At 44.2% G+C, this 72089-nt stretch overlaps 1 protein-coding gene across 2 annotated transcripts; it reads left to right on the top strand.

Annotated features, from left to right (window-relative positions):
• Positions 1 to 22684: 22684 nt before the first annotated feature.
• On the top strand, positions 22685 to 64245 carry EXOC3L4 (exocyst complex component 3 like 4). Of its 2 annotated transcripts, none has more exons than XM_053367536.1 (13): positions 22685 to 22957; positions 30018 to 30914; positions 31049 to 31294; positions 32951 to 33614; positions 34919 to 35036; positions 36327 to 36446; positions 37878 to 37978; positions 39473 to 39562; positions 46938 to 47052; positions 52567 to 52701; positions 53793 to 53945; positions 55217 to 55338; positions 63253 to 64245. In XM_053367536.1, exons 2-13 carry the CDS (start codon positions 30059 to 30061, stop codon positions 63269 to 63271), a joined length of 2739 nt encoding a protein of 912 aa, XP_053223511.1. In that variant the 5' UTR covers positions 22685 to 22957; positions 30018 to 30058; the 3' UTR covers positions 63272 to 64245. The 2 variants fall into 2 exon arrangements, with proteins under 2 accessions (XP_053223511.1, XP_053223426.1); XM_053367451.1 differs by lacking the exon at positions 63253 to 64245 and adding an exon at positions 59859 to 61770.
• Positions 64246 to 72089: the final 7844 nt, after the last annotated feature.

The raw sequence follows: 72089 nt of genomic DNA, 5'->3' as shown, positions 1-72089 counted from the left end.
AGGAAGAATCCGAAACCGGCAGGACCAGAGATTCACAGAAGGCTGGTGTAAATTTACGGAATATTTGAAAAGCAATTGTGATGATCAGATTACGTTTGTAGGTTTGCAAGAAGTTTATGAGGTGAATTACTTGAATTATTGCAAAAATGGATAAAGAGGAGGATTGTTAGTTAAGACAATTAAAGGCAATATGAATTTAAGAAATGCAGAAGAAATAATAAGAATGGTGGATCGTCAGAGGTGCTGATGGAAGTCCAAAAAGATTGTATAAGATGTGAAGTTTTGTAGTATGTACAACAATTAACATACTAAAATTAATAAAAATTATTATTTAAAAAAATCGAATGTGACTTTTGTTCACACTTCGTTTATCTGTTTCCCACTAGTTTCTTTTAAGCACACATTTCTCAGGCTTGGTTAACGAGGTGCCGTTCAGCTTTCCCCCAAGGAATCCTGGGAAATGTAGTTTGTTAAGGGTGCTGGGAATTGAAGCTCTGCAGTAGAGTTCCCATGATTCTTTGGGATGTGAGCTGAGCTCAAGGGCGTATTCCAAACAAGCAGAAACATTTGATAAGCATGTGATGTAGCGCTAGGGAGGGATATGGCTAATGGATAAAAGGTGTGACCTGGGGAGGGTCCCAAGGGCCGAATAAAGAATTCTGGAGGGCCACATTCAGGCCTGCCCCCTTGGCTCCCAACCCCTTCATTATAGGAATGCTGTGCTATAAATTTTACTTACTGCAGCCATTGCATGTATGGGATGTCAGCGGATGGGAGGGGGGTATTGTCTGCTGCTGTAAACTTGTGATGGATAGGACTCTTGTCAATCAGCTGTCACAGGTAGTTTTCCCGAAGATGCCAGAGGGATGGGCAAAACCCACCCCTGTGTGGGTGATTCATTGTGTCCCTGTCACTCCTTACAATCAAACCAAGCTCCAGGAACACAAAAACTCGTATCACGATAATAGCTCCTGTTATTGCTACTGTAATTCAAGGTTCTCTTATAGCCCCTACGCAGCCAGAGTTTTGAAACAGAAATGTGTACCATATTCTTTTTGACAAGGAATTTGACACATGGCCTGCCCAATTTCGGAAAGGCTGAAAGATACAAGGAGCGTGTTGCTGCTACAATAAGTCTTGTCCCACCTTCTTGCCACGATACCAATAGATCTATGGTATCTTTAGTTGGAACTTGTAGCACATCTAAAGGACAATATAAACTATAAATCTTGGACTTTTCTCACACTGGACAAAATAACCCAGTTAAAGTGCTGGGAATACTACTGCTGCTGCTGCTGCTGCTGCTGCTACTACTACTACTACTAATAATAATATTACAGTGGTACCTCGGGTTAAGTACTTAATTCATTCTGGAAGTCCGTTCTTAACCTGAAACTGTTCTTAACCTGAAGACCACTTTAGCTAATGGGGCCTCCCGCTGCTGCCGCGCCACCGGAGTACGATTTCTGTTCTCATCCTGAAGCAAAGTTCTTAACCCGAGGTACTATTTCTGGGTTAGCGGAGTCTGTAACCTGAAGCGTATGTAACCTGAGTTACCACTGTAATAATATATTACTTATACCTTGCCCATCTGGCTGGGTTTCCCCAGCCACTCTGGGCGGCTTCCAACAGGAGAGTTAAAATACATTAAAACATCAGTCATTTTTTAAAAAAACTTCCCTAAGCAGGGCTGCCTTCAGATGTCTTCTAGAAGAAGAGTTTGGATTTGATATCCTGCTTTATCACTACCCTAAGGAGTTTCAAAGCGGCTAACATTCTCCTTTCCCTTCCTCCCTCACAACAAACACTCTGTGAGGTGAGTGAGGCTGAGAGACTTCAGAGAAGTGTGACTAGCCCAAGGTCACCCAGCAGCTGCATGTGGAGGAGCGGAGACGCAAACCCGGTTCACCAGATTACGAGACTACCGCTCTTAACCACTACACCACACTGGCTTTCAATGTCAGACAGTTGTTTATTCCTTTGACATCTGATGGGAGGGCATTCCACAGGGTGGGAGCCACTACTGAGAAGGCCCTCTGCCTAGTTCCCTGCAACCTCACTTCTCGCAATGAGGGAACCACCAGAAGGTCCTCGGAGCTGGACCTCAGTGTCCGGGATGTAGGATGGGGGTGGAGATGCTCCTTCAGAGCTGAGGCCGTTTAGGGCTTTAAAGGTCAGCACCAACACTTTGAATTGTGCTCGGAAATGTGCTTATATTTTCAATGCTGTTTAAAAGGCAGTTGAATACTTGGATTGTCCAATTGGGAAAGGGTCGTAGCTCACGCAGCCTTGCATGTAGAAGATCCCAGAGCCTAATCCTGACATCTCTGGGGAGTCCTGGGAAGACCTCCCTGTCTTAAATTGCAGAGAGCTGCTGTCAGTCAATGTGTCCGGGCTGAACAATGGGGGTGGAGACGCTCCTTCCGGTATACAAGGCCAAAGTCATTTAGGGCTTTAAAGGTCAGCACCAAGACCTCAAATTGTGCTTGGAAACATACTGGGAGCCAGTGTGGGTCCTTTATCACTTCCAGTGATTATCAGTACGCATCTCTGCTGGAGCAACATCCTAGCCTGCTGCTCTTGGGTGCCTCCATCCAGCCAATCTTTTCCCTTCTCCACTTGGATCTGACCATGGTAATTTCCTAAATTTTCCTAGCCTGCACTCTCAGCCTGCCTTCCTGGGTCTTGCTATGGTCTCTCTCTCTCTCTCTCTCTCTCTCTCTCTCTCTCTCTCTCTCTCTCTTTCTCTCTCTCTCTCTCTCTCTCTCTCTCTCTCTCTCTCTCTCTCTCTTGCAGTCCAAAGACCCATAGAACAATTTTCTTTTACAAATTATCTAAATAGACAACAAAATGAATTGGACTCCCTGGCAGGTTTTGAATAAACATGCACAAATTTATTGGTGGACAACATGGTGGATAGATATGTAAGGATATGTACAATTTTATAATATGCAGAGGAAATATGTGAAGAGAAATCAGGGAGAGGAGCTGAGGGAAGTCCTTGGGGGGGGGAATAATGTATGTGATTATTTGTTAAGTTTGATAATTTGTTAAGTAGAAATCGAACAATAAAAAACATTTTTTTTAAAAAAAAAAAGACCCATAGAACAATTTCAGAACAAAATACAGTTAAGACAGCCAACCACAAAAGAGAGAGAAACCGAGGCGGTCCTTTTGTTTTGTCTCATGCCTGATGGTCTTTGTTTCTTTTGACTTCTGAAAGAAACTTTGCCATGGCCAGTATAATATCATTAGACCTGTCATCCAAAAGATATTTAATATGGTAGGCTTCAGACTTTCCCGGCAGATTTGCCAGTAGGGGTTTGATCAGTTGGTCCCTTGCTTGCTCATACTGCCCACAATGCAGTAAGATAAGCTTCATACAATTGACATCCTAAGAACATAAAGGTAAAGGGACCCCTGACCGTTAGCTCCAGTCGAGGATGACTCTGGGGTTGTGGTGCTCATCTCGCTTTACGGGCCGAGGGAGCCGGCGTACAGCTTCCAGGTCATGTGGCCAGCATGACTAAGCTGCTTCTAGTGAACTAGACTAAGCTGCTTCTAGCAAACCAGAGTAGTGCACGGAAACGACGTTTACCTTCCCGCCGGAGTGGTACCTATTTATCTACTTGCACTTTGATGTGCTTTCGAACTGCTAGGTTGGCAGGAGCAGGGACCGAGCAACGGGAGCTCACCCAGTCGCAGGGATTCGAACTGCTGACCTTCTGATTGGCAAGCCCTAGACTCTGTGGTTTAGACCACAGCGCCACCCGCATCCCTAAGAACATAAACAAAGCCTATTCTGATAAGGGATGCCTCTCAGTCTACCATTTAGCACTTCCGAAGGAAATACATTAAGTCTGGCTTTGGTACATAAACGCTGATAGGCTGGTACAGACAGGTTCCTAAGATATGAGGATATCTGAAAGTCGTACCCATATTGGATTCCTGCTGCTACCGGGCCACAGATTACATGGGATCAAGATCGCAGGTCGCTATGTGAGATGTCCCAAAGCCTTTGCCTCAGGGATTCAAGGGCTGTATCAAAGCCCAGATGATACAAGAGGGATGGTGGCAGTCCAATCGAGGTGGCTTTTCTGATCATAGTTTCAGCCATGTGCTAATAAACTCCTCATTGGTTAAATGTAGGAATAATCCCTTCCCCAGGCCAAACACTGAGATCTTGAGCCACTATCTCAGGGCAGCCCATCATGTTTTGGTGGAGAGTGGGCATTCACCTATCTCCAAAAATAGAATTGAATTTGGGACACAGTTTGGGACCTGTAATGTTGTTGTTGTTTAGTCGTTTAGTCGTGTCCGACTCTTCGTGACCCCATGGACCAGAGCATGCCAGGCACTCCTGTCTTCCACTGCCTTCCGCAGTTTGGTCAAACTCATGCTGGTAGCTTTGAGAACACTGTCCAACCATCTCGTCCTCTGTCGTCCCCTTCTCCTTGTGCCCTCCATCTTTCCCAACATCAAGGTCTTTTCCAGGGAGTCTTCTCTTCTCATGAGGTGGCCAAAGTATTGGAGCCTCAGCTTCAGGATTTGTCCTTCCAGTGACCACCCAGGGCTGATTTCCTTCAGAATGGATAGGTTTGATCTTCTTGCAGTCCATGGGACTCTCAAGAGTCTCCTCCAGCACCATAATTCAAAAGCATCAATTCTTCGGCGATCAGCCTTCTTTATGGTCCAGCTCTCACTTCCATGCATCACTCCTGGGAAAACCATGGCTTTAACTATACGGACCTTTGTTGGCAAGGTGATGTCTCTGCTTTTTAAGATGCTGTCTAGGGACCTGTAATAGGGACCAAAAAAACTTTGCCTAGAACCCATCTAACTTAGGAAATGAACCGTTGTGCCAGACGTTTGAAGTGTAGAGAAGTTGGGAAACCCATTTTGCATTAAAGACCCTTATGGCTGATGGAACATACTCACCTCCCCTTGTAAAAAAGAACAGGGCTGTAGTGAAGGATGTCTGAGATATAGCAGATAAAGTTCCCTGAAAACGCAGTACTATTAAAGAAAGGAAATTGAAAAATAAGAGAGGGGGGTGGAATTCTGAATGAATATTCTTTTTTCCAAAAAGAATGCCAGGGGTCTTGTTGAGGGACAATGGACCATAGGAGGGGATCTGCTAACCAGCCTGGCAAACCCAATGCAAAGAAGGATGCGGGGATGTCCTGTTGAGTCGTGATCAGTGCTTGTGAGACTTCCTGCTGCTCAAACCACTGTTAAGTCTGCTTTGATGTGCTGAAGCCAGGTTGCTACAGCCAAAGTGAGGGAATTCATTCCATTGTTAGAGCCTTCCATGATTTTAATTGGTTGGTGCTCAGGCTTAAACTGCTTTAATTCCATGCGCCTCCCAGAATGCTTTTCTGCATAAAGACAAGGGTCTGAAAGCTCATGCTCAACCCTGTCAAGTAAACAGCCTTGGCCCAGTATACCTGAAGGAGCATCTCCACCCCCATCGTTCAGCCCGGACGCTGAGGTCCAGTGCCGAGGACCTTCTGGCGGTTCCCTCATTGCAAGAAGCAAAGCTACAGGGAACCAGGCAGAGGGCCTTCTCAGTACTGGCACCTGCCCTGTGGAACGCCCTCCCATCAGATATCAAAGAGATAAACATCTACCTGACATTCAGAAGACATCTTAAAGCAGCCCTGTTCAGGAAAGTTTTTAATGTGTGACATCTTAGTGTATTTTTGGTCTTTGTGGAAGCTGCCCAGAGTGGCTGGGGAAACCCAGCCAGATGGGCGGGGTACAAATAATAAATTATTATTATTATTATTATTATTATTATTATTATTATTATTATTAATGTTGGTCCAGCAAAAATATACTTCACGGATTGGGATGCTGACGGCGTTTCTGCCCAGGTGGGATGCTACAAATGCACTCACTTTTCACACACAGGCCTCAAGGATCCATTCAAAGAAAGACAAGAAACGCAGCCCGTATTTTGACTGGGTGGAAGGCAGGTCTGTACCTAGAAATTTGCTAAGAAAATGAGCCAAGTGCACACTGGATTGCAGGGTAGAGCCCTGGGTGGGCGGAAATGGTGTTTTTCTATTTGTTAAGAACAGTCATACCTCGGGTTGAAGTAGCTCTGCGGCGACTCGGAAGTAACGGAGCGTGTTACTTCCGGGTTTCGCGGCTTGCGCATGCGCAGACGCTCAAAATGGCGTCACGCACATGTGCGGAAGTGGCAAATAGCGACCTACGCAGACGCGGGTTGCGTTCTGCTCAGGATGCGAACGGGGCTCCAGAACAGATTCCGTTCGCATCCAGAGGTACCATTGTACACAATCCTGTGCACCTTTGCTTTGAAGTAAAGTTCTGTTATGTCCAATGGGGCGGCTTCCTTCGTAAGAGTGGTTAGGATGGCAGGCTTACGGTCTTAAACACGTTTTATGAAATATGAATTGACCGAATAAATGTGTGTTTTAAAAATGAAACACATTTATTAAATAAATGGTTTCATCTATACACACACACACACAGCTTTATTGCGGTTCGTAGACCCAAAATACACAGTACAACAATAATATATATCAACAGTTATTGAGGTGTAAGATCAGCCTTGCTAGCCAACAGAGGAGCTTTAGCCTGTACATACTGATTTCTGATTTTTACTGCCTCTGAGAGGAATTTTGCTGCAGTCAGTGTAACAGTATCAAACTTATCCTCACGTTGCCCTTCCTGAGCCGCTCTGTGAGGTGGGATCCCAGCCTCACAAAGTGAATTAAGGGTTGGTCCCTGAATAATAGCAATGTAAACAAGAGGTGTTTATGAATGAATGGAGTTCCTTCATAAGAAATAGAGAAGGTCAGGGTTAGGGATGGGAGGATCTGTCCATTTCGCTTCTTTCAGTTTCTCTCTCCTCCCTTCTTAAATTCAGTTCTCCTTATTTCTGCAGCATATTTGTCAATGTAACAAAATCCCCACAAAAGAAGATTTTTTGGGGGTGTGAATTTCTCCTAATAAACACATTTTTTGCACAGAGTTTTAACTCCTGGGCACATTTTTGCAAAAGCAATTTCATAATTCCCATAGAAATCAAATTGCAACACTCTCTCTCTCTCTCTCTCTCTCTCTTTCTTTTTCTCTTTCTCTTTCCCTTTCTCTCTTTCTCTCTTTTGTATTTTTAAAAAACCTTCCGTAATGAGACTTGGAGCTGGTGGGGTAGCCTGTGGACTTCAGCACAACTATCAACATCACTGTTCAAGATATTGCAGTTATGTCCATTCCAAGTTGTAAATGCTAGTCTTTTTTTCCAATAAAAGACCATTAACTTAAAAAAGAAAGAAAGAAATCGAATTGCAATATTTCTATAGGATTCAAACTGAAGTATTTCCATAGAATCACAGAATTGTAACACACACACAAACACAACAGCAACAACACTGCTCATTGCATTTACCTTTGCTAAAGAGAGTTTTTAAAAGTTGGGAGAGACCATTGTAGCAAGCACACCAGCGCCCTCTAACATCTTGCAGGGGGTTGTTTTAAAAGGGGTTTTGAAATGTGCCATCTCTCAGCTGAGCTTTCAAATTCCAGATGAGAAACCACCAATGAGCACAGTCACTTAGACCATGTCAGACAGCTGCACGTCCCCATTCTGACAGCCCCTTCTGGCCAATTTGTAAAAGCCCATTTGGGCAGCCATCGAGCTGTGGTATGAAATTGTAGCGGGGAGGATGGAGAGGTGTGAAGTTGCAGGCTCTCCGCTCTAACAAGTTTTGGAGATCTTTCTGGTCATTACCACCTGCCTCTTCTGCTTGTCGTATTCACGCCGCCGCAGCCAGTGACTTTGAAACACAAACCTGAGAGAACAAGAAGCCTCTGATTGTGTCCGGGCCGCAAAACAGAGATGCTGAGCAGTAGTGAAAACATAGAACTTTGCCGAATGCCTCCATAAGCTAACTCTGAGGATCAAACCATGCACAAAAGGTAGAATGCATTTTTCAAGACTTGTTGAGAGTGGAATTTCTTGGCAGATGGGAGGATTTATCTTGTCAGGCTACAAAGCAAACCCAAAATATCAATATTTTCCTCTGTCACTGTAGCTACGTGTTCAAAAAGCCCAGGGAAATCGCAGATCACGCTAGCAGGTTTCACCAAGCGGATGATGGCGACTTAGCAAGGTTGATTTATTGGGACCAGTCAGCATATTGACTCCTATAAACGGGTGTGATACAGTCCAGTTGGCTGCCTGTTAATTGCCTGTCAACACCTTTGGACAATGAAAGAGAAGACCCTAACACACAAAAGAAAAGGTGTGAGATATTGGCCTCCTTAAAGAAAAAAAGAAAACAAGGGCCTTTGGGTGAAAGTCACATAGAGGACTGCATGTGATGATAACTGGTGCTTGATAGCTACTGGTTTGCCTTGGTCTGGGGTCAATATGGCACAACAAAGCTGGGGAGCGAGAAAAGATGGGTTAGAAATGAATTTGCTAGGTGGATCAGAGCCTGGAAAAAACTTTGCTTGTGACAAAAAGGGAATGATGTGCCTAATTTGCTGTGAACACAAACAGCAATCTGATATTGCAATGCCCATTGTGACGGACTGGGTATCCAAAACCATAGTACAAAGAGGAGGCAGAGGGATATCTAGCGGATGGTGAAACCGGTCCCCAGAGGGGTGCAAAAATCACCCCATAAATCCTTCTCTAGTTATCTGTGTAAGGTCTTGTGTTTAGATCTCGGATCTGAGCTGTAGGAGAAATGGCAAGGCAGCATGAAGGGGGAGACTATGGAGTGCGTGGCATATATGTTTGTGTGTCATGCCACTGCTGTCATGGCAAGATCAAACACAGGAGAAGCTTCCTGTCTTTCTCACACTGTGGCACAAAGTGTTTTTTTTCTGGTGAGGGTGGGGGGGGTGCCAATACAGTTCCTAGCCAAGGGTGGATGGGACCCCAGGTTTGCCTCTGAAAAAAGAAGGCTAGAATCTGGCACTGAAAGCTACTGTTGACGATGGTAGGCTATGGGTCTTTCTGCACCCAGTTAGGAGTGCCCCTTTATCATTGCATCTCTGTGGCGCAAGCCTTATGTTATCAGCATCAGCAGTACATTTAGGTAATTTGAGATTCTGCCTCAACAGGAACAGGGAACTGAATCCAACAGGCAGACCAGATCCTTATCTCCCCTTCCTTATTCCATAGAAATGGTACGCTGGGTAAGTACCCAGAAGTCTTGGAATCCTGCACTGCTTGAAGATTGGGGTGGCATGCAACAATATTTACAAGCTGCCAATTACTCCTCTCACCCACAGTAAACAAGTGACCTGGCATTGCTTATTTTTGTCTCAAATTTGTTTGTTTCTAGTACAGTGGTACCTTGGTTCTTGAACTCGATCCATTCTGGAAGTCCGTTCGACTTCCAAAACATTCACAAGCCAAGACGCGGCTTCTGATTGGCTGATTGGCCCCGGAAACAATGGCGACAGTCAAAACACACATTCGGCTTCCAAAAAATGTTCGCAAACTGGAACACCTTCTTCTGGCTTTGCAGTGTTCGGTAGCCAAGCCGTTCAGGAACCAAGGTACCACTGTATTGCCACTGTTAGAAGATGCAAAATGCAAATAAAAAACACCATTAAACTGTAGACTATGGCCAAGTGCCAATTGCGCATGCAGTGAGCATCTCGAACACAAATTGTGGATTTTTTTTGGCCACCATGCAGCATCATGGAATGGCAGTGATAGGGTTTTAAATGCCATCTCCAACTCCTGGAAAGATTCCATTAACGCTGTCTCTGAAAAATTGGTATGCATCACTAGGGAAGACAGGCAAACTAATGTCAGTGCACTGGAAGGAGCAAATATCACAAGCGTCGAAGCAAGGATTCTTCAACATCAACTTCGTTGGACTGGTCATGTGGTTCAGATGCCTGATTATTGTCTTCCAAAGCAACTCAACTCAAAAAATGGAAAATGTAATGCTGGTGGTCAACAAAAGAGGTTTAAAGAATCTCTTAAGGCAAATCTGAAAAAAGGAAGTATAAACACTGGCAACTGGGAAACACTGGCCTGCAACTGGAGAACAGCCTTTACCAAAGGTGTCATGGGCTTTGAAGAAGCACGAACTCAAGACAAAAGGAGAAATGAGATAAGAGGAAGGCATGTTTGGCAAACCCTCTCCGTGATCAACTCCTGCCCAGAAACTACGTCCCCACTATGGAAGGATGTGCGGATCCAGAATTGGCCTCCAGTGTCACTTAGGGGCTCATGTTTAAGACCCCATTCATGGAACACAATCTTACTTGGTTATGAGTGAATGCGACAGAAGAAGGGTTTTGTTGTTGTTGTTGTTTCTGCTTTTTAAAAATGGCATTTAACTCCGTGACAGGTTATTAAAAACACTTGTTTTTAATTTTTGAATAAAGTGCCTACCTGCGGAAGCCCTGCTAGTGGCACAGAAGGATAAAGGTGAGCCAGTGGTGTTTGTGGAGGAATAATGAAAGGTAATGCTTGGCTTGCTAAACTTGTGATGAAAATGTGAGATGGAAAAAGAAGCCATCTTACTGCTGAGAGTGAATCTGCATCTAGGATACACACACACACACACACACACACACACACACACACACACACACACAAACCCACCATCTTCAAAAATGAACTATTTGATCTGGATTCAGGCACAGACTCTATGGAAACCCTGCAAGGCCATTTCTGAATAACAACATTTCTGGATGAGAGAGATGAACTTTGTAGCACCAGCTGAAAGAGGGAAGGAAGAGTGGAAGATGAGAAAAGATATGTGGTCAAACTGTAAGTTAACCTGCTGCAGTAACAAAGAAACGTGAAAGGCACAGATATATTCACCTTCATAAGGGCAGTTAAAAGTGGATTGTAGCACAGGGAATTGGATGTCTCTCATCTCCTATAGCATCTGCTGGCCCAGCTGTATTATATTTATCTGTGAGAATTTTACGACCCCGCTCTACAGTCCGAAAAAAATGCTCCCAAACCACCTTCCAAACCACCCACCATCTAAAGAGACACGACACAAAAGGAAAATGAACTGGGAGGGAGAAGGAAATAAGCAAGCATGGGAGCATGTTCTTAGCTACAAGTTGTTCTTAAGACTGACCCGCTGAGATGGAAAAGTTTGAAGCAGTGAGGCAATTCAAATGTGCCAGATTCTGCACCCTGAATCTCTCAAACAATATGCGAACTGTGGGGTCTACAGTTACCAGCTGTCTTCAGAACGGCCGTATACCAGCTAAAGCATGATGAAACTAATATAATAATGTAGATTTACCATCAAGTAAAAAGCACCTGATGCTTGATTTTTATTTTTATTTGTTTGTGCTGTGGCATCCAGCAATACACTAGTAGTGCCTGATAGATTGGAAGCAAGGGTTGGCACCTCAGCAGTCAAGAGGAGAGACTATCTGTGCCAAAAGTTATGAGACAGATATTCATTTATTTTTATCCAACTCCTTGCCCCTGGGAACTCTTAAGATGCAAATGGAAGACCTCAGACCCAGGGATGGCTCTGCCTGGCATGGCTTCACAGTCAGAGTAGCTTTTGCCTGGCTAAAATGTGTCCTCAAACTCTGATACCGGCTCCCTCTTGTCTCTGTGGAAGGTAGAGAGAAGTGTGTGTTTGTGTGTGTGTGTACATGTGTACGTGTGTACAAAGGTGAAATTTCAATTAGTTGCTCCACCCTCTCTGATAAGAATTTCTCAGCCACTTCAGTAAATAACTTTTCCTAGGATTATCAGAGGACAATTAGTTTAAATCTGCAGCACAGATATGCCCTCATGTGCTACTCCCCTTCAACGGTGGAGAGAACAGCCTTTATTGGCTCCCAGTACGTTTCCGAGCACAATTCAAAGTGTTGGTGATGACCTTTAAAGCCCTAAATGGCCTTGGCCCAGTAAACCTGAAGGAGCGTCTCCACCCCCGTCGTTCTGTAGCACCCTGCTTGTGGTTAACGCTTAGCTGGAATGAAATATTCAACGCAGCAATAGAGAAATTAAAATAATAATTTATTTGTCAGACAAATAAATGAGAGGCACAGTGGTATATGGTTACCAAGCTCTGGCCTGCCTTCCTGCCCTTATGGCCAGCACTTATATTCCCTCAGCTCAGCCCCCTTGCTCCTCCTTTGGCTGCCTCTGTCCAATCAGCCTGGTTAAAATTCCTATTGGCTGTTTGCTAGAACCAATCATAAAAGATACACCCATTTCCTATTACCTTTTATGGGAGACAAAGAGCTATATTTCCTTCTATTTATAATTGGCAAATAAATAGCCATTAACCTCTACAAGGCACCTTAATTACCAAATAACCTTTTGCCCTAGACTAGGCGCCTTAACTAACATTTCATCTTTTGCCCTATTGCCCTATTCACTCCAAAACAGATGGTGGCTAATTTTATCTTTGGAGGTCATTAAGCAGAGGCTTGACAACCATATATCAGGAGTGCTCCGATGGCGTCTCTCTGTCTGGCAGGGGTCCGGACTCAATGGCCCTCATGGTCTATTCCAACTTCTTCTATGATTCTATAATTTCTTACTTTCTAAATCCTTTGCATAATTACATTTAAGCCAATATATTTCATACATATATAGTTTTTTTAGAAGAAAGGGAACTTAGTAAAAGCTAAGCTAAATTCTAAAGATTCAAAGCAGTTTCAGAGAGAGAGAGAGACCTCTTCCCTTGGCCAGCTGCTGTTTGTATTAGCTCTTGCCCTTTTAACCTTAGGAAGATGTGGCTCAAGTTTAATGGGAGGCATCATAATTAATTACTATTTTTGCAACCTTGATTGTATTCTATAATTTGTATGGTCAGTGTGACCTTTTGTTCCCAGACTTTAATTTCCTTTTACAACCCTGAGACACTGCTATAAATCAGGGGGCCCTTGATCAAGAAGATAAACAGCTGCCAGAGTATGGTTTCTGCCTGGCATGAGAGATACAAACATTTACAAATATATATTTCTTTAAGGTCATTTTTAGAATACAGGAATCTGATCAAAATATAAGCCTTGATTAAAAATGCAGGCTATGATCAGATGCCTCATTCCCCCCTTTCAAGCTCAAGGACCTTCCCAAGTGTCCTTGATAGCTTGATCTTCATCATATTCCTGAGGTAAAGCTCTGTATAGGGCCATGATATGAGGTAGAGTTTCATTTGAAATCATCTTGCTAATTGTATTTCTAAAACATGAAATGATACATGGCACCATACACAAAACCATTACTACTACCGTCAAGAAAAACAAGCAAGACAATAGTATCCCTTTGAGTCCTGCGACATTTGGTAACCAGTTGGTGAGCCATCCCATATCCCATCCTTCCCATGTTTGTACTGGGACATGTGCTATATTCTCCATCTTTGTGGCCAACACACGGATTGCCTCACCATTATCAGAAATGTTAAAGCAACAGGCATTCCCTGTCAAGTTCAAGACTCCACATAGGCCTCCCTGCCTGGCAAGTACATAATCCATTCCCATTTTCAGCTGCAAAATGGCGGCTCTACTTTCATCCAACTGTTGTGCAATAAGTCTCAAACTCTGGGCCGTTGCATTGGTTACAAGTTCCACTACTGCTTGCAATCGAATTATTCTGTTTAGATTATAAATAGGATCTCGAGCCCCTTGTATGAGCTCATCAGGATTCCAGGAGGCAGGTTCATAATAGGCTATAATGCGCTCTGGTGGCCAATCATCAGTATCGCTCCAACTTTGGGTACTTCCTCCTGCTATATGAGAAATATCAGCGTTTCTTCGTGTACGCTTGGCTGAACTAGTGGGCATAATCCACATTGGTGGTAATACCCATCCCAGGAAACAAGTCCCACTCCATTTGGAAGGGAGTTTCTTGTATGCCCATTCTCCACATATCCACCACAACCATCGGGTCTGAGGTTTTTGGTACGTGGAGTGCATAAGGCGAAATATCAAAAGGGGTACAGAGTTCACAGTGCAGTAAGTTAGATTGCCTTTTTCTGTCACAGTTATGTTCCACACCATTTTCCATGCATGAATAAAAGGAGGTGCACAGGGCAAGGTATTCCGAGTTCGATAGGTAGTACCGTTTGCCCAGGTTTGACTATTCTTAATATAATCCCAAGTATAGTGGCAATGAGAAGAGCCTATCATGGTAGAATCAGCTGCCTCTGATGATTTATGTACACAGAATTCCCCTTGTACAGGTATAACTCGTATTGGTTTAGTTGAGTTCCATCCGGGGAAATTCTGTACTTCTGTTTGGTGTGGCATTTCGCTTACCATACCAATGGCATTTAATGGTATTGGTAATAAGGGCATACCTCCCTCTGAATCATCTGGCCCAAGAGAGCAAACAAGGCAATTGGTCCTATTTGTAACATTGGCTACCATCTCAGCTAAGCCTACCCACATATTGTGGTCATGGCGGAATCCATATTTAGCAAATTTGCTCAAATTCAAGGACCCTTCCCCTTCCCAAGGGATCAGGATTAATAATAAAATCATGTTGATGTCTAGTATATGCATTCCTTCCACAAAAGATTACCTTATTGTGATAACAAAAAAATATTAGTCCCAATATAATTCCCCCAGTGACAGAAATGGGGAACCACCAAGACCAAAACATATGTCCCAAGGATCCCCAATGAGTAATATCTCTGATAATTGTTCCACAGGGGGGGGCAGTCAATCAATTGTATAAGAGAATCTTCCCGTTTACAATCGCTGGTTCAGACGCTCCTCAAGCTTCAGGCGTGCGCAGGTCAGCCAGCTTCCAGGTTGTGGCTGCAGCAGGCCGGTCGTCTAATGTTGCCCGTGACCTAGCCCGTTCCCCGTAGGGCTAGATACAGGGGTTTTTGGAGAGAGTCAGTTTTAAAGGATTAGAGGGGTCACCTTTGCACGTCCAACTGCCTTCGGACTTCTTCAAACGGGAGTGATGAATCCAGGGGGTCACCTCAGCTACCTTCACCGCTGTTGGAGTAGAGAGCAAGATGGTGTAAGGTCCACGCCACTTAGGTGCAAGTGGATCGCGTTTCCACTCTTTCACCCATACGCTATCGCCAGCCTGGAACTGATGAATCGGCTCGGCAATGCTGTACGGCGTGCGCTCGAGGGCCCACCTGTTAAGAGAAACAAAAACACGGGAGAGAGATTGCACTTGTCCCTGTGTCACATAGTCTCCTATTTGTTTGAGGTCAGCTGGAATATCCTGAACAAAGGAGGGCGGCCTCCCATACAGGAGCTCAAAAGGTGACAACTTAAGTCTTTTTGTGGGTGCGCACCAAACACGAAACAGTGTTATGGGTAACACATCTACCCATCCCAATCCTGTTTCCTGGGTTAATTTTGCCAATTGGGTTTTCAGAGTCCGATTCATTCTTTCAGTTTTCCCTGAACTCTGAGGCCTATATGCTGCATGCAGTCTCCACTTTACTTGTAGGACTCGACATACTTCTTGTACTACTTGATCAATGAACGCTGGCCCATTATCACTTCCAATGCATCTAGGTAATCCAAACCTTGGGATCAATTCAGTGAGGAGTCTCTTAGTTACCTCTCGTGCCTTTTCAGTTCTGGTGGGAAAAGCTTCAACCCATCCGGTAAGAGTATCTACAAACACAAGGAGATACTTGAATCCCTTAGAAGGGACCAGCTCTGTGAAGTCCACAATTAGGCTTTCCATGGGGACGTATCCCACATGTTGGATTCCAGGAGGTTGTACCGGTCCCTGCCTGGGATTGTTTTTAGCACAAAGAACACATTTCTGGGAAATGCAAGTTGCTAATTGTGATAGGTTAATAATATACAACTTCCGACTGAGACTCTCTCTGGTTGCAGTACCGCCAAGGTGAGTAGATTCATGATAATTTCTTACAATTGTACCTGCTAGGTGATGAGGTACATAAATCCTATTGTCTGGCAGGATCATCCAACCGTCCTTCACAATCGCCCCTTCCTGTTCAGCCCACTTCCTCTCTTCTGGGGTATAGTGAGGTTTAACTTCTTCTGGAACTACCTCTGGTATGAGGGCTGCTATAAATCCTCCCACAGGCTTTTGGGCTGCCTCTCGGGCTGCTTTGTCAGCAGCATGATTTCCTCTGGTTATTGGATCCCTTCCACGTCCATGACCTTTGCAGTGCATTACAGCAATCTGTTCTGGAGCCCATACTGCTTCCAACAGGATTTCTACTTCAGGTCCATATTTCAAGGCCTTCCCGTGGGCTCCGATTAGACCTCTTTCTTTCCATAGAGCTCCATGTGCATGCAGGGTTAAGAAGGCATATTTAGAATCAGTATAGATGTTTGCCTTACATCCGGCTGCCAATTGCAGAGCTCTAGTTAAACCTATAAGTTCAGCTTTTTGTGCTGAGGTGCCAGCAGGCAAAGCTTCAGCTTCCACAACTTCCTCATTGGTGACCACAGCATATCCTGCTCGTCTGGCACCCTCATGCAGGTAACTGCTACCATCAGTATAATATACAACATCTGGATTTTTCAATGGTTCATCTTTCAGATCGGGTCTACTGGAATAAACTTCATCCATTATTTGGAGACAATCATGTGATTCTTCATCATCTACCTCTGGTAGGGGCAGCAAAGTTGCTGGATTGAGCATATTCACTACTCGTAGATGAATCCTGGGATTTTCACACAACAGGCCTTGGTATCTAGCCATCCTTGGGTTTGTTAGCCAATAACTACCCTTATATTCCATAAGTGTCAGAACAGCATGAGGTACATTCACATACATCGTCTGGCCAAAGGTAAATTTATCAGCTTCTTTGACAAGGCTTGCAGTGGCCGCTACTGCCCTTAGGCATGGAGGCCATCCTTTTGCTACTGAGTCCAATTGTTTTGACAAATAAGCTACTGGACGGTTCCAACTTCCTAATCTCTGGGTCAGGACTGCCGCTGCAATCCCATTCTGTTCATGTACATACAGCTGAAAGGGTTTTTCCGAATTAGGCAGTCCAAGGGCTGGGGCCTCCATAAGTCGTTGTTTGATAGCTAAAAAGGCTTGTTGCTGCTCAGGTCCCCATACGAATGGGTCCTTTTCTGCACCTCGAGTGCTTTCATGTAAGGGCTTGGCCAGACTGCTGAAATCAGGTATCCATAGTCTACAAAACCCTGCTGTTCCCAGGAATCCTCTGAGTTGTTTCCTTGTGGTAGGTTCCTTAATAAGGCAAATAGCTTCTTTCCTCTCTGGTCTCAATGCTCGTTGTTGGTGTGAGATGTCAAAGCCCAAATATTTGACCTTTTCTAAACATAACTGTGCCTTTTTCTGGGAAACTCGGTAGCCAGCTTCCCAGAGCAAGTGGAGCAGTTCCTCTGTCCCTTCTTTACAGGTATCAAAATCCTTTGCCGCTAGTATAAGGTCATCTACATATTGCAGAACCACCTTTTCTCCAGGTATTGAGGGGTAACTTGTTAAATCTTTCGCCAAGGCAGTACCAAATAAAGTTGGGGAATTTTTGAATCCCTGGGGCAATCTTGTCCAGGTTAGCTGGCCTTTTGTTCCTGTCAAAGGGTCTTCCCACTGGAAGGCAAATATAGGTTGGCTCTGTGGTGCCAGCCGGCAACAGAAGAATGCATCTTTCAAGTCCAATACAGTAAAAAATGTTGCTTCTGGTGGGATCAAACTCAGCAGGGTATATGGGTTTGGTACATTTGGGTGCAAGGTCTCGATAGCCTGGTTTACGAGCCTCAAGTCCTGTACTGGCCTGTATTCATCTGTCCCAGGTTTCCGAACAGGCAAAAGGGGTGTGTTCCATTCTGATTGGCAGGGCTTAAGCAGACCATATTTTAATAGGCGGTCCAAATGTTTCTGGATGCCCTCTGCTGCTCGCCGGGGTAAAGGATATTGTTTTACAGATACAGGGGTAGCCATAGGTTTTAGGGTTACTACAATTGGAGCTATATTCTTAGCCATTCCTGGTGGGCTATTTTCGGCCCATACTCCTGGTGGCACCTGTAGGGTTTGGAGGAGCTTGTTTAATTCTGTATCCAATGTGGGTTGGACTTGCAGGGCTGACATTAGGCGCCATGATTGTTCCTTAGGTACTGAGAGGGTAATTATTCCTGCTGCCTTTGATGGCAGTTTCATTTCTGGACCTTGAGGAGTGAAGGTGATTTGGGCCTGCAATTTGGACAGCATATCTCTACCTAAGAGAGGTATTGGACACTCAGGTATATACAAAAACTGATGGGTTAAACGATGTCCCCCAATCTGGCATTCCAAAGGTTGGAGGAAAGACCTCTTAGCTGACTGACCAGTGGCACTTTTAATGACTACACTTTTGGATGCCTTTTTCTGCAATAGTTCTGGGAGTACTGAGTATTCAGCCCCAGTATCAATCATAAAGTCTATTAAATGGCTCCCTAATTGAATCGTGACCGTGGGCTCCTGGAAGCCTAACTTTATGGAGTCCGGTCGTTCCTAGTCTTGGGTAAAATCCTCCTCTGCCAGTCCAATGAAATTGTCTCTACTCTGTCCTTGTCCAGGTCTCTGATATCTTCCATTTCGGATCATTCCCCGTCCCCGTCCCTGGTTTCTTGGGCCGGAGCCTGGGCCTGGACCTGGGCGTACTTCTTCCAACCTCAGGGGTTCAGGACACTCCCGCTTCCAATGACCCTCCTTCTTGCAATTCGCACATTGATTCCTTCCCAGTGGTGGATTCCTTCCCCGCCCTCTCCCTCCATTTAAAGGGCGGTAGTCTTGCTTCACTGCTGTGGCTAGCATCACCATCTTTTCCTTCTGCCACTTCTTCTTCTCTTGTTTCTCAGCCTCATCCCTATTCCGATAAACTCGACGTGCAATGGCCATGATTTGGCTCATCAGCATCCCTTCCCATCCTTCTGATTTCTGAATTTTCTTACGAATATCAGAAGCACACTGGGCCACAAATGTAGCAGTAATCATTCTGCTGTTTTCAGGGGCTTCAGGGTCAAAAGGAGTCCATATACGATAGGCTTCCTGCAGCCTCTCTAAAAAGTCTCCCGGACTCTCATTTGGTTTCTGTTCTACTTCTGAGACTTTAGACATATTAGTGGGCTTCTGGCATGCCCTGCGGATACCTTGCACAAGCGTCTGGCGGTAGGTGGTAAGCCTGGCCAGGTGAATTGCATTGTTTGGATCCCAATTAGGATCTTCCAAAGGAAAGTTATCCTGGAGATGACGGTCAATATTAAAAATATTTCCCATTCTGGCCTGCTCACGCAAATATATCTGTGCCTTTTCAATTATATCTCTTCTTTCCTCAGTGGTGAACAGAGTATTCAGGAGTTGGCGGCAATCTGTCCAAGTAGGACTATGAGTATTTACTATTGAAGTCACCAAGTCCATCATAGCCTGAGGTTTTTCTGCGAAAGATGGGGTGTGTGTTTTCCAATTCATCAGATCCGTAGTTGTGAATGGAATGTACTGGAGGGTCGAAGTTCGAGGTGGCCGTGGTCCGGGTTGCCCGTTAACCAGCACAGGCTCCTCAAGTGCATCAAATACTCTTCTAAGAGGGGCTACTACGTGACCTTTCTCTTCGCTTTGCTCTAGGGGCCTCAAATCATAGGGGATGGTATCTGTCCCAAGGCGTTCTTTTAGCAGCTTTATACGCCTTGCTGTATTGCTTGCTGACCGATCAAGGTCTTCCTGTAACTTCTGTAATAGTTCTCTAGGATTTGGATGTACAGGGGTTTGGGGTGGGCAATTGGTTGTTCCACTAAAGGAGACTGTAGATGGAGTTCTACTGGGACTCACAGGTGGAATAACCACTTCTGCTTGGGCTTTATTATAGGACTCCAAGGCCTCCTGAAGATATTTATCATAATCTATCAAGGAATCAAGTTCTGTGACTCCACCCCCATTATTCGTTCCACTTTCTTGCCTTGGGGTTACAACTGGTGGAGTATTTGGATTAGGCTCCCTTCGATGTGGAGCATAGGGTGGAGGTGGAAGCACCTCTTCCTCTGGTCCCTCAAAAATGGGTTTGAGTTTATTTGGCAAGATTCCTTTCCTAGCTTCGGCTTTTACAGCCAATAATTTGCATCGTTGGACTTTGCATTCCCTTATCCATGGAGGATTTTTATTTAATGTGCTCAGCCAAGAATCTATATATGAAAATTGTTCTGGGCATCCTCCCGTTTCTTTGGCGATGTTAGTCCAAAGTTTGCTTACTAAATTTATATCAAAGGTTCCCTGAGATGGCCATTCAGCATTTTGTTTCGGCCACTCTAATTCACATAACGTTCTCAAGCGCTCTGGCGTCATTTTGACTCCATATGCCCCTGAGAAGGCTTTCTTAAAATTATTTAACATACATTCAAGAGGTGTATTTTCCCCCTTTGAACCTCCAACTCCCATTGTATGGCCCTGTGAAGTATCCACTCAGTCACTTACACACTCGCTTCGTGGGGTTCCTTGCCCAGTGAAGTCGCCTTACTGGGAACCGAAGTACTACCCACTCCACACTCAGGTTGTACTTTCTCACACATACAATGCGCTGGATACTTCACCACACTCTACCTCCCAACCTTTCCCTTTTCCCTACACCAGATCACCATCTGATGTACCCAGCCATGTAGCGTACTCAGTTTCCCCTTACTGAGACGCAGAAGTTTGATCAAGACTTCTCTTCCTCCCAATTAATTGGAGGGCCAAAACCCCTTTGTGCACTTACCCTTAGCGGATCCCTCTTTATTTCTCTGGTTCCCCCCGGTCCGTCGCCGTCGGTGAGCAGGGTATCAGACAGACGAGACTTCTGCGTTCCCCTGGAAAAAATGTTCCAGTGCGCGCTGGGTAAGCAGTTAGTGGTCCTCCCTCTTGTACCCTGCCCAGTAAGGCGAAGGGGCTGTGTTCCAGCAGACCACTTATCCGAGTCACAGAGGCACCATAAAATGTAGCACCCTGCTTGTGGTTAACGCTTAGCTGGAATGAAATATTCAACGCAGCAATAGAGAAATTAAAATAATAATTTATTTGTCAGACAAATAAATGAGAGGCACAGTGGTATATGGTTACCAAGCTCTGGCCTGCCTTCCTGCCCTTATGGCCAGCACTTATATTCCCTCAGCTCAGCCCCCTTGCTCCTCCTTTGGCTGCCTCTGTCCAATCAGCCTGGTTAAAATTCCTATTGGCTGTTTGCTAGAACCAATCATAAAAGATACACCCATTTCCTATTACCTTTTATGGGAGACAAAGAGCTATATTTCCTTCTATTTATAATTGGCAAATAAATAGCCATTAACCTCTACAAGGCACCTTAATTACCAAATAACCTTTTGCCCTAGACTAGGCGCCTTAACTAACATTTCATCTTTTGCCCTATTGCCCTATTCACTCCAAAACAGATGGTGGCTAATTTTATCTTTGGAGGTCATTAAGCAGAGGCTTGACAACCATATATCAGGAGTGCTCCGATGGCGTCTCTCTGTCTGGCAGGGGTCCGGACTCAATGGCCCTCATGGTCTATTCCAACTTCTTCTATGATTCTATAATTTCTTACTTTCTAAATCCTTTGCATAATTACATTTAAGCCAATATATTTCATACATATATAGTTTTTTTAGAAGAAAGGGAACTTAGTAAAAGCTAAGCTAAATTCTAAAGATTCAAAGCAGTTTCAGAGAGAGAGAGAGACCTCTTCCCTTGGCCAGCTGCTGTTTGTATTAGCTCTTGCCCTTTTAACCTTAGGAAGATGTGGCTCAAGTTTAATGGGAGGCATCATAATTAATTACTATTTTTGCAACCTTGATTGTATTCTATAATTTGTATGGTCAGTGTGACCTTTTGTTCCCAGACTTTAATTTCCTTTTACAACCCTGAGACACTGCTATAAATCAGGGGGCCCTTGATCAAGAAGATAAACAGCTGCCAGAGTATGGTTTCTGCCTGGCATGAGAGATACAAACATTTACAAATATATATTTCTTTAAGGTCATTTTTAGAATACAGGAATCTGATCAAAATATAAGCCTTGATTAAAAATGCAGGCTATGATCAGATGCCTCAGTTCTGCCCAGACACTGAGGTCCAGCACTGAGGGCCTTCTGGCGGTTCCCTCGCTGCGAGAAGCCAAGTTACAGGGAACCAGGCAGAGGGCCTTCTCGGTGGTGGCACCCGCCCTGTGGAACGCCCTCCCACCAGATGTCAAAGAGAAAAACAACTACCAGACTTTTAGAAGGCAGCCCTCTTTAGAGAAGCTTTTAATGTTTAACAGACTACTGTATTTTAATACTTTGTTGGAAGCCGCCAACAGTGGCTGGGGAAACCCAGTCAGATGGGCAGGGTATAAATAATAATAATAATAATATATTATTATTATTATTATTATTATTATTATTATTATTATTAGCCAAGTCGTGAAGTTATGTGTGAGAGGCAGTGCGGCCTAGCGGTTAGAGTGTCCTGGATCTCCACTCGCCCAGGAAGCTCCCTGGGTGCTGCCTTTTAGCCTAACCTACCTCACAGGGGTGTTGTGAGGATAGAAAAAGGAGGGGGAACCCAGAAGGAAATAAGCCAAGTGAGCATAATCTGCCAAGACAAAAGGTTAACATTTGGTTAACATTTCAGTGTGGATCTTAAATATACATATTTGCTGTCTGGGTGCCAAGCCTTTCTGCGAACTCTGCTGTGTAAATCATTAATCAAGCAGAGGTGGAATTCCCCCAAACTGACCTTTGGAACTGTTCTCAGCTTGCTATTCCATCTTGCAAACAGAAAGTAAAATAAAGGGTAACCGGAGTATTTTTCTTTTTTTACTTCCTTTTGCAGCATACACACACACACAAAAAAGCCAGCTCTGGTAGCGAACGGATTTTGGGTTTAGCCTAAAATATCCCCTCTTTCATCTCTGTTATGCTCTCCGTACAGGGTTCAGTCAAGTTTTGCAAAGCCAAAAGAAGATGAGATCACGCCCTGTCTCTGTGGAGAAGGTGTCTTGACAACCGGTTATTCTGAGGGGACTGCGAGAAATTGCAGATTTAAGAAAACCAGGTGAGTCATGAAGAGAACTGCATCTGGAGGACTGGAGGTCCCTTTTGGGTTCCCCGTCATAGTCTGTGTGTTCTAGGTGGATATGAACCACCTCCCTCCTCCTCCTAGATATTTACAAGATTAAATGGGGGAGAAGGCATAATTTACGTTTTATCAGTAGAGGACAAGCAACCATCAACACGAAAGACACTTACCATAGATTCCAGCGTATAAGACGACTTTTTAACCCTGGAACAGAGCTTAAAAAGTCGGGGGTCGTCTTATACGCCGGGTATTGGCGGCGCGGAGCGGAGCCCACCCCTCGCTGCTACTGCAGCGGCTCCGAAGCAGCAGCAGAGGCGGTGGGCAGCTGCCAATTTGGGGGGTCGTCTAATACGCCCATTAAAGGGCCCATTAGACCACAGAGCCTAGGACTTGCCAATCAGAAGGTCGGCGGTTCGAATCCCCGTGACAGGGTGATCTCCCGTTGCTCGGTCCCTGCTCCTGCCAACCTAGCAGTTCGAAAGCACGTCAAAAGTGCAAGTAGATAAATAGGTACCACTCCGGTGGGAAGGTAAACGGCATTTCCGTGCGCTGCTCTTATTTGCCAGAAGCGGCTTAGTCATGCTGGCCACATGACCCGGAAGCTGTACGCCGCCTCCCTCGGCCAATAAAGCGAGATGAGCGCCACAACCCCAGAGTCGGCCACGACTGGACCTAATGGACAGGGGTCCCTTTAGTAATACGCCCAGTCACCTACTACACAGGAATCTACGGTAAATATTTGGTCTGTTTTAAATGAATTGTTAATAGTGCTATGTAGTAAGTGTTATGTAGTAATCTGTGCCAGCCCTGCTGTTAGGCACCGTGATACAACTGCCTCGGGTGGCAGATGGTGGTGGGCAGCAACAGCTACACCTGATCTGTTCCTCTTGAGCTCTTCCAGCCTCTCTTCAGACCAGTGGCGTAGCGGGGGGGGTGCGGGGGGGGCCGGCCGCACCGGGCGCAACATCTGGGGGTTAGGGTTAGGGGGCGCAAATCCACGGGTTAGGGGGCACAAATTACTTGCCTTGCCCCGGGTGCTGACAACCCACGCTACGCCACTGCTTCAGACAGCAAGATTTCTTGGGCCGTTTCAGCAATGTTGTCATTTTTGATATGGCTGTTGTTTTGGGACTGTTTATATTCTCTGTACCACTTTGAACCCGAGTGCATTTGTGGGAAGTGTGGTTTGTTAAGTATGCTGGGAATTGTAGTTCTTTGTGGGATAAACCACAGTTCCCGGGATTCTTTGGGGGAGGGGGCAGGTTTAAAAGTACTGCAGCAGAAGTCTGTGACTGCAACCATAGGGGTTTGTATGCAAACCTACTATATAGATCCCATTTTTATGGTTTATAATAGCCACATGGAGTTAGCGCAAATGCAATGCTCTCTATCCCTTTACACAGTGCCATTTTTATAGAAAAAGAGGTGCCGGAACTCACCATGAACACCTCCTTTGCTCTATTAGAATGGCAACAACGGCCCCCACCTGAAAGGTACCAGAACTGAGTTCCGCTGAGTTCCAGCTGGAAAAATGCCCTGCCTTTACACTGATTAAAGGTCTGGGAGTCAGCTGTTGGAATATGGCGTCCTCTAATCCTTCCAGCCTCTCACTTCCACACGCAAACTCTCCATGCTGGGCTTTGCTATGGTTGTGTATCCCATGGGCATGGAAAACCAGAGTTCATGCTAGCCAGGGCTTTAGATGGAAGATAAAATAAAATAAAAGCACAGGGATTAGTGTTTATGCCATACATATTTAGAACATGGGCTCACTTGGTGCACAACGGTCCTCATTCTGCCTGGAGAGAATAAAAGCACTCAGATGCTGATCTTGGGGCCTGGACAGTTCATGTGGGGAAAGGTGGTCCTTTAAGTAATGGGGCCCTGGACTGCTGTAAAGATTACCAAGTTATTACACATTAACTTTGAAATGAGGTATATAAATGATCATACAGTGGTACCTCGGGTTAAGTACTTAATTCGTTCCAGAGGTCCGTCCTTAACCTGAAACTGTTCTTAACCAGAAGCACCACTTTAGCTAATGGGGCCTCTTGCTGCCGCCGCACGATTTCTGTTCTCATCCTGAAGCAAAGTTCTTAACCCCAGGTACTATTTCTGGGTTAGCGGAGTCTGTAACCTGAAACGTATGTAACCTGAAGTGTATGTAACCCGAGGTACCTCTGTATTGAGCCAGAGCATTGGTCCATCTAGCTCAATACTGTGGACACTGACTGGCAGCAGCCCTCCAGGCTTCCAGGACTTACCTGGAAAAGCCAAAGATGCAGCCTTTCCCTAAACAAAGCATATAATGCTTGACAGCTGGGGTGTGTGTGTCTTTTTCTGTGTGTGATGGGCTCTCCTACCTTCCCCAAACACCACTCATATTAAATTGGGAATAGAAACTGAAGTATAGGTGGGTTCCCACAAGGCAGGACACAGTGCTAACATAAAGAACCTTTATTGAACTAACAGAACTGGACAACAGGGGCAAAGCAACTGCTTATATACATTTCTGAAGGCCTGGGCCACTCCCACTCCCAACGTGATTGGCTGTCTAAACTTCCAAGCTGCGAATTGTGACTCAAGAGTTTAAGGGCCAATGGTAGAGGCCCAAATCCTGAAATGTTCCATGATTGGATATCATGTCTCCAATCAGAACACAGGGGCTCAGAATCCTTAGTCCAGTCTCAAGACAAACACAGAGCACTGAATGCATAACAGAAACTATCTTGGTCCACTCTTCTGTTTCTTCCACCTCCATAATTACTCAAATCCCTTTCTTTCAACTGAAAGAAAGAGCTGTAATTTTCTCCTAGTGTCTTTCTCTCTATTTTGTAACTTGGATTGCTGTTTCCTTCGCCTGCCGTGGTTTCTGGGCTTTAGCAGCTATCTGACCAGCAAAATTTGGTGGCAGAGCCCTCCCAGGCAGCCACAAGTGGCAGCGATGGGTGGAAAGCTCACCCGGTGGTATTTCTGCCTGTCACACCACTCACTGAAAGGACAGGTCTAGTGTGGGAGGGGGCTGGGGAGCTGCCATCCTATGGTGCCATAGAAGTAGAAAAAGTGGGGTGTTGGTAGGACAGCTAGGTGCCATAGCTGTCAAGCGTCCCTTATTTGGAGGGACAGTCCCTTATCCCAGCGCCGTGTCCTGCTACTGCCTCTTAAACGTCCCGGGTTTCAAAGGAAGCAGCTCCTCTCCCTCTCTCCCTGCTGGCCAGGGAGGCTCCAACTGTGTTGCTTGGCTGCCCGGCCCACCCCCCTCCGGCCTCCTCTCACCAGCCTCGGCCCCCGGGAACCCCTCCCCTCCTGGACTGGCGGGAGCCTCGGGCCCTTCCGCCACCATCCTCCTTGCGGCCGCCAAACTGGGCGTCTCTGCCTGGGGCCTCCCCTCTGCCCGTCACCGCTGCTCCCGCTAGGCCGTACTGCGGCTGTGCTGCCGAAGGACCCAAATGAGATGGGCAGCCTGGCATGGTCTATGAATTGATGAGGAGCCTTGAGAGGAGAGTGAGGGCAACCATAGAGAAAGCAGTTTAGAGCGAGGAGGAAGAGGAGGAGGAGGAGGCGCGGGCGGGTGTTCCAAGGGCTATAAGGGAAGGACCGCAAGCGCTTCTCCCATAGATTTGTAGTGGTAGACTAGCACAGATGGCCTGTTCTGCGGGTTTACTTCGGACACTATTCCCCCCCCCCCTTCCTCCCGCCCCGCCTGATGGAACTGAGAGCTGCAGACGGAGCACGAGAGAAAAGATACAGAACTGCAGCAGCATCTTCGTAGCTTGGACTTCTTTTTGCGCGAAAAGTGGTTGCTGCTTGCAGTTATTTAATTGCAGTGTTTCATCAGCTGGTATCTTGAGCAGCAACCTCTGGAAACGAAGGGCTAAAAACCGGCTCTGCTCTCCAAAATTACCTGGTCCCTTTTAACTGGTTGACTAAAATCCCTTATTTTTGCTGCTGGTCCCTTATTTTCATGGCTGCCGGTCCCTTATTTTCAAGGCTGCTGGTCCCTTATTTTCAAATCTGTAAGTTGACAGCTATGCTAGGTGCTGTCCTTAAGTTGAAAATAAATAAATCATTAGCTGTACTTTTTCTTCCCCGTTCCACTTCCTGAAATTCCTTCCGCAACACATTATTAAAAGCACAGGAGCTTCATTTCCCCCTTTACACTTGGCCGGCCTACCAAACCCGGCATTACAAACACGGATTGCACGTTTCAAAACCACAGGGCAGTAACCAAGGCGATCGACGTATTTCTGATTTCAGAAAACTTAAGCTATCGAGGGCCCCTTTTAACCCAGGCAGAGTGTGCAAATGAGGGTTCGCCTTACAGGTCAGGAACAAGTACTGAATCGACTCCAGAGATCAGGCCAATAAGCGGCGCAGGGAAAAATCAATCCCTGGACTTGCCTTGACCTGCTTAAGATCCTTGGAGGTTTTCCATCTTCAGCTTCACTCAACGGATTGACAGAGAGGAAGGGAGCCCTATTATAGTGTGGAGATTGAATGTCATCTTTTTAGTAGGTCAGGGACATGCCTGGATGTAGCATTGAACACATCTGGCCGGTGGCGGAGTGGCAAAATTCAAGGTGTAGGAGCTCATCATTATAGCCTTTATAACCAGGCCTGCAGGGAGACAGGCCTGGGTTGATTCATTGTTGTTAGGGATCGGGGTTGGAAATCCAATTAAGTTGGCTCCTTAAATGCAAACCTGCCCAATTTGCATTTTTCAAAATAATGTGCAAGCAGCCAGATCCATTTGCACTTCTCCAAATTTGGAAATGCAGTTCTCCAACCAAGTAACGTGTCAAAAAAATGCATGTATTAGGGTAAAATGTGCAGAAATATGCAAGTATTTGTGAAAATCATAGAAAACTGCACTATATTTAGGGGGGAAATGGTTTGCAAAAATGCGTGCATTGGACGAAATCGCATACAAAAATTAGGTTTCTTAGGATAAATTCACAGAAAAATGCTGCTGAATTTTCACAGCGATTTTTGAAAAAGTGCTAATTGCTAAAGAAATTTGGAGAGCCGTAATTTAAGATTAGAAAAATGAGAACTTGAGAAAACCCAAACTGACAGATCTGACTATGCTGTCCAACAGCAACAGGAGGAAACTGTGTTTATTACCCCTGGTGAAAGTCCTGAGATTATCAATGTGTTTTATGAATGATCTCAGACAGACAGACTGGGATTTATACATGCAGGCTTTGTCCAGGGCTCTGAGAATGCCATGGTCTTAGCCTGGGACCAAATGATGTGGCTTATGGGTGGTGTGTGGGCAAGGCCAGAATAAGACCTTTAGGAGCCCTAAGCACTTAAAAGATTTGGGTGCCCCAATTAGGGCTGCCATACATTCAGAGTTTCCCAGACATAGCCTGGATTCGTCCATCAAAAACCCAGCTGCATGGCAGCCCATACTGGAAGTGCAGATTTTTTGGTGATTTTCCTAAAAAGAAAAGAAAAGCTCAACAACTTTGCCAAAAAAAGCTTGTGTCCGGATTTTCACTTTTTGAAATATGGCAACCCAAGTCCCCATATTTATCTAATTCAATATATACACTGTAAAATCATTTCCCACCCCCACCCCCCAAAATGAAACGAAACAGTAAGATGGGAAATAATGCTTCTTTTTGTATTTATATTTTAGGGTGGGAATTCCCCTACTTTTTCTAATTGCAAAGCCTTTGATCAGGTCCTCAAAACGAATATTACATAACACATCTGCTTCTAGAGTTAGCAGAGATAAGGCATGCCTTGTTGCATAGTTGGGATTTTTAATGTACTTAAACGGAGAAAATGAACGCTCGGCTGAGCAATTTGTGACCATTAGTGTTAAAAATCTGGCAATGGAATGTTTCTGTGGCGCAACCCCCCCTTTTTTGATGCATGTGTTTATTTCGCTTAATGGTTAATTCAGTCTTGCATATGGGTGCTTAAATCTCTTCTGGAATGAAAGGAGCAGGGTGGGTGTGCAACAGCAGCCTCTGCAATTGGCTGGCAATATGACTGTATATGCTTTGGGGGGGGGATGTGTCATGTGAGATGTTTCAGCTTCCCCCCAGCCATCTTCTGCCCCTCATTGCCCCACCATCTCTCATCCAGCCACAGTCCTTGGAAACAACTGCCCAGCCCAAACTTTTTCTCTGTGCTTGCAGAGGCCTCTTTGCATCTAATCTGGAGCTGTTTTTCACTCTAGCAGTCAGCTAGACACCACCCTCCAAACTGGTTCTTACAATTTTTATGGTCAGGCAATGATACTATTACATTGTGCTGGGCCCGGGGGTAACCTGTGAAACACTGTTCGGGACTGGTCCTGAATCCAAAGGTTCTGCTGGGAGTCGGTCCGACAGTGCCAAGGAAGGACATAAGGCAGGAAACCAGGCAAGGACAGGTACAGGATCTCAGGCAGGATCTGGCATACAGCAATGTTCCTTCCACAACCTGGGACGGGGTCTGACAGCCTTTTATCTTTGTTGGGGTAGCGGCCGGTCCTGATCCCCCAGCGACTCACCTCCCTGTCTCGCCCGAAGGCGAACACTCCTCCTGCGAGTACTCAGGTCTCTCCTTCTCTCAGACCTGAGTCTCTGCAGCTCAGGAGATGTTGGTGGGTGAGTAAACCCAGGAGCAGCCTCAGCCTCCCCTGACCAAACTGGTAGTGGAGCAGCTGTAAGTGATGGCCCAGCTGGAAGCAACGAGGTAATCCCCGCATCTGGAGCCAGGGCAGGCTCAGGCCCCTGACTTGGCCCAGCTGGTGTTTGTTGCAGGGGAACCTGTGCAGACTGGGACTCTTCAGGATTAGACCCCATACTTGGTTCAGATGATGCCTGAGGCAAAGGATCCGGTGCACACTGAGTCTCCTATGGTTCCGAGTCCGAGCCCGAGTCCCAGGCCATCACACCCATATGTAAAGCTGGCCTTACTGATAGTGGATGTCTACTGCACATGTCAGCAATAGTTGTTTCCTGCCTTCCACTTCTGTAACATACTGATTAACTTTCCTGCTTTGTTTCCCTGCCCTGGCCCCCCCCGCCTCCCACAGTAAAAAAAAGAGAGAGAGAAGCAAGGGAGACGAGTGGGGAAATGGAGTTGCCAGCGTCTCCAGAAAAATGCACAGAGAGTGAAATCGGCAGTTGTCTTCCCAAAGATTCTCCGCCCTTGAGTCAGCAAGGAGAAAACAAGCCCAAAAACTTCATTAGGGGTATCAGAGAAGTGCTGAGCTTCAGGGGAAACACATCGAAACTGGCCAAAGAGAAATTGCCTGAAGCTAAAATGGATGGAGATAAAACAGAAATAAGCGGGAGGAATGGGAAAATGGAGGTGCCATCACAGCCGGAGTCTCCAGCGAAAAGTACGGAGAGTGAAGGTGTACAGTGTCCTCCTGAAGACTGTCCATCCTTGCATAAACAAGGAGAAACCGAGCCAAAAAGCTTCATCAGGGGTATCAGAGAAACACTGAGCACCAGGAAAAGAAAGTCTCAAAGTCTCAAAGAGAAATTAAGTGACACTAACACGGATGGACATAGAACAGAAACAAGAGAGACTGATGGGGAAATGGAGCCGACAGCAGAACCAAAGTCTCCTGCAAAACACACGGACGGTGAAGAGGCATCGAAATCTGCCGAAGAGAAATCTACTGAAGTCAACGTGGGTGAAGATAAGGCAGAAATAAGGGAGGCGGACGGGGAAATGGAGCTGCCATCCGAGCCAAGATCTCTGGCAAAACATACGGAGGGGAGTGAAGATGGCAAGTGCCTTCTCAAAGAAAAGGAGCCCCAAAACATCAATAAGATAATAAGAATGAGCTTGAGGAAAGGTAGATCAAAATCTCTCAAAGAGAAATCGGTTGAACCTAAACTAGATGAAACTAAAACAGAAATAAGGGAGAAGGAGAAGGAGGAGAAAATGGAACCTTCAGTGAACTACACAGAAGGAGAAGGTGACAATTTGTTGTTGTCAATTGTTTTGAATGTTGTTTTTAATGCTGTAACCTGCCTTGGGACCTTAGGGTGAAGGGTGGGAAATCAATCAATCAATCAATCAATCAATCAATCAATCATTGTCTTCCCAAAGGTTATCCGCACCTGAGTCATCAAGGAGAAGACGAGCCAAAGAAATTCAAACCAATTCGGAGCTTGAGCCTGATGGGAAGTGCATCAAAACCTGTCAAAGAGCAATCGGCTGAAGAAGCGGACCCCTCCTGGTCCAGCAAGTCTTTTTCATTCTTAAAGAAAAAAAAGACCAGCCTTCCAAAGGAGAGTAAGGAGCCTGAAGAAGAAGAAGAAGAAGAAGACCATGTTCAGAACGAACCACTGTCTGGTAAGATATTGAAGATGCTGTTGCTTGATGTTGTTTTTCTGGGTTGTTCTGGATGGCCAGGCTTGAAAACAGGTGTACAGTTCTTTCAGCATATCACAATACAGGGCATATTTACTATACCAAATCAAATATTGAAACTGAGTTGAGTGCTGGTGCCTTCCTTGTCAATTCGGTCAATGACATTTATCCGGTACCCCTACTGAACGAGACTCAATGGGTGTCCATCAGAAGCAGGGACTTTTGGGTGGTGGTGCCATCCTGACCACTGGCTGTGTTGTTTCACGGATCTCAGGGTCCTGTACCGTTCAGCCCCCTTTACTTTTTTGTTCACATATCAACCTAGGGAGGATGGTGAGATCTGAAAGATACTGCTCTGAGAGCTCACAGTCAGCATTCTGGATGAGCAGGGAACTGAACCCAGGTGTCCCTCAGCTATTATGATTTGTGGGAACGACAATTAGGAGATTTGCTTTCTTGCTTATAAGTGCCTCTTAGACGCTGCTTTTGTTTGCTTTCAGTTTTGCGTGAGTCTCTTTTTATCTGCCGGAATGTGCTCAGTGCTTGTTTCAACTTTGCCTTGAAAGGAAAATTGGTAAATTAATTGGGGTCAGCCACTTTTTCGAAATCTAATCTTCAGCGCCTGCCAGAGCCCAAACTCTCTGTCTGTCAGCGGTATTTTGGTACAAGTTGTTACTAGCCAGCTGCCTTCGCTCACATCACACACAGAGGCACTAAGCAAATCATTTCTGTGCATGTGAACTACACAACCGCAAAGTGCAGAGCAGGTATTTAACTGGGCCATGATGGGAGCAGTCTCTCATTACACTGCACAGTTTTATCTATCTCCATCATGTCCTTTTTCTGAACACAAAAGCTTTCAGTACAGGGGTGAACAACCCCAGGCCTGGGGGACAAATCCAGCCCTCTGGCCTGCTCCATCTGTCCATGGGACTCTCCTCAGGCCACATACCCACTCCAGCCCTCCTTCGCACTCCCTTAAGAGTTTCTGTCTCTCTGGAATGTGCTCTTGAACTCTGATAATGACTTTAGCAGGGGACTAAATAGTACAGTCACCTCCCTTGCATCCTCCTTGTGAGCTTTTCCATCTTGCTGTGACTGTCAGTTTGCATTTCTTAGTGCAGAAAGTATTGATCTTTCCTATTCTCTTAATTCAAGAGGGTTCTGGAAGCTTCTCTGTGTGAAAGAAACAAGCAGAAGGTTCATGATGTTTGGGTTATTCCTTCAGAGAAGCTGAATATACCGGTAGCTGACTTAAACTGTTATCTCTTCAGCCAAGGCCAGAAGGAGCCTGAGTTTCACATTTTGTGTTTCTCTTTTCCGTCTGGTGTGGTGTTCTGTATGTAGTGTTAAGGTTTAGACTTATTATAAGTTATTTTAAGTTTAAGTTAAGTCTGCCTTAACTGGATTTCTTATGGCAGTGCCAATCCTGAATGTACTGGATATGTTCATTTGCCTTCAGTAGCAGTAAAGCTCTGCTGGATGAAATATTAATTGCCTCTGGTCTATTTTTTGGGAATCCTGCAATGTGGTCACAGGTTCCCCACCACTGCCCCAGAGGAACTATTCCAAATTATTTCTGAAGAGGAAAACATGCAGTAGCTGTGGCTTGCTCTCACACTCCATTTCTCTCTTTAGTTATGCAGATAAATGAACTTACTAAAAACGGGCAACTTCTAGAATCCTTCAAAAACATCAAGGGTTTAGAAAGGGAGCTTCTGGCTGAAATAGATGCCAAGAAATATGAAGACAACCCCAAGGAATGCATTGTGAAGGCCAAGGACATTGACTTGCTCTACGACTTGGTTTCTAAGGCCATCCAGCGTATCGTGGAGGAAACCCTGGAGCTTCCCAGGGTAGATGCAAAGGCTTTAAACACTCTTGTGACTCTGATCGCAGAGGAAGAAAAAGCCCATGCTGGGGCTACAAGCATCACTGCCCCATCCGAGGCTGTGTCCAACCTTGGGTTAGCCAGGAACTGGAGGCAGCTTTGGGAAGACACTGTCAAGCGAAGTGTGGAAATCAGGGTCTCAAAAGTGCCTGTGCCACTGAAGGAGGACAACACCTCTTGGCTGTCGATACACTTAGGATATCTCAAAGAAGTCGTAAGAACAGATTTGTTGACAATCAAACACTGGGTACACAAATGCTATCCACCAGACTACAGTGTGGGCGATGCATACCTGAAAGCTTTCCACAAAGCCCTCTCTTTGCATTTACAAAGCATCCTGGAAGAAGATGAGAGCCTGGGATGCAATCAATTCTATGCAGTACTCAACTGGGTCACTAATATATATCGCAGGTAGGTTTCCCATTAATCACATGATGATTAGGAAAAGGTAACGGACCCCTGGATAGTTAAGTCGCAGATATTGTTTGGTCCATGTCACAAGCTATAGGTGCTGCAGTGTTCAGTAAAAAAGGTAAAGGTAAAGGACCCCTGGACAGTTAAGTCCAGTCAAAGGCAGCAATGGGGTTGTGGAACTCATCTCGCTTTCAGACAGAGGGAGCCGATGTTTGTCCACAGACAGCTTTCCGAGTCATGTGGCCACCATGTCTATACAACTTCTGGCGCTACAAGACACTGTGACAGAAACCAGAGTGCACGGAAATGCTGTTTACCTTCCTGCCACAGCGGTACCTATTTATCTACTTGCACTGGCGTGCTTTTGAACTGCTAGGTTGGCAGGAGCTGGGACAGAGCAATGGGAGCTCACCCCATCGCGGGGATTCGAACCGCTGAGCTTCCGATCAGCAAGCCCAAGAGGCTCAGTGGTTTAGACCACAGCGCCACCCATGTCCATGTGATTTCCATGTGATCAAGATGCAGCAGGATTGTACCGCTGACCCCTCCCACATGCTTGTGTGGATTCCTTCAGCCTCCCCTTCATATTTTTGTTACCCTGGAATCCAGTAATTACTAGGACACCATTGGAGGCTACAGAGTCACTGGATAATGAAATGAACCTGGTTCCTGGCTCTAGGTCTGATGCTGGTAATCTGCTTTGTGCATCTCTACATTTTGTAAAGTTTAAAATTAAAAAAAATACAAAACACTGTATGCTAAAAAAAGTGCACACGAAAAGCATGCAAAATAATAATAATAATAATAATAATAATTATTATTATTATTATTATTATTATTATTATTATTATTATTATTTTGCATGCTTTTCGTGTGCACTTTTTTTAGCATACAGTGTTTTGTATTTTTTTAAATTATTATTATTGTTGTTGTTGTTGTTGTTGTTGTTGTTGTTGTTGTTGTAGTATACTGCCCTTCCAAAGATCCCAGGATAGTTCACAACAGAAAAATACAAAATGAGAATACAGAATGCATAATAAAACAAAAACAAACCAATAACCCTTCTCCGACAAAAATATTTTTAAAGCCATAGATTTTTAAAACGTGTAAAAATAACACACCAAAATGAATTAGATTAGGGACCACCCCAGCTGTTGCCCTCCTTTCCTTTAAAGTGATGGGAGGGAAAGACTTTGCCAAGACCAGTAAGGTATTTTCTGTAAGCCAGATTCTGTCCACAGGCTTCTGGACGAAGGTCCCAGGTGTAGAAACATCATGGAATGCTGTTTTTGTTTTTGTAGTGAAAATCTCTTAGGATGCCCAGATCTTAAACCAGAAATAAAAACTGAAGCTCTGCCGGATTTGTTAACTTCAGAAGATTTAGACAAACTGAAGAGCAACTACGTTAACTCTGTCCAGGTAACATCTCAATTTCCTTGTATAAATTAAAGGAGAGGGTGGGGAAATTTGCATCGCTGATTGAATCCTTTGAAACCGAACACATGCTGCTTTTATTCCAGACTGTAGCGTTCAGTGCCCCAACTTCCTTTGGAATGAAGTGATCGCCTTAGAAAATGCATTTATGAATGGGATCCAAAGGCCCCTTAAACTTCCACAGGAGCAATGCATTATTTGTTGAATGGAGATTCCTTGTCTACTTCCTGGTTTACATATGGGGATGGGGGTGGGGGGAATTTGATTCAATTATCATTTAAAGGCAAACCTATCCAGTGCTCAGGGATGCAGGTGGCGCTGTGGGTTCAACCACAGAGCCTAGGGCTTGCCGATCAGAAGGTCAGCGGTTTGAATCCCCGCAACGGGGTGAGCTCCCATTGTTCGGTCCCAGCTCCTGCCAACCTAGCTGTTCGAAAGCACGTCAAAGTGCAAGTAGATAAATAGGTACCACTCCGGTGGGAAGGTAAACGGCATTTCCGTGCGCTGCTCTGATTTGCCAGAAGCGGCTTAGTCATGCTGGCCACATGACCTGGAAGCTGTATGCTGGCTCCCTCGGCCAATAAAGCGAGATGAGCACCGCAACCCCAGAGTCGGTCACGACTGGACCTAATGGTCAGGGGTCCCTTTACCTTTACCTTTAACAGACCCTAGGCCACAACAAAGGCATGCAGTAGGGCATAATCTCCAACATTTCTCCGATGAAAATAGGGATGCAAGGAGCATTGAGAAGTGAGTGTGAGCTCTTTTCATCAAAGCCCCATGACGGGTTCATTTAGTGTGCAGGTTTGACTAATGTACACATTCTTGGAAGCAATTTCTCCTAATATAATGTAACTTTTGTACATTATTTTTTCCCTTTACCCTAATAATATGCATTTTAGACACATTACTTGCCTGGAGAACTGCATTGCTAAATTCGGCAAATTCTCAAGGGTGGCTGTGTTTTGCGGTTCAACATATCGTTTGCAAAAGGGAAGATTTGAATGGTTTGTCTTTAAATGCGGACTGAATTGAATTCTCACCCACCCACCCACACTTAGCAGTGGGCCACACTGTTTTGCAAGGCAGTTTGTCTGCCCTTTCTGATTTTTCTCAAGCAGCAGAACTTGACCAGCTTCCAAAGTATCTTTTCGATCCATTTTGAAAACTATTTTACTGGAGCGCTACAGGGAACTGGGATGCGTGTGCATAAAAGAAGTGTCTGCATATATGATTATGTTGATCTGTGTTGTTCCCCTTTATCTAAATATTTAGCAGGAAACCAAGAACTGCTTGGAGAATATTTTGATGCTGGAGACCAAGGAAAAGTGGAAAGGACAGCCAGATGAGCGAAAAAACCCATACGATTCGTCGCTGTCCTACGATATTCAAACGGTATTTGCTGAGATTGTTCATAGCACATGCATGTTCTTTGATTCCAGGGAAATTGAAATATTACCTTCTGGTATGTAGGTGTTGCCTACTGTGCTAATTTATGTTAGTCACGTCCTCGGAGAATGTATTAGCAAAATGTAGTTTTATTACAATTTTTAACACTGCCACCCCTTGCTTCCTAGCTACAAATTAAACCTGCTGTCAATTGTGTCACAGACATAATAGGCAACTGATTTTTAGAGTCTTTTTAGAAGGAAGGAAGGAAGGAAGGAAGGAAGGAAGGAAGGAAGGAAGGAAGGAGTGCAGAGAACAGGGTTGTTACAAAAAGACATTTGGTGTGGAGAAACCACTTGCTACTAGGCCTGCAGCAGTCTCGAAAAAAGAAAGAAGGAGAGAGAAATTGGGGGTGGTGTGTGTGACCACAGCAGAATGACAACCTCCCACATTTAATGAGAGAGAGAGAGAAATAAAAGCCCCTGCTAGATTTAGGGATTGGGAGATCAATGAAGCCAGGAGGAACTCATATTTTTGCAATTTGCAGTGGGCTGTCATTTCAGTTAAATAAAATGCAAAAGAAATAATAAACCCATATTGGGAGAAAATAAAATTTAAGGTGAGGTGTTTTGGAGGGAGGGCTTTTTGTTCTGCTGTCATTACTAACGTTTCATGGGATTATTATATGTTTTCAATAATCAAAAAGTATATGGCTTAGCAGAAGTGTTGGGAATTTTGTAAGGGGGTGCAGCAATTGCCTTTGTGTCCTGTTTGCTGGCTTCTCTGAGGATCGGCTTTGACCACCTTACAGAAATAGGAAGCTGGATGCAGCGGACCTGATTCAGCAGCAAGGCACGTCTTATGATGTTAGTCTAACAGGCTTCCTCAACCTCAGCCCTCCAGATGTTTTGAGACTATAATTCCCATCACCCCTGACCACTGATCCTGCTAGCTAGGGATCATGGGAGTTGTAGGCCAAAAACATCTGGAGGGCCGAGGATGAGGAAGCCTGATGTTAGTTAAGGCACGGCCATCCCTCAGAAATCAGAATAACACAGGCCTGCTGGTAGGGATGGAGCAGAAATGTGATTCCGTTTGCATTTAAAGGCAGCCCTGCTTAATTCACACTTTCTGAAATAAAATGAGATCCTTCAGAAATTGCACTTCTCAAAAGCTACACCCCACACACTTTTTTAAACCTTTCCCTGACCTTTGAAAAAATGATGAGGTGTTTTACTACCCCAGTTGGTTAAAATTCTGGCAAATAGATTTCCCTAGCCTCACCCAGGTCCTTCTTGTTTCCTCTTTGCAAAATGCAAGCTCTGGCATGTTCTGCGTCTGCCACACCTGAAAAAATCATTGAGGTGCCCATTGTACTCCTCAAACAAAGCCATTGCCTCTCTGCTTTTTGTTACATCCCTTGTCCCCTTGGACCAGCTCGCCAAACAACACAGAAAGGTAGCCGGCTGCATTTGCGAAAAAGTGGAAGACGCCGTTCTCAAAGGTATCGTGAAAGAAGTGACAGAATTCCTACCACGGTAAGGTCTGCTTGTTTCAAAGTACCAGTGTCTAAACTGGATCACGTTTTATGCTTAATGGTTCTAGCAAATAGGCATGATGGGAAAGCATCAGCTGTTCTGAGGACGGAGCTCAGAGGCTTTAGCTCAAGTTCAGAGGCAAATGCTTCCTCTTCAAATGAATCCAGATTCTGACTCTGACATCGCCAGCAAAAAGAACTTCAGGCGGAAGAGCTGGAAAAGAAATCTGGGGCCTGTTTGACCATCTCTGCAAATCACAATGTCCCCAGCACCAACTGCATATTGCTTCTCTAAGCATGAAGGACCCATTTTATCTGACCTGGCTAAACATGATTGATAAAACTATCATCCAATAACTCCCCTGACTTTTATTTTATTTTATTTTTGTATTTATTTTTTATTAAATTTTCTAAATTACATTTCAAAATATTCATTTAAACAACCGTAAACCAATGACTTCCCTTCTTCTCTTTCTGTGGTTCATTCTGCATAACATACATCCCTGCATATTTTGCATACACTAAACCATTCAGTAGTCCATCAAAACTTATTTACACTGTTGGATTTATCTTAATGCTACCAGCGTTTTTAAATGAACCCAATTTTCACCCATATATTCAGTAAACATTTTCCAGTCTTCTTTATACGTATGTTCTTCTTGTTCTCTTATTCTATATGTTAAATCTGCAAGCTGCACATATTCCATCAGTTTAAGTTGCCATTTTTCTTTGGTTAGGACCTCACTTGTTTTTCATTTTGGGGCTAACAAAACACGGGCCGCAGTAACGGCATACATAAATAGGCTTTTTTAACAGTTGGGAATTATCCCCAATGAAAAGGACTCTGGTGTTTTTTTTTGAAAGGTACTTTTAAACGGGGTTTTTTTCCAAATAATTATGTATCATTTCCCAATCCTCTTTTACCAGTCCACCACATATGATAAAATGTACCTTAAATATCATTACATCTCCAGTACTTATGTGATTCGGACTTATACATTTTAGCAAATCTACTTGACATTAAATACCATCTGTAAATCATTTTCAAAGATGCTGTTCATATGCTGTGAACTTCAAATCGCTCTCCCAAAGTTTTTCCCAGCTCCTCTGACTTTTAAAAAACCCACATTAGACAGTGGAGTTTGTTGTAAAGGAAGCCAAGCTGTGAATCCCCACAGCCAGTAGGTTATTCCTTAACCCCATGGCTATTGGACTAGACCAGTGTTTCCCAAACTTGGGTCTCTAGCTGTTTTTGGACTACAACTCCCACCATCCGTAGCCAGCAAGACCAGTGGTCAGGGATGATGGGAATTGTAGTCCAAAAACAGCTGGAGACCCAAAGTTTGGGAAACACTGGAAAGACAGACAGGATTTCTGCTAATCCTCAAATGCAGGATTGCTCTTACAGGGAAGGATGCTGAAATCTGTGTTCTTTATGCTTGTTCTGTGTTTATCGCTGGTTAGTGGCCATTTTTAATAAGCAATTTTATTACAGCTTTGGGAAAGCATTTTTGGACCAAGCGAAAGATCACCCCCACTTTCTGATGTTCATGATGGCCTACCTTAACAGCTTCCAGGACTTGAGGTAAACCTGTTTTTCCCCCCTCACCCTGTGTTTGAAGAGGAGATGTTGGACCAGATCTTAGGATTTAGCACAGAAGGCAAATTGGTTGTGTTCTTTTGGACAACGGAACATCCAGGGATCGTTTTGCAGGGAAAATACAATTCCTCAGTCTCCACACATTGTGCTGGGTGGAAGTACCAGTATCAGGGGAAGTTATCCAACAAAGGTAAATTAAGGTGTGACACAAGTTCCCTATGCCCATTTTACTGCCTTACAATTTCTTTTTAGAAAGCAGCCCTGCACAAAAATTACTAGTGTACCCCCAAAAAGATGAACCTGCCCACTAAGAGGCCAGTAACCCCCTTTTACATTCTGGTTATGGAGATAGGAAAGTGGACACACCCAACCACCCACCCCAGCTTTCATACCCATCCATCATCATCATTATTATTATTATTATTATTATTATTATTATTATTATTATTATTCCCCACCCATCTGACTGGGTTGCCCCAGCCACTCTGGGTGGCTACCAACATATAGTATATAAAAACATAATAAAACACTAAACATTTAAAAACTTCCCAATACAGGCATGCCTTCAGGTGTCTTCTAAAGGTTGAACACAGTGGTACCTCAGGTTAAGAACTTAATTCGTTCTGGAGGTCTGTTCTTAACCTGAAACTGTTCTTAACCTGAGGTACCACTTTAGCTAATGGGGCCTCCCGCTGCCGCTGCACTGCTGGAGCACAATTTCTGTTCTCATCCTGAAGCAAAGTTCTTAACCCGAGGTAATATTTCTGGGTTAGTGGAGTCTGTAACCTGGAGCATCTGTAACCTGAAGCATCTGTAACCCAAAGTACCACTGTAGTTACTTATCTTCTTGGCTCAGGGGTCGTATAACTCCATAGCATCCAACATCTCTCCACTGAAAATAGGGATGTCCTAAGGAAAAGTGGGATATTCCCGGATCAAATCAGAAACGGGGACGGCTTCTGTAAATCCAGGACTGTCCCTTAAAAATGGGGACACTTGGAGGTGCATTCGCCCATAGTCACCATGGAAATCAATGCAATAAAAATTAACATGCAATCGGAAAGCCAAGAGAGACAAAAACACGTTATCATCTTACAGCCATTCAAAATCTATTTAAACACAAAATATAACTAAAAGCATTAAAAAATATATATCAGTAGCCCATTTCACATATATGGTATGTTTTTAGATTTTATTTTATGCACTAGCATTATTCTGCCTCTAGGTGGCAGGGCACCTCCAGTAATTAGCAAGACAGTGGAAGGGGCTGGAAATAAATTCAGCTTGTTACTGTCATTTTTTTATGCACAGAAGAAACCCAAGCAGGCAATTAAAAGAAAAACAAGAAATTATTGTGTAAACGTAAATATACATTTTTTTGTTTTGAAGGATTAGTACACCCAGCAATGTGTGGGGTGCATTTTTTTCTCCAAACATGGTTAAAAAAGAAACAAAAACAATTGCAATGACTAGGGATGAGCAAATCTGTCAGTGTTGATTGTACTTAGTTTCTTGTTTTTCCCCCCTTCAATTCACCACATTTCTGCACCAGTTGGCAATTTTAAAAAGAAGCTGCTCATGAAAATTCATCTGCATTTTAGTGTACATTTCTCCTAGTATTGTTGTTGTTGTTTAGTTGTTTAGTCGTGTCTGACTCTTCATGACCCCATGGACCAGAGCACGCCAGGCACTCCTGTCTTCCACTGCCTCCCGCAGTTTGGTCAAACTCATGCTGGTAGCTTCGAGAACACTGTCCAACCATCTCGTCCTCTATCGTCCCCTTCTCCTTGTGCCCTCCATCTTTCCCAACATCAGACTCCTTTCCTGGGAGTCTTCTCTGCTCATGAGGTGGCCCAAGTATTGGAGCCTCAGCTTCAGGATCTGTCCTTCCAGTGAGCACTCAGGGCTGATTTCCTTCAGAATGGATAGGTTTGATCTTCTTGCAGTCCATGGGACTCTCAAGAGTCTCCTCCAGCACCATAATTCAAAAGCATCAATTCTTCCGCAATCAGCCTTATTTATGGTCCAGCTTTCACTTCCATACATCACTACTGGGAAAACCACAGCTATAACTATACAGACCTTTGTTGGCAAGATGACATCTCTGCTTTTTAAGATGCTGTCTAGGTTTGTCATTGCTTTTCTCCCAAGACGCAGGCGTCTTTTAATTTCGTGGCTGCTGTTACCATCTGCAGTGATCATGGAGCCCAAGAAAGTAAAATCTCTCACTGCCTCCATTTCTTCCCCTTCTGTTTGCCAGGAGGTGATGGGACCAGTGGCCATGATCACACATTATCAACTAGTATACACATTACTGCAAACAATTTCCTCCAATATGTAGACATGTTTGTGCATACTTTTTGTTGTTGTTGCTGCTGTATGGCATTGCAAAATTCAGAGAAGTGCAGATTTATAGGATAACTGTGTTCCTATTTGTGTATTGCGTTGGAAAGTATGAATTAGGTAGGTTTGCGTTAAAATGTGAAGTGAATGAATTTCACTCCTTCATCCCTAGTTTGGGTTTCCTTTGGAATGAGCTACAGCAGAGACTTTGGTGTCTTTATGATATACAGTTTATTTACACGTTTATGCGACCTGAGCCTACGATAAAGATGCTGACCGCATTAACACCCCAAGACAACTTTGCTTCCCCCATAGCTGCAGCCTTGGATTCAAACTGAAATCAAGCGTCACTCTCACTCTCTGCCTTCCCAGCCTGTTGCTTTTCCCCTTCTAGCTCACGTCACTCAACTCCCCATTCTGGCTTTTTCTCTTTCTAATAACCAGCCGGTCGAGGGAGGAGCCCCATCCCTTCGTCATCTGGCACAGATCCATTTCCTTTCTTGCATTAATGGCGCACAAACCTAGGCTATCACCTCACCAGGAATTTGAATCCTTCCTCATAGAGCCAGTGTGGTGTAGTGGTTAAGAGTGGTAGACTCGTAATCTGGTGAACCAGGTTCACATCTCTGCTCCTCCACATGCAGCTGCTGGGTGACCTTGGGCCAGTCACACTTCTCTGAAGTCTCTCAGCCCCACTCACCTCACAGAGTGTTTGTTGTGGGGGAGGAAGGAAAAGGAGATTGTTAGCAGCTTGGAGACTCCTTACGGTAGTGATAAAGCGGGATATCAAATCCAAACTCCTCTTCTTCTCATGGTTTAACACTTGGATCCCCAATAATGCTAATAATTATTATTATTTATACCCTCCCATCTGGCTGGGTTTCCCCAGCCACTGTGGGCGGCTTACAGCACATAAAAGAATTAGACATTAAGAAAATTTCTGATACAGGGTTGCCTTCAGATGTCTTCTAAAAGCTAGGTAGTTGTTCATTTCCTTGACATCTGGTGGAAGGGCATTCCACAGGGCAGGCGCCACTACCAAGAAGGCCCTCTGCCTGGTTCCCTGTGACTTCACTTCTTGCAGTGAGGGAACTGCCAGAAGGCCCTCGCCGCTGGACCTCAGTGGCTGAACAATGGGGGTGGAGACGCTCCTTCAGGTATACTGGGCCGTGGCCGTTTAGGGCTTTAAAGGTCAGCACCAACACTTTGAATTGTGCTTGGAACGTACTGGGAGCCAATGTAAGTCTTTCAGGACCAGTGTTATATGGTCTTGGCAGCCACAAATCTGCTCCACCCAATGTTTGCATTAAGCTGCGATTCAAAACATAGAAAGCTGTTTTACACCCATTTGGGCCATTGGTCCATGTAGCTCAGTACTCTCTACACTGGCCAGCAGTGGCTCTCCGGGGATTCAGGCAGGGTAAGGGCAGGAGCATCTTACCCATAGAGGCTAGTGGCGCCAAGTTCTGGAGGGTGCCAGGGAAGAGACGGAGGCTGGACGCAGCACCTCCCGGCATCAGCGCGCCACCCTTGCCCGCCTCCCCCATGCCGCACTGAAGCAGCACCGCGCCTGGAGCCTTCGTCTGCCATGGCCACCGCGGCACGAAGCAGCCAGCTGCACTGGGAGGCACTGTGTCCAGCCTCCACATCTTCCCCACCGGAGGAGCCGCCCTCCAGCTGCTGCCAACCTCCTCCAGCCCCGCCAGCAGCGCTGTCCTCCCTAAAAAACTCTGGGGAAAGGGGGGGCACTGGAGGGAGTTTTGCACCACGGCGCCAGATATGCTTAAGACAGCCCTGTATAAGTCATCCCAACCTCTGAAGAGCCACAGGTTCCCAGCGCCTGCTCTAGAGCCAGCGTGCTGTTTCCAGGCACCAGGTTCACCGATTCCGAGATTGTGTGCTGTGTTACACATCTTCTTCTTTTTTTACAATAATATTTATTAATTTTCATAGATAAACATAACAAAAAGGGGAAAATGAAAATGAAAAATGAAAAACTTAAAGTACATAAAAAGGAAAAAGAACTCCATTAGTTAATTAAAATCCATTTTCATAAACATATTGCTTGACTTCCTCTAATCTCTTCCATCTGAATTTCCTGGTAATTAAATGTAGCAGTTTCCAATATCATTATTTCATAAAACAATATTACAGTCATATTCCAATTTCCTAACTTTTCTTATAGTGCATTTTCTTATTTATATATATTTAAATCTAATTTAATCCTAGGCCTGATTAGTTCTTTCAAGTAGTTACATATCATTAATATTACAATATTTATTCAAATAGTCTTTAAATTTCTTCCAGTCTTCTTGGTATTCCTCTTCTTTCTGGTCTCGGATTCTCCCGGTGTTACACATCTTAACCACAGTACACCACCTTCTCAATCACTTTCTTGATTAGATTAGAGACAAATTGACGGAATGGTTTCAATATCACCAGATGAATGATATTTTTAACAAAGATAAAATAAAACATGGCTTTAATAAGAGTAAATCAAACATAGAATTAATATTAATAGAAGGAAAGGCCCAATTATTAACCAGGGTCTACAATTATCTACAATTAAATACAGATGAGGAAATCAAAGTGGTAATGACGAAATGGGCAATAGATGTGGGTCACAACATCCAGTTTGAGGCATGGTCTAAACTCTGGAACAAGGGCATAAAATTTACGGCATGCACTGTATTAAAGGAAAACATCAGGAAGGTGATGTATCGATGGTATCTCACCTCAACCAAGTTGGCAAAAATGTACAGGATTAGAAGTGAAAGATGCTGGAAATGTTTAGATAAGGATGGTGATTTTTACCACATGTGTGAAAAAACAAAGGTGTTTGGGGACAGTATATACAATGAACTTAGAAAAAATGTTTAGAGATACCGTACCTTCCCTAAAAGGCCGGAGGCATTTATTTTAAGAATGGTTGGGGATGAAATACCAGATGGGATGCTGTGTTACACATCTTAACCACAGTACTCCCCCTTCTCAATCACTTTCTTGAATCCATCTGCTGCTTGGCTGACCCCAGAGCACAAACATCTCATGCAACACCAGTTTTTCCTCCTCTCGGCCAGCAGGTGAACAGTGTCACCATCTTGGGATTCCCTGACGGATCTCACCCTGTGGCTGACGGCTTGGGGGGAATTCCAGAAGCATATCCATCACTCAGGAAGCAAAACACAGACCCGCTCCTAAGCCAACTGGCAAAGGCGGATGCAGAGCTAGGCATTCTCATACCCTCCAACATTTCTCCCATGAAAATCGGGACGTCTCATTCCATAATAATCATTTTACTATTTATACCCCACACATCTTACTGGGTTGCCCCAGCCACTCTGGGCAGCTTCCAACATATCTAAAAACATAATAAAACATTACATTTTTCTTTTTTAAAAAAAACAAAACAAAACCTTCCCTATACAGGATTGCCTTCAGATGGCTGGGGGGTCGGATCATTCCATACCCTTTTCATTTCTCCAATGAAAAGAGGGACATCCTAAGGAAAAGTGGGGCATTCCAGGATCAAATCAGAAACTAGGATGGCTTCTCTAAATCAGGGGCATCCCTGGAAAATAGGGACACTTAGAGTGTCGGTGTTATGTACTGAGTTGAATAGGATCCAAAATGCAGCAGTCTGATTGGTCCTAAAACAATGCAGCTGTATGATTGGTCTGCAGGAGCCACCCAATCCAGCTCCAGGTGGAAGTGAATCCGCAACCTGATTGGCCTACAGGTGAATCCCAGAATTAGCCAATCACGTGGGGCCCATTGTGTAAATAATGTATATAAAGCAGACACTTTGGGGGGACTTGCATTCTTCACTACTATGAGCTGAATAAAGAGCATGAAATCCACACTTGACTTCGGGTATATTTCACATTTGCAAGAAATTTAGAAACACAGGCTTTGTGGAACTTCTCAAGGGGTATCTTCACACACCCCAGTTCCTGACCTGGAGGGAGAGAGGAATCCATCTTGGAAGAAAGGTGGAGTAGAAATTTGAAAAGCCCAGCCAGCACATTTTGTGAAAAGACTTCTATATAGGATCTAAAAATACACAGATGTATTAAAATGTAATCAATTTGTTAACTGATTAATCGTTTAAAAGCCAAAACCTTTAATTGGTGCATGACTCCTCTTTCGATTCTTCTCTTTATCATTACTCTGACTTCATTCTTACTGGTATGCAGCGATCAAGCTGGCAAGTAGCCATCCAGCATGCAATTTAATTTCAGGCTTTTAATTTCACCTTCGCTTCTGTTCCTAACGATGGGAAATTAAGGCTTCTAATTAAGACAGAGGTTGGCAAAAATCAATTTGGATCTTTGGGAAATGCCATTTATTTTGAAGTTGTTAAAAGAGCAAGGCGTTTAATCAGGAAAATAAGCGGCCAAAAGAAAACCTTAAATTTCAACATCGTTGTATTTGGCCTTCTTTGGTCTTCCTTCATCAGAAATCAAAGTGAAATTATTTAGCTGTGGGTTCCTAGACTGCTTACTCTACACTAAATAGCAAGTAATGCAGGTGGTGCTGTGGTCTAAACCACAGAGCCTAGGGCTTGCCGATCAGAAGGTCGGCGGTTTGAATCCCCGCAACGGGGTAAGCTCCTGTTGCTAGGTCCCTACTCCTGTCACCCTAGCAGTTCGAAAACACGTCAAAGTGCAAGTAGATAAACAGGTACCACTCTGGCAGGAAGGTAAACGGCGTTTCCGTGCACTGCTCTGGTTTCGCCAGAAGCGGCTTAGTCATGGTGGCCACATGACCTGGAAAAACTGCCTGCGGACAAACACCGCTCCCTCAGCCAGTAAAGCGAGATGAGCATCGCAACCCCAAAGTCGTTCGCGACTGGACCTAACGGTCAGGGGTCCCTTTACCTTTTACCTTTAATGCTTCATGACTGCTGTAAGCAGAGAAAGGGGGTTGCTCTTTAAGAGATAAAGGATTCCAATGGAGTATTGGCTTTGTAAATTACACCTTAATGAACACTGACTTGTCGGCCTTTTCACTACAGGATGAACTTGCAAGCGACTTTTCACATCAACTGCGAAGAACTGGAGAAGACCCTAGCTGGTCTGATGCTGAGATACAGAAAATGCTTTTTAAATAAATTAAAGCTGGAAACACAGGTAAGAGGAGTATTTGCAATTCAAGAAGGCTGTGCTAGAACCCAGCTGCTGAGATTCCAAGCCGCAGCAGGTCTTGTTGATTTCCTCCGTGAGATGCCATCACTGAGCCAGGGTGTGTACATAGGCAGACTGGCACACCATGCATTCAAAGCACACCCACCACACATTTAAAAAGCATGGCTTCCCCCAGGGAACCCTGGGAACTGCAGTACATTAAGGGTTCTATGAATCATGGCTCTGTGGCGAGGAGACCACTGCTCCCAGGATTCTGAAATGAGAAAAGGGACTTACCGTAATTGAATTGCTGTTATGAACTGATGAAATTTTATTTTATTGTGAATCAGGCCTCTTTGAATCAGGTCAGGCCTCTTCGAAAAATGGATGGGGAGTAAATCTTCCGAGCAGTTTAACTGACAGCCTTGCACGTGTCCTTGGAACAACCCAAACCACATCTTCTTTCATGTGGGAGGAACGGCAACAATTCTAAGAACTCGGATAACTTAATGTCTCACCATCGCTGGTTTCACTTTCGAGCAAAACCAAGGTTGCAAACAACAGCGATGTTTTTTGCAACTGTAAAGCCCCTTGCAAGGCAGAATTATTGTTGAGGGCAGACATCATCCTCACTTGCAAGCTGCTCTTGTTGTCTGCACAGGGGTTGGTGTGTCAGCATAGCTAACAGTCAGTGGCAGTGGCAGACAATAAGTACCACTGGTCAGTGGCCGATCACCTGCTTTCATAGAATCACAGAACTGTGGAGTTGGAAGGGAGCCCAGGGGTCATCTAGTCCAACCCCCGGCAATGCAGGAATCTCAGCTATAGCATCCATGACAGATGGCCATCCAACTTCTGCTTAAAAACCTCTAAGGAAGGAGAGTCCAGCACCTTCCGAGGGAGACTGTTCCACTGTTGAACATCACTTACTGTCAGAAAGTTCTTCCTGATGTTTAGTCGGAATCTCCTTTCTTGTAACTTGAAGCCATTGGTTCGAGTCCTACCCTCCAGAATAGGAGAAAACAAGCTCTCTCCATCTTCCTTGTGATAGCCCTTTGGATATTTGAAGATGGCCATCCTATCTCCTCTCAGTCTCCTCTTTCCATTCAAAACGTCCAAAGTCGAATCCTCGTTATCTCCAGGCAAGGATGAGAATATTGCCTGTTTGCAACAGTGGAGTGAGTTGTTGTTGTTGTTGTTTAGTTGTTTAGTCGTGTTCGACTCTTTGTGACCCCATGGACCAGAGCACGCCAGGCACTCCTGTCTTCCACTGCCTCCCGCAGTTTGGTCAAACTCATGCTGGTAGCTTCGAGAACACTGTCCAACCATCTCGTCCTCTGTCGTCCCCTTCTCCTTGTGCCCTCCATCTTTCCCAACATCAGGGTCTTTTCCAGGGAGTCTTCTCTTCTCATGAGGTGGCCAAAGTATTGGAGCCTCAGCTCCAGGATCTGTCCTTCCAGTGAGCACTCGGGGCTGATTTCCTTGAGAATGGAGAGGTTTGATCTTCTTGCAGTCCATGGGACTCTCAAGAGTCTCCTCCAGCACTACCCTAATTCCAGTGAGTTAGTGTAGACAATATTTAGTCTGGCTTGCTGTAAGGCAGCTCCCTATGTCCTATGGACATTCCCCCAGTCCCTCAGCCACCTCAGGCAAGGTGGGGAATGTGCATGAGTTCTAAATGTAGCTCTGGCAGGGTGGAGGGGTCTCTTAACAACTCCCAGCACCCTTAAGAAACTCCATTTCCCAGGATTCTTTGGGTGAAGCCCTGACTGTTGAGATTTGTGGATGTAAACAGAGCCCTACTGCTGCAGCGATTTTTCACATTTCCAGGACAGAGGCTTTAAACATACAGTGGTACCTCAGGTTAAGTACTTAATTCGTTCCGGAGGTCCGTTTTTAACCTGAAACTGTTCTTAACCTGAAGCACCACTTTAGCTAATGGGGCCTCCTGCTGCCGCTGCGCCGCCGGAGCGCGATTTCTGTTCTCATCCTGAAGCAAAGTTCTTAACCTGAAGCACTATTTCTGCATTAGTGGAGTGTGTAACCTGAAGCGTATGTAACCCGAGGTACCACTGTATACTGCGGACGTTACCATAGCATCAGAGACCGACAACGTTGCAGGAGGATTTTGCCCTGAGATGTTGTGATTACTTTCCTGGCGAATGTGGATCCAAAAAAATACAATAATTCAAGGCATGCTTTTTCTACCCCAGAGCATTTCTAAAACATGGACCAGATGATGCTCGGTCATTCCGTATGCATCAGCACCTCCTTGTCTTCGCAACAGAAATAGACTTGTGCTACTTTTTTTAAAAGCAGAGGCTCCTGGGCGAAGCACCAAGAAAAGCTGTTCAAAGTGATTTAGCACAGCTCGTTGACCCGCTCCTCTATCCCACTTTACTTTCCCTCTGATTTACATTTTAATTGGTTCCTGCCTCTTTAATACAGTTGCCAGCTGGTGGAAAAGGCTTATATTTATCTAGGGGAATACAGTTTAGGGATCTGAAGAAGCCCAGAACTCGTGGAGGCATTCCAACTGCCCATAATCCCTTAATTAGGTGGAGCATCTACGGTAAATGCACACAGGCCACCCTTGACAATTACCAAAGCGATCTGCAGTGCTTCCTGTTTTGAGCCTTCCTCCTCCCAAATGCCTGAACTGCCTCTAAGATCTTGCATCACACCCTGGATTTGAAGCACTGCGTTGACACTCAGCCAAGGCACAGGGAGGGACCTAACTACATATAGGATGTAGCCTACCTTGATTTCAGCAAGGCATTTGACAAGGTGCCCCATGATATTCTTGTAAAGAAGCTGGTAAAATGCGGTCTTGACTATGCTACCACTCAGTGGATTTGTAACTGGCTGACTGACCGAACCCAAAGGGTGCTCATCAATGGTTCCTCTTCATCCTGGAGAAGAGTGACTAGTGGGGTGCCACAGGGTTCTGTCTTGGGCCCGGTCTTATTCAACATCTTTATCAATGACTTGGATGATGGACTCAAGGGCATCCTGATCAAATTTGCAGATGACACCAAACTGGGAGGGGTGGCTAACACCCCAGAGGACAGGATCACACTTCAAAACGACCTTGACAGATTAGAGAACTGGGCCAAAACAAACAAGATGAATTTTAACAGGGAGAAATGTAAAGTATTGCACTTGGGCAAAAAAAAATGAGAGGCACAAATACAAGACGGGTGACACCTGGCTTGAGAGCAGTACATGTAAAAAGGATCTAGGAGTCTTGGTTGACCACAAACTTGACATGAGCCAACAGTGTGACGCGGCAGCTAAAAAAGCCAATGCAATTCTGGGCTGCATCAATAGGAGTATAGCATCTAGATCAAGGGAAGTAATAGTGCCACTGTATTCTGCTCTGGTCAGACCTCACCTGGAGTACTGTGTCCAGTTCTGGGCACCACAGTTCAAGAAGGACACTGACAAACTGGAACGTGTCCAGAGGAGGGCAACCAAAATGGTCAAAGGCCTGGAAACGATGCCTTATGAGGAACGGCTAAGGGAGCTGGGCATGTTTAGCCTGGAGAAGAGGAGGTTAAGGGGTGATATGATAGCCATGTTCAAATATATAAAAGGATGTCACTTAGAGGAGGGAGAAAGATTGTTTTCTGCTGCTCCAGAGAAGCGGACACGGAGCAATGGATCCAAACTACAAGAAAGAAGATTCCACCTAAACATTAGGAAGAACTTCCTGACAGTAAGAGCTGTTTGACAGTGGAATTTGCTGCCAAGGAGTGTGGTGGAGTCTCCTTCTTTGGAGGTCTTTAAGCAGAGGCTTGACAACCATATGTCAGGAGTGCTCTGATTGTGTTTCCTGCTTGGCAGGGGGTTGGACTCGATGGCCCTTGTGGTCTCTTCCAACTCTATGATTCTATGATTCTATGATATGGCCCACACAGGGGTTTATTGGAAACCCCTTGGGGGGATAACCTTGCAGAGGAGAAAGGGAGCGAGGAGGAAAGTGCTTAACCCTTCCCCCACCGCATCTCCACTTGAAACTGTCCTCCCCGCTGCACAGTTTCAAACAAGAGAATTCTGAGGGCAAAGATGGGAAAGGGTGAAGCACCCCTCGCCAGCTCCCATCAGCACCAGCCAGCATGACCAATGGTCAGAGTATGGGATGATGGGAATTGAATAGCTTGTGGAAGGTCACTGGTTCCCCACCCCTGCAATAGACAGTTGCAAGAACCTGTCCCCCAAATGATCTTCCCACATTTCTTGGGCATCCTGAGCTTTTATAGTGTGTGAACATGGTCCTCAGTATCGTATGTTAAAGTCTCTATGCCCAGACGTCCATTGTGAGGGGCTATATTTATTTCCCAAACTTTGCATGCATAGTTCCTGGCAAAGTTTAAAATGTTTCCCAGTAGATTCCAGTAGTTTTGTTTTCATGCCCACCTAGGAAAGAAGTGTTAGCAGATAGATCAATGGTGTTTTAACCAGGTTATTCTTAAATGCACTTGCATATCAGCAAAACATCGACACAGAAACAGGAGGGCTTGTCTGAAATATTCATGGAATCATGTGCCAAGTACTTAAAGCTGGTTTAAAAGCTATGGGAAAAGACCAAAGGACCATGATCAAGATTTTGAAGAATGAGAACCCAAGGAGCCACAGAACAACCTTAGGCTCCAATCCTTTAAGGCCAGCTGTAAGGAACCAGAGGTGCTTTTAGGGTGGCATGATCGGTGTGGCCATCTTAGGCACCATGCTGCAGGGGGCACCAGAGCAATGAAGTAGAACAGAGCCCGAGAGGCGGGGGCGCTGGATTTTAGCATTGCGCAGGGCACCACTGAAATTTGAGAGCCTGGTGTCTGCCACTGGAGGAATTTGGCCATACCAAATGGCGCTGATGGAAGTTGATGTCCAAGGACAACTGGAGGGCTGTAGGTTCCCCACCTATGCAAGCAGCCAAGTTACAGGGAACTAGGCAGAGGGCCTTCTCTGCGGTGGCACCCGCCCTGTGGAACGCCTTCTCACCAGATGTCAAAGAGAACAACAACTACCAGACTTTTAGAAGACATCTGAAGGCAGCCCTCTTTAGGGAAGTTTTTAATGTTTGATGCATTACTGTATTTTAATATTTTGTTGGAAGCTGCCCAGAGTGGCTGGGGAAGCCCAGCCAGTTGGGCGGGGTATAAATAATAAACTAATAATAATAATAATAATAATAATAATAATAATAATAATAATAATTCTGGCTCAGGCAGGTCGAGAATTGCCATATTCATTTCGTGTTTCTCAAACTGCACTCCCCTCGTGGCAAATGGCAAAATGCTTTTGAAATGAAGGAGGCTTTCCCATGCAGTTTGTGAGGGGACCTGAGATGAGAGGCATATGCGCCACTCAAAGGGGTGGGGGATGTCCCAAAACTCTTCTGAGTACACCCCAAACCCCTGGGTAGGCTCTGGGCCATAAGGACTTGAGTAGGCCACACCTTAGAATCAAAAGAGATGCCTTAGTAATACCCATGACTGACGTGTGTGTGTGTTTTACCAGCCAATGTTCAAGAAAATTCTAAGCCAGGCCTGGGTCGTAAGTGGCGGAACTTTCGATTCGTTCATCATAAAAATATTGTCCATCATTGAGGAGTCTTCGGAACATCTAAAGCATCTGCAGGAACCCATCTGCAAGGTAATAGTAAGAGTAATAGTAATAATTAATAATTCAGTAATGATTTTTTTTAAAAAAAAGTTTGTTTGTTTATTAAATTTATATTCATCACAGTTAACAGAATAAAATGCAAGATAAAAACACAAGTAAGTAATTAAAACAAAAACATTCCTAACCTGTCTTTCACACAATGTACACATGGCATAGCGTATATAGAGATGTTTTGAACTATTGTCAGCCCTCATCCTGGCTGGGCCTCGTGGATGTTGTAGTCCCAGGGTGAACATCCTGCGCCCCTCCAGATGTTTCCGGACTACAACTCCCATCAGCCCCAGTCAGCATAGCCAGTGGTCAGGGATGATGGGAGTTGTAGTCCAATGCATTTGGAGGGGCATCCAGTTAGATTTCATTTATAGAGACCCTGAGGACTGGGCTGAAGCCTTACAAAATCTATTTCTTATGTCCATAGGATAACAACAGATTTCAAAAATGTAATAAGCAACAAATATATATACCCATATATACCCAAATTTATAACGACCCAACTTATTTTAGTGATAGTAAGTTGTTTTTAACTGTTTTTAACATTAGGTTTAATTGTTGCAAACCTAGGACCTGAGGGTGGAGAGAGAGTAGATGATGATGATGATGTTTCTCTTTTTCTTTCTCTCTCTCTTATTTACCTCTCACCATGTTTACTGCACATCTAATTATGTACTTTTTGACCTTTCAATAAAGATGTTAAGGAAAATTATTATTATTATTATTATTATTATTATTATTATTATTATTATTATTATTTTGCAATTTTAGTATTGTTGTGTATTATTTTTGTTTTGCTTTGGTTGTAAATTGATTAGGGACATTATTAGTGGGATGCAACAGGCAGAATTAATAAGCCTAAAGGTAACCATTGCAATACTTTGCAGTGACACGAATAGAACTTGATCTTACAGGTGGCTGTGCACTGAAAAACTCACCCAACGGGTTTCTTTTGGGTTCTCTGAATCTTTCCCAGTCCTTGTGGATTGGCATGGCAATAAGCCCCTGGCTGTGCTCTTGTGCTTTGGCCAACCCACTGTTGTTATTTTTATCATTCTTGTTGTACGCAGGATTTTCTCAACGAGGTTCACAAGGATGTGGTCAAAGAGTACATTACGCGAACTCTCAAGCCAAGAGGCAGAATGAGGAAAACGAAACGAGACGAGGTCAGCAAAATAATGTCTCAGGATGCCACAGCTATTAACAACACAATGCAGCATCTGGTAAGGAATTTCTGCCAGTTGTATCTACCGTATTTTTTGCTCTGTAAGACTCATCTTTTCCCTCCTAAAAAGTAAGGGGAAATGTGTGTGCATCTTATGGAGCAAATGCGGGCTGCACAGCTATCCCAGAAGCCAGAACAGCAGGAGGGATTGCTGCTTTCACTGCGCAGCAATCCCTCTTGCTGTTCTGGCTTCTGAGATTCAGAATATTTTTTTTCTTGTTTTCCTCCTCCAAAAACTAGGTGCGTCTTGTGGTCTGGTGCATCTTATAGAGTGAGAAATACAGTACATCGTAGCAGTGGATTGATGTGAAAGTACCTGAGGTTATTTAAATGCAAGTGAGCCAACGAAACCTCAAGATCTGTAACCTTTAAAGTTGTTTCTTTCCTAAAATGTGTTAAGAAGATTCATTTTAAGAGTAGTAGGGTTAAAGGTAGAACATTAGAAGCTGTCTTAAGTGGAGTTCCATCAGCACTGACTACATCAGCCTTTTCCAACCAGGTGTTTAGGAATACAAGACTGTTGGGATTTACAGCCCAAAACATCTGGAATTGTTCGGAACCACAATATTAGAAGCTCTTGCAGATCAAGAAAAGTACCATCAAGACCAGGCATAGGCAAACTCTGGCCCTCCAAATGTATCAGACTATAATCCCCATCATCCATAGCTAACAGGACCAGTGGTCGGGGGTGATGGAAATTGTAGTCCCAAACATCTGGAGGGCCAGAGTTTGCCTATGCCTGATCAAGGCCAAGAGGATGTCCGTGTGGTAAGAGTCAAAAAAAGGTTATTAGAGGTGAGACATCTTCCTTTAGAACAGGATATCCTAAACTTGGGTCTCCAGCTGTTTTTGGACTACAATTCCCAACACCCCTGACCACTGGTCCTGCTAGCTAGGGATGATGGGAGTTGTAGTCCAAAAACAGGTGGAGACCAAAGTTTGGGAAACCCTCCTTTAGAAAATGTAAGTCTTGTTGAAACATGGAGAACAAAAAGGGACACAAAGTTTGGCAAAATAAATGCAAGCAGACTATAAAAGATGCTGAAAAAAACCAACTTGAGGAGTACACTGCTAAAAAGATAAAGACCAACAACAACAAAAAGTATTTAAATACATGAGTAGTAGGAGACCAGCTAGGAGTGTGATCGAACCTTTGGGTGACAAAATGTTATCAGAGATACATTGCTTTTCCGAAACCTGAATGCTTCCACCTTAACTGCAGGTCATTTGGTGGTGGGGGAATAACCAGGTATTCTAACATATTTCCAGGGTTCAACTTCTGACTGGCTTGCTCCTGCCATAGAATACATTGCTAGAATAATTGGTGAGGAAGAAAAACCCAGAATCAAGGACCACATTAACTGTTTATACCAGGATTATCCAGACATCAGGTATGCCAACCCATTCCAAATAGTTGTAACTCACAGGTTTGATTATTACGATCTCTCTCGTTCTCTAGGTGGAGGTGTTCTGTGCTGCTTCTGGGTGCAAAGCAGAGTGCAAAGTGACTCCTAGGGAGCGATCATATGTATGTCATATCTCCCCACCCCACTGCCATATTAGTAGCTGCATCCGGGGTGGGGGCACTCCCGCTTTTTCAGTTTTATTGCAGTTAGGGATGGGCGAACCTGCCAGTTTTGGGTTCTCTCGAATTGGAACGATGAGAAACTGCGAGAGACCTTAACTGGCAGACTCGCCCATCCTTGGGCCTTATAGATGCTCCCCCATTCCCCTCTTTGTGGGGGCACATTGCTGCTTTGATTCATTGGTTTGTTTTCAGATATATTTTACGCAGAGTAAAGGTAAAGAGACCCCTGACCATTAGGTCCAGTCGTGGCCGACTCTGGGGTTGCGGCGCTCATCTCGCTTTATTGGCCGAGGGAGCCAGCGTACAGCTTCTGGCCAGCATGACTAAGCCGCTTCTGGCGAACCAGAGCAGCGCACGGAAACGTCGTTTACCTTCCTGCCGGAGTGGTACCAATTTATCTACTTGCACTTTGACGTCCTTTCGAACTGTTAGGTTGGTAGGAGCAGGGACCGAGCAACGGGAGCTCACCCCGTCACGGGGATTCGAACAGCCGACCTTCTGATCGGCAAGTCCTAGGCTTTGTGGTTTAACCCACAGCGCCACCTGCGTCCCTTCCTTTACTCAGAGTAGACCCTCTGAAATTAAAGACCATTGCCAACTTAGGTCCATCAATTTCAGCAGCTTTTATGCTGAGTGTAAATAAATAAATAAATTTTTGTTTATACCCCGCCCTCCCCAGCCAGGGCCGCGCTCAGGGCGGCTAACACCAAATATGAATTACAATAAAACGTAATAGAGAAAAACAACAACAACAACAAACAAACAAACAGTTAATTAAAATACGGCTTAAAATGCAGCCTTGTTTTAGTAGTAGCCCATAAATCAAGACCATAAAGGGAGGAAACACCAGATATTCACCCGAGCCAGCTATCCATGCTGGTCCTACATGGGCCAGCAAAAAAGCCAAGAGAAAATTTATATACTAAATCCCATATAAGAGGTCAGAGTGAGTCTAAGCCGAAGGCCAGAAGGAACAGCTCCGTCTTGCAGGCCCTGCGGAAAGATGTCAAATCCTGCAGGGCCCTAGTCTCTTGTGACAGAGCTTTCCACCATGTTGGGGCCAGTGCTGAAAAGGCCCTGGCCCTAGTTGAAACCAAAGTGTTGTTATTTATGGACCTTAAGGTCCTCTGCAGGGCATACCAGGAGAGGCGGTCCCGTAGGTACGAGGGTCCTAGGCCGCATAGGGCTTTAAAGGTCAAAACCAGTAACCCATTCTATTCTGTTGCTTTCTTTCATTTCCCCCTGAATTTTGCTTTAAATTTATCAGGTGCAGTTGGGGGCCCCTTCAGTGCATTCTGTACAGGGTGAGCCCATCTTATCCCTTCTATAACACCATGTGAGTATTTTTTGGGAGAGGAGGCAGAGCAAGATGATCAGAGTTGGCCAAACATATTGGTGCATGAGACAATTAAATGGTTGGCCCCATCCCAAAAAACCCCACACTTAAAGTCATGGGGTAACTGTGCCCCTGAAGGACCAGGTGCGCAGCCTGGGAGTCATTTTGGACTCACAGCTGTCCATGGAGGCACAGGACAAATCTGTGTCCAGGGCAGCTGTTTACCAGCTCCATCTGGTACGTAGGCTGAGACCCTATCTGCCTGCGGACTGTCTCGCCAGAGTGGTGCATGCTCTGGTTATCTCCCACTTGGACTACTGCAATGCGCTCTACGTGGGGCTACCTTTGAAGGTGACCCGGAAACTACAACTAATCCAGAATGCGGCAGCTAGACTGGTGACTGGGAGCGGTCGCCGAGACCATATAACACCGGTCTTGAAAGACCTACATAGGCTCCCAGTACGTTTCCAAGAACAATTCAAAGTGCTGGTGTTGACCTTTAAAGCCCTACACGGCCTCGGTCCAGTATACCTGAAGGAGCGTCTCCACCCCCATCATTCTGCCCGGACGCTGAGGTCCAGCACCGAGGGCCTTCTGGCGGTTCCCTCATTGCGAGAAGCAAAGCTACAGGGAACCAGGCAGAGGGCCTTCTCGGTAGTGGCGCCCGCCCTGTGGAACGCCCTTCCAGCAGATGTCAAAGCGATAAACAACTACCTGACATTCAGAAGACATCTTAAGGCAGCGCAGCCCTGTTCAGGGAAGTTTTTAACGAGTGATATTTTACTGTATTTTTGGTTTCTATGGAAGCCGCCCAGAGTGGCTGGGGAGTCCCAGCCAGATGGGCGGGGTATAAATAATAAATTATATTATTATTATTATTATTATTATTATTATTATTATTATTATTATTATAATATTGTACCCACAACTGGCCAAGTTGTGTTTGCGCTTAAGGCAAAACTCCCCCAACTACCTCTCCACCTTTCTGGCAGCAAAAACCCAACAATAAGAAATTAAAATTACTAACTATTTGCTGCCCTTTCATGACAGCTATCATCATCTTCCCCTAGGCAGTCACCCCACTTTGCCTAATGTTAGGGCCGGCTCCATAGAAGATGGAAGAGCAGGGAAGAGGCTGCACCAAGTCATTGCCAGCCAGCTTTGCTTGTTTACAGGGAGGGATATAGAGAATTGGCTAGGATTCAACTAATGAATCTCATCACTGGAAGCACTGTGTAAGGACTTCTGCTTGTGCAAGAGGGTTGCCTGCATCTCCTCCCCACAAAACAAACAATCAGAAGTGTGTGGCATCGAATTCTTCCCATTTTCTCTTATTTCATGTTCCTCTTTCCTCAATCTACAGCAGAAGGAGACACTAATTTTACTTTTTTTTAAAAAAAAAGATGTTTAAATAAACATTCCTAACCAGCTTTTTTTAAACAGAAACTTAGCACAGCTGCCAACCCTGTCATAATTCTTGACACACTGGCTATTATTGCAACAACAGTGAAATAACCATTGCCACAAAAAAGCGCAAACAACTATTTGCCAGAGAAGACGTGCCTCCTTTCTGTATGCCCTGGGAAGTTCCAGGGCTGTTCCTCTTTACAGGGTCTGCTTCCTCATGATAAGAAAGAATTCTGCAGACGGTGGGGTAGGGGGAAAACTCAGTTAAGTTTGAAGCAGAACGCATATGAGAACCAAATACGATTTGCGAACCAAAGCATAGCCTTCCTTCAAAAATCGGCATTTCTCTTAAATATGCAGTGCTGTTCTCCAGCCAAGTAACACATTGCAATAATGTGTAAACGAGTGTAAAGTATGCATAAAAATGCATAATATACAAAAATGAGTTACCGTATTTTTCCGTGTATAAGACTAGGTTTTCTCCCTAAAAAATAAAGTCAAAAATTAGGAGGTGTCTTATACACGGGGCCATCTCCCCCCATTTTCTTAAATCTGAGTCCCCAAAAACAGGGGGCGTCTTGAACATGAGGGTGTCTTGGTAATATTGGTGGGAAATTCGCACGAAAATGCTGGTGAATTTTCACAAGGTTCTTTTAAAAAAGACACAAAACAATCACTAGTTGTTGTTTAAGACTGGAAAATTTAAGACTGGAAAAATGAGAAACTTCAAGAACTGAAAGGAACAAAGAGACCCATCCCTACTGTAGATTTAGTGCCGTCTCCGCCAACCTGCCACCCTCCTAATGCCGGGAGCTAAAACTAACTTCAGCCCCAGTCAGCTGAAGTTGGTTCTTGTAATCCAAAATGGCCATGTTGGCTGGGAGTGGTGCGAGCTGCTATCCAAAAGAGCACCAGGTTGGTGAGGCTGGCATATGGTGTCTTCATAATATCTGTTTCTTTGCAAATATACAAGCCAAACATAATGGAAGCAATTGAATTCCTAGAACAAGCAGCACAACCACTAACTGATAATATAACATCACACAGATGTAGGTGCTTTCTAAGGTATGGCAATCCTAGGTAGGTTAGGACATTCAAAGTCACTCTCCACCTTGGCTAAATGCCCCCCCCCCCACAAGACCCTCCTATGTCAGTGGGCCAGGCGGCAATCAGCACTGGGCAGCTAGAAGCTGCCATTTTAATTTCCCACAATGCCTCCCTCCATGTAACATTTCTCCAGGTGCATTGTGGGGGTGTTAATGTGGAAACTCCCCAACTTAGCCACTTTCTACAAGAAAGGACTTTGCAGAATTCCCTCCCCTCACACCCCACCACCCCAGACATGGGGAAATGACTTTGTAATTGAAGCCCTATGGTCTTTTACCTACAATTGACTGGATTACAGTTTATTGGATGACAACAGCATTTTACAAACTCCAGGCCTCTATGATCATTTGGGTGTCAGTGTTTGCCAATGAATGATGGGAGCTGATCTTTTTACTGCCTCGTTTTGCTTTTGTTTTACATGTATATTTCCCCCATTTGTTTCTTGGAGAATTCACCTTCATTGCATTTTGCAGAAAGGAGCACATTGTCGCTGTTCTTGCTCTTCGAGGATTGAGTCGAAATAAGAGGCAAGCGATAGCTGACCACATGAAGCAGCCATCAGAAGAGTCAGGACACAGGACGCTCTTTGCTGAAATAGAAGTCCCAAGAACCACCCAGTGCTTTTTTTAAAATCTGCAGAAATGAAATGTTGAGCTATGCTTGTTTCCATGTATTTATGAACATACAAGCACTTGAACAGAGTCAGGCCATTTGTCAATCTCTCTGTGGATCTCCACATCTTGCTCCTTAATGATCCTTTTAGCAGGAGATGCCTGGGATGAGTCTCAGAAGGTTAGATACTTGCTAAAAATGGACACTACTTAAAAATCGAAAGCGTAATGCTGGTGGTCAACAAAAGTGGTCTAAAGAATCTCTCAAGGCAAATCTAAAAAAAATGCAGTAGAAACACTCACAACTAGAAAACACTGGCCTGTGAGCGCTCCAATTGGAGAACAGCCTTTACCAAAGGTGTCATGGACTTTGAAGATGCTCAAACTGAGGATGAAAGGGACAAATGTGCTAAGCGGAAAGCACATTTGGCAAACCCTCACCGTGATAAATTCCTGCCCGGAAACCTATGTCCCCACTATGGAAGGACATGTGGATCCAGAATTGGCGTCCACAGTCACAGACTCACTGTTAAGACTGTGTTCGTGGAAGACAATCTTACTCAGCTACGAGTGATCTCCAAAGAAGAAGAAGAAGAAGACTACTTCTGAGCTATAGTCTCTCTCCAATTTAATAATGAGAAGGTCTTCTCTCCTTGCCATATTTATAGATGTGTTTGCCTGTCCTCTCTCAGGTGTGGGAAACCTCTAGCCCACAAGTCAACTTCTTCCCCGCAGGGGTCCCAGTTTAGCACACCAGATCATTCCCTGCAAACCACAGATGCCTACCCTACACCTGGTGCCCTGTGTGGGGCAGGTGGCTGTGGTTTCAAAGGCACAACTGGGAGGTTAAAATGAGCTTCCTATTACTCCTTTGCTAGAGAAAAGCACATTCCCAGCGCACAACAGATAATTCTTAATTTTAGAAGGGTTTTTAGAAAAGCGGGAGTGCCTTCAAATATGCCCATCAATCATGTCAGGTGACTGAAAGATGGGTGACCTCACCCATCTCTCAGATTTGATCCCTGGAATACTCTCCCCAGGGAAGTTCACCTGGCACCTTCATTACACACCTTTCGGAGTCTGGTGAAAACTAACTTCCTATATCTATTTAAATGTGTTTGAGGGAGGCGGGGGGTTATTGGTTTGTTTTGGTCTTGTTTTTATTCTGTAGTTTGTGCTTTTATCTTGTATTTTTTTTATGCTGTGAACAGCCCTGAGATATATGGATTAAGGAAGTACAAATTTAATTAATTAATTAATTAATTAAAGGAGGAGACACGATATGGGGAACTCGACTAAAAACATAGCCCCGCTCCCAAGAAACCATGGCTGCACCCGACACGTGAATAGAATTAATATGACACTGACATTCCCCAAAAGAAAACAAAGAAGATCTGTTGGCGACCAGCTGTCACATGTCAAACACCACAACAGACCTTCTCATCACCTGATTTTCTTCCTGATACCATACTTTTCAGAAGAGGAAGTTCAGTCAGTTTTTCTGAATAGTTCAGTCAAGTGATATGAATCTTACCTCTCACCTCAGAGCGAATGTAAAGCGGGCCTAATAACATCAGCATTCAAATGTGTTTGTTTTGTTTTGTTTTTGTTTCCCACTCCTCCTTTCTTTTTTTCCTTTCCCCCCCTTTCCCCCCCTTTTTCTTCTTCCTTTTTCCTTTTTTTGTGCCTCCTTTCTTGGTCTTTCTCTTTTTGATGTGTTAAGAAGGAGATAAAGAGATAAAAGTGTAACATGAAAACTTCAGTAAGTCAAAAGTGATGTGTAATTTTTCTATTACTATTTATATATAGTTAAAATCGGTGAATTGAAATGAATTGATGTAACAATGACTGTGGTTTTCGCCTTTGTTATTGTTTAATTCTAAATAAAGTATTCTTCTTCTCTTTAAATATAATAACATCAGCATTCACATCTTTTGCCCTAGCGCAGCCCCACTGCTGAGCCTTCACCTTAGAAAACATGTCTGCCGCAAGGATCTGCCATTTTAATATTCCACAATGCCTTGGAGGGTGGTTTCTGTTTAAAATGGAAACTGCTAGGGCTGCCACTAAGTAAGTCAGAAAGGGCAGAGGGGAATCAACAAACATCACTGGTTTGGTGAGTCAGTCCCTATTTAAATACCTCATTTGTGCTTTCTGAAACAATACAAAAAATGAAACACAGCCATGCTTCAAAATTCGCACTTCTACAAATTGTGCAGTAGATTTCAGATCAGCTTTCCACAGCTTTTCCCAAGGGTTCATTTCTATATTATATCCAAGAACTTTTAGCCCATTGTATCATCACTGATTTAACCATTTCATCTTTCATCTCCCATTCTAATAACAATTTATACATTTCTGAAACCGGTTTTTCTGTTCCTTAGAGCAGAATCTTTTCAAAGTCAGAACTTCAATCTATAAAACCTTTTAATAGATCCTTTTTTAAAAAATACTCATTAATTTGATAATATTGAAACCAGTCCAATGCGAATTCTACTTTTCAAGCCAGGGGACCACAGACATAAAAAAAACAACAACCAGAATAACACATCTCAGCAGAGTGAGAAAAACAAGTTAAGGGAGTTCCTTTGGTCTTTCATAATAAATACAGAAAATTCATGCAATGCTGGAAATATATATTTATAGGGAAGTAGCAAGGCTTTCCTCACATGGGAAAGCGAAACTAGCCAAATTATTCCCCAGCACAGTGATTCAAGATAACAGGAGCCCTGTCATCTGTTATAACTGATTAACCTATGAAGAGTGAATCAAGCCACACAAGCAATTCGGGGTGGGCTGAGATGCTCTGATAGTTGCTGGAATTCAATTCCCATCATCCCTGGTCATGCTGGCTGGGGCTGACAGGAGTTCAACAATGTTTGGCAGGAACCAGGTTGAGAAAGGCTGCTCAATGAAATAACCCATTTGGTTTGAAGAGCTTCTGGTTTGACTAATCCAGGCATGGCCAAACTTGGCCCTCCAGCCATTTTGGGACTACAGTTCCCATCATCCCTGACCACTGGTCCTGTTAGCTAGGGATGATGGGAGTTGTAGTCCCAAAACAGCTGGAGGGCCAAGTTTGGCCATGCCTGGACTAATCCCTGGGAAAGCCAAATTCATGGGTTTCCCCCCGTGATGACGTGAAGCAGGGACAGGCCAGGATGAAGCACTGCCACTTATTTCACAGCAGAGGCAATGATGTCATCTCCAGGGAAGCTATGTGCCAATCTTCTGGGTGCTTTCTTTTTTTCCTCAGAGAGAAACCCGTCAAATAAACAAATGAGAGGATGAAGTAGGTGACCTGAGCATGAATGACTAAGGATTTCATTTTGGAAATATTGCCAACCAAAATGTGACAAAACAAGTGAGCAAGGAGATTGTTTTGCAGACTAGATGTTAAATAAAAGGGCTGGTGGTGACAGAGAGAGAGAAGTTTGCTTGGTATTGATGTCTGCACTGTTCAACATTTTATTTGTGTTTTACAGTTTTAAAAGGGTTGCTATGAAAAGCACCTGCGTTTCATAATTTCCCGCCACACCACTGAGCTTTTTGCAGTAATCCCACACTCTTAAAACCAGCAAACCGTAATGGATTGTAGCTATCCGAAAAAGCCATGCACAAGAGTAGACCCACTGAAACCAATGGACTTAACAAAATAAAAAATTTCCTTCCAGTAGCACCTTCAAGACCAACTAAGTTTGTTATTGGTATGAGCTTTCGTGTGCATGCACACTTCTTCAGATACCACACGAAAGCTCATACCAATAACAAACTTAGTTGGTCTCGAAGGTGCTACTGGAAGGAATTTTTTTATTTTGTTTCGACTACAGCAGACCAACACGGCTACCTACCTGTAACAATGGACTTAAGTTAGTAAGGGCCATTAATTAACTCCGAGTATGACTTAATTAAATTCATCGCAAGGCAAACAACAAACAAGCAATTGTCTTTTAGTTTTCTGGATCTGTGCAAGAACATGTTCAGATTTTTTAAACGATCTCCTTTAAAGGCCCTCTAATTTGCACTTGGGGAATAATTCTTTTGGAGCTTGATTGAGTGCACTAAGAACATACATGCAAATGGTTACTAACGGACAGTGTGTTCTCAGAGGCAAGGGGCCTTGTCCTTCTGATGGACGTAATAAAGTTAGCACAGTGATAAACGTACATTAGACTGCTACAGCAAGGAGAACAGACCCCCATCCTTGCTCATGCTCTTGAGTAAGTCCAATTTCCCCTCCATTGTTGTTAATGTTTGTTTTGGCGGTTTTGGTCACAATCTGATTAAAGAATGTCATCCTCTCCAATATTTCAAGTGTTATTTCGTAAGGAAGAATTGGGGTGGAAGAGCAATAACGTACTTTTTATCTAATAACTAAATCTCCAAAATGGAGAAGGGTATGCCCTTTTCCCCCTAACCACCGCTAATGTTGCAAACTAACCATTGCAAAACAACAGCACTTGTATGGTATTTTTTGCATTCAAGACAGTTGCTAGAAAAGCAAGGTGCCAGGCAGAATTTTTCCTCCTTTTGGCTTAGGAACCTAGGAAGTTGCCTTATACTGAGATCATTTGTCCATCTAGTTCAGCATTTTCTACATTAAGTGGAAATGGCTCTCCTTCATAGGCACATGGTTGTTCATGTGAGATCATTATTAATTTTATAATGAATGATTTTAGAGTGTTGTTTGTGTTGTATTTTTGTATTGTTTTATTGTTGTTAGCCGCCCTGAGCCCGGCTTCGGCTGGGGAGGGCGGGATATAAATAAAATTTTTTATTATTATTATTATTATTATGATTATGATTATTATTATTATCACCATTGAACTCAGATCTTGTTTGTGGGACTTCCTGGTGACTGGAGTGATATTGAACTAAACCAGACTAAATGGCCAAGTGCTAAGAAAATCCCGTGTGATCACATTTGATTTCAAAAAAGGGAACTTTCCCCAAATGAGGGAATTGGTAAAAAAGGAAGTTGAAAGGCAAGGTCAAAAACACAATAACTGGAAAGAAGGAAAGGTACCATGAGAGCCAAGAGGGTGCCAATGTGATTAACAAGCAAAGAAGCTATTGGAGGCAAGAAGGCTTGCTGCCAAATGAAGAGAACAAAAAGGCAAACCAACTTTGGCAACTACAAAAAGTGCAAGCAGGCAGCAAGGGTTGCTAAAAAGAATTTGAGGAGCACATTGCTGACACCTTAGGACTAATAACAAGAAACGAATTAAATACATTAGTAGCAGGAGACCATCTAGGCAGTTGGACTCTTGGATGACGAGGGAGTCAAAGGTGTGCTAAAGGAGGATAATGAGATTGCAGAGAAGCTAAATGAATGCTTTGCATACGTCTTCACTTTGGAAGATATGGGGCAGATCCCAGTGCCTGAATTAATTTTTGTAAGGGGAATTGAGTCTGAGGAACCAAGGCAGATAGTGGTGAAAAGAAATGAAGTTCTAAGGCCTAATCGACAAAATGTTGTTGTTGTTGTTGTTTAGTTGTTTAGTCGTATCCGACTCTTTGTGACCCCATGGACCAGAGCACACCAGGCACTTCTGTCCTCCACTGCCTCCCGCAGTTTGGTCAAACTCATGCTGGTAGCTTCGAGAACACTGTCCAACCATCTCATCCTCTGTCATCTCCTTCTCCTTGTGCCCTCCATCTTTCTCTTCTCTTCTCATGAGGTGGCCAAAGTATTGGAGCCTCAGCTTCAGGATCTGTCCTTCCAGTGAGCACTCAGGGCTGATTTCCTTAAGAATGGAGAGGTTTGATCTTCTTGCAGTCCATGGGACTCTCAAGAGTCTCCTCCAGCACCATAATTCAAAAGCATCAATTCTTCGGCGATCAGCCTTCTTTATGGTCCATATTCAGTTGTTCCATATACAGTTCTAACTGTAGCTTCTTGTCCCACATAGAGATTTCTCAGGAGACAGATGAGGTGATCAGGCACTCTCATTTCTAATCGACAAACTGGCAAATGCCCAGTCCTGATGGCAGCCACCCAAAAGTTATCAAATAACTCAAATGTGAAATTGCTGATTCTCTAACAAAAATATGTATCTTGTCCCTCAGATCAGCCTCCATACCTGAGGACATGATATAGCCAATATAATACCATTTTTTTAAAGGGGGGGATCCAGGGGAGATACTGAAAATTACAGGCCAGTTAGGCTAACATCTGTTCCAGGAAAACAGGTGGAAAGTATTGTTAAGGAGAAACTAACCAAGCGTATAGAAGACATTTCTAATGGACCAGCTTCGAAAATTTGCACTTCTCTGAATTTTGCAAAGCAGTTCTCCAGCCAAGTAATGTGTACAAAAAAGCAAAATGCAATGTAAAATGTATGTTAATGTGCATACATTAGAGAAAATAAATGTGTCATATTGGGGGAAATGGCATTGCAAAGAGGTGTATCTTAGACAAATCTGTAAAAAATAAATAAATCACAAACTGATATGCCAAGTTGAAAAAAACGGACCTATCCCTAACTGTAGTCCACAAAAGCTTACACTATGATAAATGTGTTAGGTGCCACAAGACACTTCATTGTATTTGCAGCAGAAAACTAACATTACTACTCTTCTCCAAATTCATTTACACAAGCATTCCAGCTTTTATATATCCAGCCTTGGTTGTGTTAGTTGTAAACCTCTGTTGAGTTTAGTATTGAAAGACCTACATTGGCTCCCAGCCTGTTTCTGAGCACAATTCAAAGTGTTGGTGCTGACCTTTAAAGCCCTAAACGGCCTCGGTCCAGTATATCTGAAGGAGCATTTCCACCCCCATCGTTCAGCCTGGACACTGAGGTCCAGCGCCAAGGGCCTTCTGGCGGTTCCCTCACTGTGAGAAGCCAAGTTACAGGGAACCAGGCAGGGGGCCTACTCGGTAGTGGCACCCGCCCTGTGGAATGCCCTTGCATTAGATATCAAAGAAGACACCTGAAGGCAGCCCTGTTTAGGGAAGCTTTTGTGTTAGGAGCTGCCCAGAGTGGCTGGGGAGGGCCGGCCAGATGGGTGGGGTATAAATAAATTATTATTATTATTATTATTATTATTATTATTATTATTATGCTTACAGGCTTCTTGATTAGGTTGGGTTTACAAACATTAAAAATTTACAACCAAATAATGAAAAAAAAACCAATGAAAATGACATAAAACATTATTAAAAACAGATTGAACAGCACAATATCACACCACTGATTCTTCCAAAATGCCCGGAATACAAGGAAGTCGTTGCCTGGTGCTGAAATGATGATAAGGTTGGCACCAGGTGGGCTTCCCTGGTGAGAGCATTCCACAGAAAAGGAACTACCATAGAAAAGGCCTATTTTCTCGTTGACACCCTTCAGACTTCCCTCAGAGGTGCATGCAGAGAAGGGCCTCAGATGATGATCTTGGGGCCTGGACAGTTCATGTGGGGAAAGGTGGTCCTTTAAGTAATGGGGTCCTGGTCTGCTGTAAAGATTACCAAGTTATTATACATTAACTTTGAAATGAGGTATATAAATGATCATACAGTGGTACCTCAGGTTAAGTTCTTAACCTGAAACTGTTCTTAACCTGAAGCACCACTTTAGCTAATGGGGCCTCCCGCTGCTGCCGCGCCGCTGCCACACGATTTCTGTCCTCATCCGGAAGCAAAGTTCTTAACCCGAGGTACTATTTCTGGGTTAGCGGAGTCTGTAACCTAAAGCGTCTGTAACCCAAGGTACCACTGTATTGTTAAACGATCATTATCCTTTGCAGCGAGGGGACGTGGGTGGCGTTGTGGGTTAAACCAGTGTTCCCCAACCTTGGGCCTCCAGCTGTTTTTGGACTACAATTCCCATCATCCTTGACCACTGGTCTTGCTAGCGAGGGATGATGGGAGTTGTAGTCCAAAAACAGCTGGAGGCCCAAGGTTGGGGAACACTGGGTTAAACCACAGAGCCTAGGACTTGCCAATCAGAAGGTCGCGGTTCGAATCCCCGCGACGGGGTGAGCTCCCATTGCTCGGTCCCTGCTCCTGCCAACCTAGCAGTTCGAAAGCACGTCAAAGTGCAAGTAGATAAATAGGTACCGCTCCGGCAGGAAGGTAAACGGTGTTTCCATGTGCTGCTCTGGTTTGCCAGAAGCGGCTTAGTCATGCTGGCCACATGACCCGGAAGCTGTATGCTGACTCCCTCGGCCAATAAAGCGAGATGAGTGCCGCAACCCCAGAGTCAGTCACGACTGGACCTAATGGTCAGGGGTCCCTTTACCTTTACCTATCCTTTGCAGCAACAAGCTTTATAAAATAACCGCCAGGGCTTTTAATAACAAGTGATAAATTGCCTACGTTGCTCAGCAGAATGTGGGTTCAGGACTGAACATTACACAAGGGGTATTCCAGAGAGCCCTTAAGGGAGCAACTGCAAATGATGCAATCATTTCTAGGCCTCTGCTAAACTGACTGCTCTTCATTGCTGTGTTGCTCTGTGAAGCAACCGACAAAAATCCCCCACTGTGTTGCAATTTCCACTTTGGCACAAGCATGAGCTAACCTGCAAAGAATGGGAATCAGTGGGTATCTAAAGATGCTTTGTTCCTAGAGAAGGGAGCAGAGCTGGCCAGGGAGAGTCAGTTGCTTGCTATGAAAAGTCAAGAATTCGGAAATTCTCCATTTCCTCGCTCTGAAACTGTCAATATTTTAGTTACCTATGAGGCTCAGAGGTGCCTCACAATTAATTCTCATAATGTCAGGATCTCGACCTGGGCCAAACTGTGTTCTTAGGGCATGCCTTGTTTCCCATCAGTAGGAAATATTCACTTCTGCTTTAACTCGCAAGCATATTGCAGAAGTCATATGAGCACCTGTTTCCTGTCTTGCAAATTTGGTAAGCCAAGAATGACTATTGGTTTGACACCATGGTTTGTTTGGAGTTAAATAAGCCACAATCCACAAACTGGGATGACTGGATATTATACAATGTGTATTCAGGATAAGGAGGGAGCAGAAAATTCCATTTTATTTGCATTTTGATCCAATTTTATTTGCATTCTCACTTCTCAAACCAATATGTGAAATGAAACACAGCTGCCCTCCAAAATCCACTCTTCTCTGAATTTTAAAATGCAGTTCTTCAACCAGTGCACAGAAAAACACATATTGGGGGTAAACATACATACAAAAATGCATTAGAGGAAATTGCTTACAAAAGTGGACATATGCATGCACAAATGTGAAAACTGCAATAAAATGCTGGTGAAATTTCATGTGGATTTTTTTATTATTATTAAAAAGACTGCAAATTCTGCAGAAATATAAGATAATAAAAACACAAGATGTGACTACTGGATCAGGCCCATGGCTCACCTTAGCCCAGCATCCTGTTTTCACAGAGGCCAACCACATACCTATGGCTCCATAGCCACTGATATGTCCTTTTCTGTTGCTTTAATCATGCAATAAAGTTCACCGGACAGCAGTGACGTATCTAACACAGCCATTTCATTAAAAGTCAGGCTAGTCAAGAAATTAAGAGACTACATATCTTGGCTGGCTGGCTTTCATGGAATAAGAAGAAATACAAGATAGATAGGTGATTTATTATGGTCAAAGACCAGCTTATAAAACACACTTGGGGGTACAATACCAGAAAGAAAACAGTTAAAATAATGTACAACAATAAATTTAAAATTTATAAATGTGATAAGCATATAGACACTTAAAACTTTGAGATAAGCTACCGCATAGATATGACCCAGAGTCACCCATGGAACCAAGTTTGGGGATTTTCTTCACGAACTAGTCTGAGTTGGGGGATGATCTGCACCTACAGATCTGTACACAGAATCTGGCAACCAACTGGGTCGTCTTATAATCTTTGCCTAACTGGAAAAGGTCAAATTTTTGCTTTTTCGGGAGATCAGCGAGCCTCACCAGTAGGGAATCAATGGTCTTACTTCATGCCTCTTCATAAAAGGGACATCTAAATAACAAGTGCTCTGGGCTTCCTATATCCCCCAGTGAACAGGCGCAAAGTCTCTGGGCGTATGGGCCTTTTTTGAAAGCTCCTTCCAGGACCGGTGAGGGCAGGGCCGAAATTCTGGCGAGTGTAAAGGCCCTTCTAGCATTTTTGGATACGAGAAAGAAAAGATATGCTGCCGGTGCGGCTATATCTCTCTCAATTTCTCCAATTTTATAGCCGGGGCACCTTGAGCAGTCCTGCTGTCTCTCGGTGTCTATGATTCTTTGCCTGACCGTAGCTTACATGCATGTATTCATACTCCTTGGTAGCTCAGTCGGTAGAGCATAAGACTCTTAATCTCAGAGTCATGCGTTCGAATCCTGAATTGAGCAGAAGAGCCTTGAATTGCAGGGGGTTGAACTAGATGACAATTTGCTCACTCCCAACTCTAAGTTTAAAAGCACGTGCCCCAATACTGATCCTTAGGGGACGCCACTTTCTACATCTCTCCATCCAGAGGACTGTCCAATTATTCCTTTACAGTGGTACATCGGGTTACATACGCTTCAGGTTACATACGCTTCAGGTTACAGACTCTGCTAACCCAGAAATACTACCTCAGGTTAAGAATTTTGCTTCAGGATGAGAACAGAAATCGTGCTCCGGTGGCGTGGCAGCAGCAGGAGGCCCCATTAGCTAAAGTGGTGCTTCAGGTTAAGAACAGTTTCAGGTTAAGAATGGACCTCCGGAACAAATTAAGTACTTAACCCAAGGTACCACTGTATATGAGAACAGATGGATAAAAGAATTAAGTTAAGACAATTTGGAGTATGCAGGAAAGGATGGAAATAAATGTTAGGAACCTCGGAAAGAGGGGAAAGGGAGTCGAAATTGAACTCAAAGAAGCTTTTCCCTGAACAGACGTGTATAAAATGGTGCTCACTGTCCATTTCTCCCACTGAAAACAAATGAGACTCAGATCACTGGTTGAGTGTCCATGTGCCCTCATACTTCATTCAACACATTGGTGCTTAGTAATGCATACAAAAACCAGCAGAGTTTATGAGAAATGGCTTACATCATAAAGACCACAGAAGTTTTCCAGATCCGTGAACTAGCAGCTAAGTCTTTTTGCTTATTCTTATGCAAGAAACCACTAACAAGCCTCACCATTTGACTTTAGGAAATTTATCAGCTACAGAAAACCTGGTATTACAACATGCTTTTCTTTTTCTCTCTATAGCTCAGCCCAACCTCAGTTCATGTTCTTGATCGTTAAGCAGAAAGCAGTAATTGCTAAAGCAATTCTGTGGCCCACAAAGGCCCTATAGGGAGGTCAGGTGTCAGTAAAATGATCAACCGTTAAACCACTCTGGCAACCGTAGCTCTGAGGAGAATAGGAGTCTCCTTTCAACTGTCTACACCAGGGGTGTCAAACTCAAATTCATCGGGGGCCGCATCAGCAGTTTGGTCACCCTCAAAGGGCCGGTTGTATCTGTAGGACTATGTGTCCACTCTTTATTATCATAAATTATTGTCACTGCATTCAATTATTACTGTTTTTTGTAATAACGTAAGTAATAACTAGCTCTGAAAGCAGAAACATAGAATAATGGCAAGTAGATATTCAAATGTACAATTATTGTACAATTTATTGAAAAATGATTTTTGGTAACAGACAGTAATTTTTTTTAAAACATACAAATATTGCCAAACACTGTTTATTACACATATGGCAAACACAAGGCATTAACTTTTTAAAAACCTTTCTGACTAGATGGCTGACATCGTTTTCCTGAGGTCAGTCCATCGATGTCTGGCGTTAGGTCTTGTGCTGTAGCAATCTGCAAAACAGCATGGAGGTTATCATCAGTGATGCGTGATCTGAGCTTGGTCTTGTTCAGATTCATGACTGAAAACATCTGTTCACATAGATAGGTGCTCCCAAACATGGACAGAACACGTGCAGCTTGAAGTCGGAGCTGTGGCATCAAAGCAGGGGGGAGGAGACGGTAAAAGTTGTTGACTGTCGCATCCTCGAACTTCGCTTTCAGGCTGCTGTTGCACTGAAGTTCTATTAATTCCATTTGAAGGTGATGTGGTGCACTGTCAACATTGATGCTGAAGGGATTGGCAAAGCTGGTAAAGGTTAAGTTTTGTTCTT

The sequence above is a fragment of the Podarcis raffonei genome, chromosome 1 (assembly GCF_027172205.1).
Source record: "Podarcis raffonei isolate rPodRaf1 chromosome 1, rPodRaf1.pri, whole genome shotgun sequence".
NCBI classification, from domain to species: domain Eukaryota; kingdom Metazoa; phylum Chordata; class Lepidosauria; order Squamata; family Lacertidae; genus Podarcis; species Podarcis raffonei.
This window is presented reverse-complemented; position numbering and strand designations above follow the sequence as displayed.

Coding starts and splice junctions, on each gene's coding strand:
- EXOC3L4 (XM_053367451.1), top strand. CDS start 30,059: ATGGAGTTGCCAGCGTCTCCAGAAAAATGCACAGAGAGTGAAATCGGC. Junction 33,615..34,918: donor GTCACTAATATATATCGCAG/GTAGGTTTCCCA, acceptor TTGTTTTTGTAG/TGAAAATCTCTTAGGATGCC. Junction 53,946..55,216: donor ACAACACAATGCAGCATCTG/GTAAGGAATTTC, acceptor ACATATTTCCAG/GGTTCAACTTCTGACTGGCT.